The 72,089-nt window shown below is 45.6% G+C and overlaps 2 protein-coding genes across 2 annotated transcripts; both read right to left on the bottom strand.

Moving 5' to 3' along the window:
- Positions 1-40,222: 40,222 nt before the first annotated feature.
- On the bottom strand, positions 40,223-45,211 carry LOC123116650 (wax ester synthase/diacylglycerol acyltransferase 11-like). Its single transcript, XM_044537586.1, has 7 exons — positions 44,942-45,211; positions 44,231-44,839; positions 43,364-43,430; positions 43,182-43,255; positions 42,536-42,751; positions 42,259-42,396; positions 40,223-40,412 (listed from the first exon to the last, which is right to left on the bottom strand). Exons 1-7 carry the CDS (start codon positions 45,209-45,211, stop codon positions 40,245-40,247), a joined length of 1,542 nt encoding a protein of 513 aa, XP_044393521.1. The 3' UTR covers positions 40,223-40,244.
- Positions 45,212-68,220: 23,009 nt separating this feature from the next.
- LOC123116651 (uncharacterized) lies at positions 68,221-70,292 on the bottom strand. Its single transcript, XM_044537587.1, has 3 exons — positions 69,928-70,292; positions 69,295-69,519; positions 68,221-69,161 (listed from the first exon to the last, which is right to left on the bottom strand). The coding sequence occupies exons 1-3, from the start codon at positions 70,106-70,108 to the stop codon at positions 69,112-69,114; spliced, it is 456 nt and encodes a 151-aa protein (XP_044393522.1). The 5' UTR covers positions 70,109-70,292; the 3' UTR covers positions 68,221-69,111.
- Between the last annotated feature and the right edge of the window lie 1,797 nt (positions 70,293-72,089).

Here is a 72,089-nt window from a genome sequence, read left to right as displayed (position 1 = left end):
TGATGTGCTCATTGTTGCAAATAGAAATTTTGTGCCCGTAGATTTTATCGTTCTTGATATAGATTGCAATCTTGCTTGCCCTATTATACTTGGTAGACCTTTCCTTAGAACGATTGGCGCGATTATTGATGTGAAGGAAGGGAATATTAGATTCCAATTTCCATTAAGGAAGGGCATGGAGCACTTTCCAAGAAAGAAAATTAAATTACCTTATGAATCTATCATGCGAGCTACTTATTAATCGAGTGCCAAAGATGTCACTACTTAGATCTATCTTCGCTTTTATGCCTAGCTAGGGGCGTTAAAACGATAGCGCTAGTTGGGAGGCAACCCAATTTTCTTTTTGTTCTTTGTTTTTGTTCCTTGTTTTTGTTCCTGTTTAGTAACAAATTTTACATCCACCTTCTATTTAGATGTGTTTTCATGTTTTAATTAGTGTTTGTGCCAAGTAGAACCTATAGGATAACCTATGATGACAGTTAATTTGATTCTGCTGAAAAACAGAAACTTTACGCTCACGAGAAATAATTCAATAAATCAAAGAAACGTGATTTTGCATTGATTATTTTTTATGTAGATCAATAGACAAATTTTCCAGGACTTAATATTTTTGTAGGATTTTTAGAGTTCCAGAAGTTTGCGTTAGTTACGGATTTCTACAGACTGTTCTGTTTTTGATAGATTCGGCCTTTCGTGTGTTATTTGCTTATTTTGATGCATCTATGGCTAGTATTAAGTGGTATGAACCATAGAGAACTTGAAATACAGTAGGTTTAACACCAATATAAATAAATAATGATTTCATTACAATACCTTATGTGGTGGTTTTGCTTTCTTTCACTAACGGAGCTTATGAGATTTCCTGTTGAGTTTTGTGTTGTGAAGTTTTCAAGTTTTGGGTAAAGATTTGATGGACTATGGAATAAGGAGTGGCAAAAGCCTAAGCTTGGGGATGCCCATGGCACCCCAATATATTCAAGAGTAGCCAAAAGCCTAAGCTTGGGGATGCCCCCGGAAGGCATCCCCTCTTTCGTCTTCGTTCATTGGTAACTTTACTTGGAGCTATATTTTTTATTCGCCACATGATATGTGTTTTGCTTAGAGAGTCGTGTATGATATTAGTATTTGCTTTTTAGTTTACCATAATCATACTTTCTGTACACACCTTTTGGGAGAATCCCACTTGATTAGAATTTATTAGAATACTCTACGTGCTTCACTTATATCTTTTGAGCTAGATAGTTTTTGCTCTAGTGCTTCACTTATATCTTTTAGAGCACGGTGGTGGATTAATTTTGTAGAAATTGTTGGTCTCTCATGCTTCACTTATATTATTTTGAGAGTATCTTATAACAGCATGATATTTGCTATGGTTATGAATTTGGTCCTAGAATGATGAGCATCCAATTTGGGTATAACAAAACTATCATAGAAAGTGCATTAAACAATAGGATCAATTTGATGCTTGATAATTGTTTTGAGATATAAAGGTAGTAATGTTAAGAGTCATGCTAGTGGGTAATTATGAAATTGAGAAATACTTGTGTTGAAATTGGCAAGTCCCATAGCATGCACGTATGATAAAAGTCGTGTGACAAATTTGTTGCATGAGATGCTCTTTTGATTGTCTTCCTTATGAGTGGCAGTCGGGGACGAGCGATGGTCTTTTCCTACCAATCTATCCCTCTAGGGGCATGCGTAGTAGTACTTTGCTTCGAGGTCTAAATAGACTTTTGCAATAAGTATATGAATCCTTTATGACTAATGTGAGTCCATGGATTATACGCACACTCACCCTTCCACTTAGCTAGATTCTATTATATCGCGCAACTTTCGCCGGTATCATGCACCCATTATTTAGCTTCCTCAAAACAGCCACCATACCTACCTATTATGGCATTTCCATAGCCATTCCGAGATATATTGCCATGCAACTTTCCACCATTCCGTTATTATGACACGCATCATCATTGTCATATTGCTCTTTGCATGATCATGTAGTTGACATCGTATTTGTGGCAAGGCCACCTTCACAATTTTCATACATGTCGCTCTTGATTCATTGCATATCCCGGTACACCGCCGGAGGCATTCATATAGAGTCATATCTTGTTCTAGCTTTGAGTTGTAATTCTTGAGTTGTAAATCAATAAAAGTGTGATGATCTTCATTATTAGAGCATTGTCCCAGTGAGGAAAGGATGATGAAGACTATGATTCCCCCACAAGTCGGGATGAGACTTCGGACTTTAAAAGAAAAAAAAGGAGAAAGGCCAAAAAGAAAAAAAAAGAAAGGCCAAAGAAAAAAAAGAAAAAAAAGAGAAAGGCCAAAGAAAAAAAAGAAAAAATGAGAGAAAAAGAGAGAAGGGACAATGTTACTATCTCTTGTCCACACTTGTGCTTCAAAATAGCACCATGATTTTCATGATAGAGAGTCTCCTATGTTGTCACTTTCATATACTAGTGGGAATTTTTCATTATAGAACTTGGCTTGTATATTCCAATAATGGGCTTCCTCAAAATGCCCTAGGTCTTCGTGAGCAAGCAAGTTGGATGCACACCCACTTAGTTTCTTTTGTTGAGCTTTCATACATTTATAGCTCTAGTGCATCCATTGCATGGCAATCCCTACTCACTCACATTGATATCTATTAATGGGCATCTCCATAGCCCGTTGATACGCCTAGTTGATGTGAGACTATCTTCTCCCTTTTTGTCCTAACAACCACCACCATATACCACCACAGTGCTATGTCCATGGCTTGCGCTCATGTATTGCGTAAGAGTTGAAAAAAGCTGAAGCGCGTTAAAAAGTATGAACCAATGGCTCGGCTCGTCATCGGGGTTGTACATGATGGGAGTATTTTGTGTAATGAAAATGAAGCATGGCCTAACTATATGATTTTGTAGGGATAAGCTTTCTTTGGCTATGATATTTGGATAGGACATGATTATTTGTTAGTATGCTTCGAAGTATTATTATTTTTATGTTTTATAAGCTTTTATCTTGAATCATTTGGATCTGAACAATCATGCCACAATAAAGAAAGTTACATTGAGGATTATGCTAGGTAGCATTCCACATCAAAAATTCTGTTTTTATCCTTTACCTACTTGAGGACAAGCAGGAATTAAGCTTGGGATGCTTGATACGTCTCCAACGTATCTATAATTTTTGATTGTTCCATGCTATTACATTACCTGTTTTGGATGTTTATGGGCTTTATTTTACACATTTATATCATTTTTGGTACTAATCTACTAACCGGAGGCCTAGCCCGTATTGCTATTTTTTTTGCCTAATTCAGTATTTCGAAGAAAAGGAATATCTAACGGAGTCCAAACGTAATGAAACCTTCGGGAGGGATCTTTTGGAACAAATGCAATCCAGAGAACTTGGAGTGCAAGCCAAGAGGCAGCCGAGGCGGCCACGAGGGTGGAGGGTGCGCCCACCCCTGTAAGGCACGCCCACTGTCTCGTCGGCCCTTCGGGCTTCCACCGGCGTACTTCTTCCTCCTATATATACCCACGTACCCCAAAAACATGCAGGGAGCCATCGAAACACAATTTCCACCGCCATAACCTTCTGTATCCGCGAGATCCCATCTTGGAGCCTTCGACGGTGCTCCGTCAGAGGGGGAATCGACCACGAAGGGCTTCTACATCAATACCATAGCCCCTCCGATGAGTTGTGAGTAGTTTACCACAAACCTTCGGGTCAATGGTTATTAGCTAGATGGCTTCTTCTCTCTTTTTGGATCTCAATACCATGTTCTCCCCCTCTCTTGTGGAGATCTATTTGATGTAACTCTTTTTGCGGTGTGTTTGTCGAGATCCGATGAATTGTGGGTTTATGATCAAGCTTATCTATGAGAAATATTTGAATCTCCTCTAAATTATTTTATGTATGATTGAGTTATCTTTGCAAGTCTCTTTGAATTATTAGTTTGGTTTGGCCTACTAGATTGATATTTCTTGCAATGGGAGAAGTGCTTAGCTTTGGGTTCAATCTTGCGGTGTCCTTTCCTAGTGACAGCAGGGGCAGCAAGGCACGTATTGTATTGTTTCCATCAAGGATAAAAATATGGGGTTTATATCATATTGCATGAGTTTATCCCTCTACATCATGTCATCTTTCTTAATGCATTACTCTGTTCTTATGAACTTAATACTCTAGATGCATGCTGGATAGCGGTCGATGTGTGGAGTAATAGTAGTAGATGCGGGCAGGAGTCAGTCTACTTGTTGCGGACATGATGCCTATATACATGATCATGCCTAGATAATCTCATAATTATTCGCTTTTCTATCAATTGCTCGACAGTAATTTGTTCACCCACCGTAATACTTATGCTATCTTGAGAGAAGCCACTTGTGAAACCTATGGCCCCCGGGTCTATCTTTTATCATATAAGCTTTCAATCTACTTTTATTTGCATGTTTACTTTTCCAATCTATATCATAAAAATACCAAAAATATTTATCTTATCATACTATGTCTATTAGATCTCACTTTTGCAAGTGGCCGTGAAGGGATTGACAACCCCTTTATTGCACTGGTTGCGAGTTCTTTGTTTGTTTGTGTAGGTGCGTGGAACTTTCGAGGAGCCTCCTACTGGATTGATACCTTGGTTCTCAAAAACTGAGGGAAATACTTACGCTACTATTGATGCATCACCCTTTCCTCTTCAAGGAAAACGAACGCAAGCTCAAGACGTAGCAGCAGCATATCTGATGCCGCACAATTCAATCAAGCCGAAGAAGGGAGTTCTACGGAGAAGCTGTTCTGGTCGCAATACCTTGCGCCAGAATATCTTGTGCCCTTTATCGATCAGCTGAAACAGCTGGTCGAGCTGCATAGGGCTGCCGAACTAGCCATGAAAGACATGATTATTCGGCTATGGCCTGCCGAAGCAATTCCCAGCAGCTACTTTGGGCTCGTGAAGTGGCTGGTTAGCGCTTGTCCTTGGATTGACGCGATCAAGCGGTCTGTTTGTATTGAAGGTGCCCGAATGGCTTTTTCCTGCGTTAAAGTGCACTGGCCAAAGATGGACTATGTTAAACTGATGACCGAAGGACCACCCGAACGGAAGGAGGACCGCAAACCTGAATTGTACTACGAAGGTGTCCTGGAGGGATCCCGCCTTCTGGCGGAACATTATGCCAAGGACATTATTTTCTCATGAATATATTCATGTTGTCTAAGTGTTGTAATATGAAACAAGGTTACTATGTAGTGCTTGTTTTTTAATAATTTTACCTCCTGTGCATCCGTTATTTATATTTTTTCTGAGAGTTGCGCAGTCGTCGGCTTCTGCCCCCACGTAGGAAGTACGGGGGTGTTCGGGATAAATCCAAACACTATTTACCCCAATTTTGTGTCCTTTAAGGAGGTGTTCGGCGCAACGAACCAGGCAATCGGACTATAAGGTTTATCATGCTCACTTAGCCATAGGAGTTTGACAAAAGAAAGGTAGTCGCAGCCCCTAGTGTTCGGAAGACCGGACTAGGGGCTCTATCAGCACCTGATCGGAGAAAACCGATCCATCGCACGCTGCATTAGTTATCGCATCATGCAGAAGAAATCTTTATGGATTTTGAGACCTCTCGAACAGCGACCAGCTCTCGCCGCATCATGACAATTAGTTTTCGGCTTTCTCTACTGAGATGCTCGTCCGGAAGAACCGGGACACAATCATAGTAGTTCTCCCTGTGCCGCCTTAGCCGATATAGTGGAACGTAAGGTAGCAAAACACGGGAGCTGGGCAAACCCAACATTTGACCAAAGACATGATTCGGAGCTGATGCATATAATGCTATAAGTTCGGGGTTCCGAATGGCCGTGAAGGTGTTCGGACTTGTTTGCCGTATTATGGGTACAGTGAAGCCCCTGGCATATTAAGGCGTACCAAAGTGTACGGCTGCTATTTGACAGAGAATAACAATAAAAAGAAATGGCAAGTGAGCGTCATATGGAGCCGCAATTTTGTAATTGAATAATACATCAAAGCGTATGAATACAAGTAGTGCGATAAAAAAGGAATATGACTTCGAAACCTATTGGGGCCAGGGCAGGAGCTGCATGCGGATCCGAATAATAGTAGGATGATCGTCGAGGGAAATATCTAGGGATTCCCCTGCATGTTCAAGCTGTCTCCCGCCATGGTGTAACCATCCCTTCATGGGTTCGGTCGCTAGGTCACCGGTGATGGCCTAGGCAAAAAGTGAACCTGAAAGAAAGTACAAAAAATGTTTGTGTGTCCCCTGGCGATTGATTCGTATTATGGGACACCACCTTGCTACGCCTCCGTCCATTGCCAAAGTGGTTAGTTGAGCTCTTGACGTGCTGGGCTATCGTGCCGCGGGGTAGTTCGGACTCTTTTGACAATGTCCGGGAACTTGGTCATCAAATTAATGTTCGATTGAAAAGGCTGCTCTGTTCGTCTACTGCTAGGGCAGCGGTGTGCTCTTCGGGGCGGAGGGAGCATTCAGTGTTTCCATTGATTGTTATGATGCCATGTGGACCAGGCATCTTAAGCTTAAGATAAGCATAGTGTGGCACCGCATTGAATCGGGCAAATGTGGTTCGTCCAAGCAGTGCATGATAACCACTGTGGAAGGGGACGATGTCGAAGATTAACTCTTCGCTTCTGAAATTATCTGGGAATCCAATGACCACTTCTAGTGTGATTGAGCTTGTACAACATGCCTTTACACCTGGTATGACACCTTTAAAGGTGGTTTTAGTAGCTTTGATCCTTGAAGGATCTATTCCCATCTTGTGCACTGTATCCTGACAAAGCAGGTTCAGGCTGCTGCCTCCATCCATGAGGACTCGAGTGAGGTGAAATCCGTCGATTATTGGGTCAAGGACCAGTGAGGCTGAGCCGCCGTGACGGGTATTGGTTAGATGATCCTTGCTATCAAAGGTGATAGAGCTGGACGACCATGGGTCACTACTAGGAAAAGGGCTATAGATAGGATTGATACTAATGGCGCACCAGGTAAGTAGTGCGCCACTACTATATACTAATGGCGCACCGGTGGGTGATGCGCCATTAGTGTGGAAGACACTAATGGCGCACCAGACACACGGTGCGCCACTAGTATTATTATTTTTTTCATTTTTCCATACATACTAATGGCACACCACGCAGACAGTGCGCCATTACTGTATTTTTTTATTTCTTTTTTTTGCAAAACTACTAATGGCGCACTATGACCCGGTGCGCCATTACTATATATATTTATTTATTTTTACTTTTTTGCGAAACTACTAATGGCGCCCTCCTCGGCCCGCGCTCCACCTCTGCCGAGCACCCCCCGCACCCTCCCTCGCTCCACCGCCGCCGACGACCAAACCACACCCTCCCCGCTCCGCCGCCGCCGCCGACCCCCCGCACCCTCCCCGGCCCGCTCCACCCCCGCCGAGCAACCCCATTTGATGATGTTTTTTCATATTCATAAAAAAATATTACTGTTTTTATAAAAAATTATTACTATTTTTATAAAAAAAATAAAAAATATCAACAAATAATAATAATAATAAAAACATACTAATGGCGCACCGCTCGGGGGTGCGCCATTATTAATCTTCCCCCTAGCTCTAACTAGACCGGCCCCTTCTCCCTCTCGCCAGATCCACTTCCCCACCCACGCGCTGCCCCGACGACCAACGACGCCGCCGCCCCTACGTGCGCCGCCGCCCCCGCGCCCCCGCGCCATCGTCGGCGCCTCCGCGACCTCGCCGTCGCCGATAGCCTCCCCGCGTCGGCGCTTGCCCTGCGTTGCCTCCCCGCGTTGGCCCCTGCCCTACGCCGCCACCGACCCCGACCCCAACCCCGACCCCTCCTACGACCGGCCGTGCCCGCCCAGGTACCTCTCCTCCTTCCTCCTTCCTCCCTCTCCATCCTTCCTTCCCATTCCCTCCCTCCCTTCCTTTCTGCTGCGCCCTCCACCTCCCTCCGCCCTCCTCCCCGCCGTCAGCCCCGCCCCCAAGTCCGAAGCTCCCCGCCTCCCCACCGCCCGCCTCGCCGCCACCCGCTGCGCTCCCCCCTCCAAAGCCCGCGCCTTCCACACCGCCCCCCACCACCAGCCCTAATCGCTGCTGCCGGTCGTTTGCGTGTTCATTTTACTCTACTTGTTTGACTAAAAACCCAATGGTTATGACTGAATTTCCAAACTAGCTTGTAGTAGTGGAATGCTAGTGGAGTCGCTCTTACTATGCGTCTCAAAACTGAATATGGTTTTCCATGAGGTTATCGAGGAGCTGCAGGCCTATGTTCATTCTGGTGGGGAGAATGCAGTAGATGATCTTTTTTCGGCCTGCATTGCGCTCCGCTGCTATGAACTTTTGAAAGGACCGCGCGACGGAAGCCACTGCAAGCTATTGTGTGTTTCTCTGAATGTTGTGTTTCTTCAGTTCTTTATCCATTCTTTGTTCCTGCTGAATGTCATGCTAATTTAGTTTGTTTTTGTTTTGCACATCGGTAGGCAAAGTCTAGTGTTTGTTTCAGACATTTACTGAAACTAAACCAAGGAAATTTGGATTTCATAGTTACAGTTGCAGGAAAAGGTCATATTATGATTGAAATATATTTAAAATGTATATTTAGTTCTATTTTCAGATATAACCTTGTAAGTAGAAACATGTATAACTCAAGTAAACCATACATCTAGATAATATTGCACAGGCAGCAATGTTAAGTCTAACTATGAACCTAGCAATAAAAATGATGAAGCTCCTGTCAATTTTTGACATATCTTAAGTTCTTAACAAGACATGTTTGTCGTCTTTTAGCTAGTGTGATGAGATTTTGGTACCTGTCAACTTAGGCAAATAATAATTTATTTGTTTTTGTGACAGTTGGTTGAGCACATCTTCTAGCCTCTTGTGAATACATCTGGGACAATGCTTCACATCAGTCAGGTATATACTGCTTCAGTTTTCAGTGAAATCCTCTGCCATAGCCCCTGCCCCAGATGAAGTGAGCTATATATGTGTATGATGATCCTCCTTTCCTAAAAGTGAGATTGCCATATGTAGTTCAGAACTGACCTAGCTAAGGTTGTTTTCCTACTGAATGATGATATTTTCCTACTGATTATAATTTGTACCTATGTACTAGCACTGTGTCATATTCTTCCATTACAAGTAGTACAAGGCTAGTACTACTAGTGCTACTCTCTTACTGCCAGTGACAGTCTATCGAGGTCATTAACTCCAACTCAAGTGGGCATAATTCTTTGCAGTAGTATAGCACTTGCAGTAGTATGGCACTTGCAGTAGTATGGCACTTGCAGTAGTGTGGGACAATAGTAGTTTAGTGCAAGTTTCAGTTAATTAGCTGGATTAAAAAAGATGCTTGGTGATCTGCAGGAGTAGGACAAGCAAATCTGCTTGAATATTTGTTTATTCAAAGTAAATGAACATTTTACTGCTAGTGTATTGATAGTGTAATCTAGCTATTGTACTGATATTTCTGTTTCTTTGAACATTTTACTATCAATAAAAATGATGTACTGCTGCTTTCAGTTAATTCAAATTAGCTAAAACCTTTTACTGTCAAATAGTGCTAATGTTTACTCTATGTCATGTGCTTTGCTCCATGTCAAATAAACCTTGCTAGGTGAATCTTGTTTGCATTAGGAGTAGTTGCTGGAAATTTACTGAATTTTGTTATGTGCTTTGCTAAACTATTGATGATTTTTTGTTGGGTGACCTATTAGATCTGGAAGCTAAAAATAGGACATATGGGGTACTTGCGACTAATGCCTGTTATCATGCATGTTTTATGATCTGTTGTAAGGGTACTAATTGGTCTCTTCTGCTGCTTATCAGAGATGGCGGGAAGCAGCCACCGCCGCTCTGCGACACCGCAGTACGAGTTGGATGCTTCCGAGTTCTTCACTATCATACTTGAGACTTCAGTATCATCCATGACGCAGGTATATAAAACGAGAGATCTCCCCTTCACCCATCTCATTACGATATCTGTTGTTTGCTAGATCACTCATTGTCCCAAACTGCAGAGGTTGCCTGATAGTTTTATGAACATGCTGATGGTTGAAGATCCGCCAAATAATATGAAGCTGCGACAGGCCGGCAGCGGGTTTCGCAGGCAGTGGGATGTGGAGTTGGTGATCAAGAAGGGCCATATGTACTTGTCTCGTGGGTGGGAGAAGTTCTACCGTGCCTACGACCTGCGGCTGGGGTACTTCCTTCTCTTCAGGTACGACGACGATGCCACCATGCTCATCGTGAAGGTGTTCAACACGACTATGTGTCGCATGCGCTACGCTGACGATGATGATGCCGGTACGTTCTGCCTCTTCTTATTCCTCTACATTTGGCTTTGTCTCACATTGATTGTTAACGGTCATTGTTGCATTTTGGACAGGTAATGGAAGCAGCAGCAGTGACACTGGCCACAGCCAAAGCAGCAGCGACTATGGCTATAGCGAAAGCAGCAGCGATTCTGGCTGTAGCGAAAGCAGCGGCGATTCTGGCAGCAGCATAGACAACAAGAAGGATGATCCGGACTGGAGTGCGGGAGAAGAGGAGCAGAGTGGGGATGAGGAGCTGCAGGATGACGATGGGCATCAGGCTGAGGATGACCTAGCGCTGGTGGTGGCTGACCAAGGGCAAGAGATGGTGGTGGCTGACCATGGGCAAGAGATGGAGGTGGCTGAGGATGACCTAGCGATGGTCGTGCCTGAAGGTGGCCTCGCGATGGTGGTGGTGCCTGACAATGACCACGCACCGGTGGTGGCGCCGGCGATCCCACAACTGGGCGACATGACCACGCCAATTGTGGTAGAAGACTACATCCCATTGCCTCCATTGCCTCCACCGCCTCACCGCTCTTGGCGCATCAGGCTGAGGAAGGAGAAGGAGAAGGAGAAGAACAATGCATGAGAATTGAACTTTGTCAGGTATGTCAGATCTCCAAAATGATATATATATACTTATTTACCTATGTTATCTCTAATATGCTTAGTTTCCTATAGGTTAGCTTCATTTTTACCTAAGTTGGCTCTAATATGCTAACTTAGAGCTTATATGCTTAGTTTCCTATAGGTTAGCTCCAAAATAACTTATGTTAGCACAAAATGATCAAGTTTACATAATAAGCTTATAGTCTTTTTCTTATTCTTCTTCTTTTCCAAAATGACATAGGTTAGCTTCATTTTACCTAAGTTGGCTCTAATATACTAACTTAGAGCTTATATGCTTAGTTTCCTATAGGTTAGCTCCAAAATAACTTATGTTAGCACAAAATGATCAAGTTTACATAATAAGATTATAGTCTTCTTCTTATTCTTCTTCTTTTCCAAAATTCTTCTTATTCTTCTTCTAGTGTTCTTCTTCTTCTAGTATTCTTCTTCTTCTAGTATTCTTCTAGTCTTCTTCTTTTTCTTCTTCTAACTTCTTGTTTATCATTTTGCAGATTTGATTTAATTCACGGAAGCTTGCATGGATGGAGTGCTTCTTTTCCATTTGTGTTTTTATTTTGTATCAATGTGAAACTTTTGTGGATTGATGGATAACGGTGTTGGATGAACAATGTGAAACTTTTGTGATATGTAACGATGGAACTATGTGTTGGCTACGTATGTATATATGATGGAACTTGTGTGTTGGCTATGTATGTATATATGATGGAACTTGTGTGTTGGCTATGATTGTTATATGGATGCTTGTTGTATATATATATGTGTTGGATATCTCAGGTGAAATAGTGACCTGAGATTAAGAAGAAAAAAAATTAAAAAAATTGTTACTAATGGCACACTACCATGTGGTGCGCCATTAGTATAGAAGACACTAGTGGCGCATTGTGGGCAAAACTAATGGTGCACTGCATGGTGCGCCATTAGTATACCAGATACTAATGGCGCACTAGTGGTGCGCCATTAGAAAAAAATACTAGTGGCGTGATACTAATGGCGCACCGGTAGTGCGCCATTAGTAGGCAAACCGGTGCGCTATTAGTAGGCCTTTTCCTAGTAGTGGGTTGTACTTTGGGGCGACTGGCTCCATCGCGTAAACGTCCCTGAGTATGCACCTCCGCTCCCGCTTGGGAATGTGGGTGGCGTATATCATATTCACCGTTTTTATTTGCGGAGGGAACCTCTTTTGCCCTCCTATCTTTGGTGGTCGGGGCTCCTCATCCTCATCATCGCTTTGTGACCCCTTCTCCTTGCTGTCGGCATTTGACTTGTCGGCCTGTTTGAAGACACAACATTCTCTGTTGGTATGATTAGCTGGTGTACCTAGGGTGCCATGAATTTGGCATGGATGGTCGAGTATGCGGTCCAGACTAGACGTGCCCGGATTCTTTCTTTTGAATGGTTTCTTTCTTTGACCGGTGTTAGAGCCGCTCAATCCGGCATTGACAGATGTGTCTTTGGCACTATCGCCGTTGTTTCAACGTTTGTGCTTGCTGTGCCAGGGCTTGCCGTTGTTGTCTCTGGATTTAGAATTTCGAGGTTTACTTGAGGTGATGTTGCTACGAGCTAGCCAGCTATCCTCTCCCGCACAGAAGCGGGTCATGAGCGTCGTAAGGGCTGCCATGGATCTCGGCTTCTCTTTTCCAAGGTGTCAGGCTAGCCATTCATCCTAGATGTTATGCTTAAAGGCCGCTAGGGCTTCAGCATCCAGACAGTTGACGATTTGGTTCTTTTTAGTTAAGAACTGAGTCCAAAATTTCCTGGCTGACTCTCCAGGCTGTTGTATTATGTGACTTAAGTCATCAGCGTCCGGTGGTTGTACATAGGTGCCTTGAAAGTTGTCAAGAAATGCGTCTTCCAGGTTCTCCCAACTGCCAATGGAGTTTTCGGGCAGACTATTCAACCAATGCCGAGCTGGTCCCTTGAGTTTTAGTGGGAGATACTTGATGGCATGGAGATCATCACCGCGTGCCAGATGAATGTGGAGAAGGAAGTATTCAATCCACACCGCAGGATCTGTTGTCCCATCATACAATTCAATGTTTACAGGTTTAAACCCTTCTGGGAACTCGTGTTCCATTACTTCATCAGTGAAGCATAGGGGGTGTGTGGCGCTTCTATGTCGGGCTACGTCGCAACACAGTTCGGATGGAGCTGGTCTACGGTATTCAGCCCGGACAGTTTGGTTTTTATTGTTCCTGGTGTGGCGGCCGTCGTCGCGCATTAGGGCGCACCCCCGCGATTCGTAGATCGATCTGGGCTGACCCGCTCTCCATTCCGAGTCGTACCGCAGGTCATTTGTATGTCCTCGAGCTTTTGTGTTTATTTTTGGTTGGCGACACGGTGCGGGCTTGTGTTCGGGCTGATGTGCCGGTTTGTCGTGGTCGATCAGCTGTATCACGCGCCGGTAGTTTGGGCTTCAGTGCTTCATCGTCCAACTGAGGTAACAACCTGCGCTTTGGGTAGCTTTTGGTTAGGCCCTCAAGTCTGTATTCCTCGGCTGCCAGGACCTCGGTCCATTTATCGGTGAGCAAATCTTGATTAGCTTGAAGCTGCTGCTGTTTTTTCTTCAGGCTCTTTGAAGTGGCTATAAGCCGTCGCTTGAAGCGCTCCTGCTCGACGGGATCCTCTTGCATGGTAAATTAGTCATCACCGAGGCTCACCTCATCCTCGGAGAGGGACATGTAATTATCGTTATCCGAGTCTTCATTTACGGCCTGTTCGTCAGGGCTGGCTTGCCCGTCCTCCCGTCCGGCCTTCTCGAAGCTTGGTTGGGCGGGGTTCTCTTGGTTATCTTCGGCATTGTCCGGAGTGTTGTCTCCTGTGCCATTATTGCTATTTTTACCATGACGTGGTTTAGAGCGGCGCCACTGAGGTCGGCGCTTCGGCTGCTTCTCAAGAGGTTTGTCCTCACCTGTATCCTTTTTGTCCTCGCCATTATCTTCTTTGGGGTATCCATCATGTAAATGTCGTATGACAAGGTGGTTGTCTAGCGCCCTGTGGGTGGTGGTTCCTCTTCTTCTCCCACATCATTGTCCATACCGTCGATGTCTTCGGAGTCGAAGTAAAGGATGTCGGTCAAGTCGTCGACAGTGGCTATCAAGTGGGTGGTGGGTGGGCAATGAAATTCTTCATCGTCCGCTTCCCACTCAAGCCGGACATAGTTCGGCCAAGAATCTCCTGACAAGGAGAGAGACTTTAATGTTTTTAGCACATTGCCCAAGGGCGAGTGTTGAAAGATATCCATGGAGGTGAACTCCAAGGTCGGCACCCAATTAGATTCAACGGGCGCGGACACACGCAATTCGGAACCTGTATCCGGAGATGAGTCCGAGGGTCCGGTGGCACATGCCTCAATAGAGGTTAGATCTATGTTCGACTCTAGCGTTGTAGAGTATGCAGCTTCCGTGGTGGGGTCCAGCCCCCCGTCCCAGGATGGCGTGATCTGTTCTGGATCTGGCGCCAAGACAATCACAGGCGCTGTCTCCTGAGCATAGTCTGACGATAGATTTAAGTCATGTTCATCATGGCTACAGGGAGCGGCTGTCATGGGTTCAAATTAATCGAAGATCAAGTCTCCATGGATATTGGCGATGTAGTTCAAACTTCCAAACTTGACCTGATGGCCAGGGGCTAGGGATGGCAGTTTTGCCCATGGGTATGGGTACCCACGGGTACCCTACCCGAATACAATGGGCATGGGCAAGACATGAAGAGGTTTTGTACCCATGGGTTATGGGTATCCATACCCGCAAAATATATGTGTAGGGCATGAGTATGAAATTGCACCCATGGGTAACCCAATGGATACCCACAAAAAATTAATAAATGAAAATAAGTCCTATGACATGTGGTGTCAACATCCAACTCCCATGGCCCATCCCTAAATCTTGTATTCCCTAAACCGGCCATAGCTCATATGCTCACACGTGCTTTCTCGCCACTCCCCCTACATCATATATGTCTCCTCGAAAAGATGAAATCTTGAATTCTCGTCATCGAAAACTCCTGTCCATCTCTCGATCCAGTGATCCCAATTAACACAGCCGTCTCCCACTATGTCGAGATTCCACCAACCGTTGCTCATACTCGCTTGATTCCTCCAAGAGGCCACCCACCGGAGGAGGCTGCGTCGGTGCTATACTACTCGCTTATCATCACTTGAATTTTAGACTCGTTTCTCTATTTTTTATAAATTTAAATACCATAGATTGTACCCATTGGGTATAGGATACCCGATGGGTATGGGCATGAGTATCGATTTATACCCATAGATATTGTAGTGGGTGGGTATAGAAGGTTTCTATGGGTATGGGTTTGGGCAGAAGGAGGTTGTACCCGCCCATACCCTACCCATTGCCATCCCTACCAGGGGTGTAGCTGTTGATCTACTCCAGATGGCAAAAGAGAGTTGGCCCGTAGTGCGAAGCCACCGAATACGAAGATCTGTCTGAGGAGAAAAGTCTCACCCTGGACCGCATTGTTGTAGATGATTGAAGGAGCCATCAAGCCTTACGATGACGACACAGTGGAACTCTCAATGAAAGCACCAATGTCGGTGTCAAAACCGGCGGATCTCGGGTAGGGGGTCCCGAACTGTGCGTCTAAGTCTAATGGTAACAGGAGGCGGGGGACATGATGTTTACCCAGGTTCGGGCCCTCTCTATGGAGGTAATACCCTACTTCCTGCTTGATTGATCTTGATGATATGAGTACTACAAGAGTAGATCTACCACGAGATCGTAGAGGCTAACCCTAGAAGCTAGTCTATGATTATGACTATTGTCGTCCTACGGACTAAACCCTCCGATTTATATAGACACTGGAGGGGGCTAGGGTTATGCAGAGTCGGTTATAGAGAAGGAAATCTACATATTCGAATCGCCAAGCTTGCCTTCCATGCAAAGGAGAGTCCCATCCGGACACGGGACAAAGTCTTCTATCTTACCTTCATAGTCCAGCAGTCCGGCTAAAGTATATAGTCCGGCAGTCTAAGGACCCCTTAATCTAGGATTCCCTCACCCCCCCCCCACCAGGTGCCCCTCGGTGGGTTGTCCCCACCTGGTGGCCCCTCTGACCCTGAAACCGATGCTATAAAATCACATTATTCCAGGAAAAATTCAGGGAGAAAGAATTATCACATTTCACGAGACGGAGCCGCCGCCGTCTCCTGTTCTTCACCAGGAGGCCAGATCTGGAGTCCGTTTGGGGCTCCGAAGAGGGGGATCTTCGATCTTCATCATCAGCAACACATCTCCATCGCCAATTCCATGATGCTCCCCACCAAGAGTGAGTAATTCCTTTGTAGGCTCGCTGGTCGGTGAGGAGTTGGATGAGATTCATCATGTAATCGAGTTAGTTTTGTTAGGGTCTGATCCCTAGTATCCATTATGTTCTGAGATTGATGTTGCTATGACTTTGCCATGCTTAATGCTTGTCACTTTGGGCCTGGGTGCCATGATTTCAGATCTGAACCGTTTATGTTATCACCATTATATCCATGTTCTTGATCCGATCTTGCAAATTATAGTCACCTACTACGTGTTATGATCCAGCAACACCGGAGTGACAACAGTCAAGACCACTCCCGGTGCTGACCGTATTTTTGAGGACTTCATATATTCATCGTGTGTTAATGCTTTGTTCTGGTTCTCTATTAAAAGGAGGCCTTAATATCCCTTAGTTTCCAATAGGACCCCGCTGCCACGGGAGGGTAGGACAAAATATGTCATGCAAGTTCTTTCCATAAGCACGTATGACTATTTACGGAATACATGCCTACATTATATTTACAAACTGGAGCTAGTGCCGTATCGCCCTATGTTATAACTGTCTCATGATGAATATCATCCAACGAGTCACCGATCCAATGCCTACGAATTTACCTTATATTTTTCTTGCTAAGTTACTACTGTTGCTACTGCTATCGTTACTGCTACAAAATCACTGCTATCACTATTACCGTTACCGTTGCTACTGTTGCTATCATCAAAACTATCATATTACTATGCTACTAATCACTTTGCTGCAGATAATTAATCTCCAGGTGTGGTTGAATTGACAACTCAGCTGCTAATACCTTCAAATATTCTTTGGCTCCCCTTGTGTCGAATCTATAAATTTGGGTTGAATACTCTACCCTCGAAAACTTTTGTGATCCCCTATACTTGTGAGTTATCAAGTATGGTTACAACGTTCGAACACACCATTACGTTGTGGTGTTCCAGGTGGCGTGAGTTGTGAAAAACAATTCCACATTGTTTTAAATGAAGGCCAAACTCATAACTCAAATATTCGCCTCCGCGATCAGATCATAGAAACTTTATTTTCTTGTTATGATGATTCTTCACTTCACTCCGAAATTCTTTGAACTTTTCAAATGTTTCAGACTTGTGTTTTATTAAGTAGATATACCCATACCTACTCAAATCATCTGTGAAGGTCAGAAAATAATGATACCTGACGCATGCTTCAACACTCATCAGACTGCATACATCGGTATGTATTATTTCCATTAAGTCATTAGCTCGCTTCATTGTACCAGAGAACGGAGTTTTAGTCATCTTGCCTATGAGGCACGGTTCGCAAGTATCAAATGATTCATAATCAAGTGATTCCAAAAGTCCATCTGCATGGAGTTTCTTCATGCGCTTTACACCAATATGACCTAAACGGAAGTGCCACAAATATGTTGAACTATCATTATCAACTTTGCATCTTTTGGCATCAATATTATGAATTTGTGTATCACTATGATCGAGATGCAATAAACCATTTACATTGGGTGTATGACCATATAAGGTTTTATTCATGTAAACAGAACAAAATTATTATCTGACTTAAATGAATAACTGTATCACAATAAAAATGATCCAATCATATACATGCTCAACGCAAATACCAAATAACATTTATTTAGGTCCAATGCTAATCCTGATGGTAGAGGGAGTGTGCGATGGTGATCTTATCAACCTTGGAATCACTTCCAACACACATCGTCACCTCGCCCTTAACTAGTCTATATTCATTTTGCAACTCCTGTTTCGAGTTACTAATCTTAGCAATTGAACCGATAGCAAATACCCAGGGGCTACTATGAACACTAGTAAAGTACACATCTATAACATGTATATCAGATATACTTTTTTCACTTTGCCATCCTTCTTATATGCCAAGTATTTGGGGCAGTTTCGCTTCAAGTGACCATTTCCTTTGCAGTAGAAGCACTCAGTTTCAGGCTTGGGTCTAGCTTTGGGCTACTTCATGGGAGCGGCAACTTGTTTGTTGTTCTTCTTGAAGTTCCCATTATGTCCCTTTCACTTTTTCTTGAAACTAGTGGTTTTGTTAACCATCACCACTTGATGCTCTTTATTGATTTCTACCTTCGTCGATTTCAGCATCGCGAAGAGCTTGGGAATTGTTTTGCTCATCCCTTGCACATTATAGTTCATCATGAAGTTCTAGTAGCTTGGTGATAGTGACTAGAGAACTATTCTCAATCACTATCTTATCTGGAAGATTAACTCCCACTTGATTAAAGCGATTGTAGTACGCAGACATTCTGAGCACATGCTCACTGGCTGACCTATTCTCCTCCATCTTGTAGGGAAAGTACTTGTCAGAGGTCTCATACCTCTCGACATGCGCATGAGTCTGAAATACCAATTTCGGCTCTTGGAACATCTCATATGCTCCATGGTGTTCAAAACTTTTTTGAAGTCCCGATTCTAAGTCGTAAAGCATGGCACACTAAACTATCAAGTAGTCATCATACCGAGCTTGTCCAACTTTCATAACGTCTGCATCTGCTCCTGCAATAGGTCTGTCACCTAGTGGTGCATCAAGGACATAATTCTTCTGTGCAGCAATGAGGATAATCTTAAGATCACGGACCCAGTCCGCATCATTGCTACTATCATCTTTCATCTTAGTTTTCTCGAGGAACACATAAAAAATAGGGGAGCTATATCGCAAGCTATTGATCTACAACATAGATATGCAAAACTATAAGACTAAGTTCATGATAAATTAAGTTCAATTAATCAAATTACTTAAGAACTCCCACTTAAATAGACATCCCTCAAGTCATCTAAGTGATACGTGATCCAAATCAACTAACCCATGTCCGATCATCACGTGAGATGGGGTAGTCATCAATGGTGAACATCTCTATGTTGATCATATCTACTATATGATTCATGTTCGATCTTTCGATCTCCAGTGTTTTGAGGCCATGTATGTACATGCTAGGCTCGTCAAGTTTAACCCAAGTATTACGCAGGTGCAAAACTGTCTTACACCCGTTGTATGTGAACATAGAGTCTATCACACCTGATCATCACGTGGTGTCTCAACACGACGAACTATAGCAACAGTGCATACTCAGGGAGAACACTTTTATCTTGAAATTTAGTGAATGGATCATCTTATAATGCTACAGTCGTACTAAGCAAAATAAGATGCATAAAAGATAAACATCACATGCAATCAAAATATGTCACATGATATGGCCATCATCTTGTGCTTTTGATCTCCATTTTCAAAGCATCGTCATGATCTCCATCGTCACTGACTCGACACCTTGATCTCCATCATAGCGTCATGGTCGTCTTGCCAACTATTGCTAAATCATAGCGATAAAGTAAAGCAATTACATGGTGTATGCATTTCATACAATAAAGAGACAACCATACGGCTCCTGCCGGTTGCTAGATATCTTACAAAACATGATGATCTCATACAATAATGTATATCTCATCATCTCTTGACCATATCACATCACAACATACCCTTCAAAAACAAGTTAGACGTCCTTTACTTTGTTGTTGCAAGTTTTACGTGGCTGCTACGGGCTTCTAGCAAGAACTGTTCTTACCTACGCATAAAACCACGATGGTGTTTCGTCAAGTTTGCAGTTTTAACATTCTTCAAGGACCAGCCATAGTCAAATTCGATTCAACTAAAGCAGGAGAAACAGACACCCGCCAGCCACCTTTATGCAAAACTAGATGCATGCCAGTCAGTGGAACCGGTCTCATGTGCGTGGACATGTAACGTTGCTCTGGGCCACTTCATCCCACAATACCGCTGAATCAAAATAAGACGTTGGTGGTAAGGAGTATGACTATCACCACCCACAACTCTTTGTGTAAACTCGTGCATATCATCTACGCATAGACCTGGCTCGGATGCCACTGTTGGGAGTCGTTGCATGGAAAAACAAAAAAAATCTACACACACGCAATGATCTATCCATGGAGATGCATAGCAATGAGGGGGAGAGTGTGTCTATGTACCATCGTAGATCGTAAGCGGAAGCGTTTCACAACGTGGTTGATGTAGTTAAACTTTCTTCATGATCCATCGATCGAACACCGAACGTACGGCACCTCCGAGTTTTGCACACGTTCAGCTCGGTAAAGTCCCTCACCTTCTTGATCCAGCAAGACATCAAGGTAGTAGATGAGTTCCTTTAGCATTATGGCGTGGTGACGATGATGGTGAAGTGATCTCCGCAAGGCTTCGCCTAAGCACTACGAAAATATGACTGGGGAAGTAAATGGTGAGGGGGGCACCGCACACGGCTAGGCAATTGTCTCATGTGTGCTAGGCGCCCCTCCCCATATATTATAGGTGGAAGGGAGATGGGAGAGTCCAAGGGGCGCCCCAAGTAGGTCTGAATCCTACTTGGGCTCCTGCCCTTGCCCCCCCCCTGCCATGTTTGTCGGTGGGGGAAGGAAAGAGGGGGGGGGGGCGGAAGGAAGGGGGAATCACATTCCACTCTTTCCTTCTCCTCCTAGGCCGGCCCATATGGGGGGCGCACCAGCCCCTTGTGGCTTGTGTGTTTCCCCTCTTGGCCCATAAGGCCCATATCTTTTGTCGGGGGTGCCCGGAACCCCTTCCGGTGACCTAATAAGTACCCGGTACCCCCTGACACACTTCCGGTGTCCAAATACCCTCGTCCTATATATCAATCTTTACCTCTCAACCATTTAGAGACTCCTCGTCATGTCCGTGATCTCATCCAGGACTCCGAACAGCATTTGGGTACCAAATCACATAACTCATATAATACTATATCGTCATCGAACGTTAAGCGTGCGGACCCTACGGGTTCGAGAACTATGTAGACATGATGGAGACACCTCTCCGATAAATAACCAATAGAGGAACCTGGATGCCCATATTGGCTCCTACATATTCTACAAAGATCTTTATCGGTCGAACCGTTATGACAACATACGTAATTCCCTAGGTCCATCGGTACGTTACTTGCCCGAGGTTCGATCGTCGGTATCTTCATACCTAGTTCAATCTTGTTAACGGCAAGTCTCTTTACTTGTTCCATAATACATCACCTCGTGACTAACTCCTTAGTCATTTGCTCGAAAGCTTATGATGTGTATTACCGAGACAGCCCAGAGATACCTCTCCGATACTCGGTGTGACAAATCCTAATATCGACCTATGCTAACTCAACAAACACTTTCGGAGATACCTATAGAGCATCTTTATGATCACCTAGTTAGGTTGTGACGTTTGATAGCACACAAGGCATTCCTCCGGTATCCGGGAGTTGCATAATCTCATAGTCTAAGGAATGTGTATTTGACATGAAGAAAGCAATAGCAATAAACTGAACGATCAATATGCTAAGAAAACGGATAGGTCTTGTCCGTCACATCATTCTCCTAATGATGTGATCCCGTTATCAAATGACAACACATGTCCATGGTTAGGAAACCTTAACCATCTCAACAAGCTAGTCTAGTAGAGGCTCACTATGGACACGGTGTTTGTTTATGTATTCACACATGTATTTAAGTTTCCGATCAATACAATTCTAGCATGAATAATAAACCTTTATCATGAATAAGGAAATATAAAATAACACCTTTATTATTGCCTCTAGGGCATATTTCCTTCACCTCTTGGGTGCTTGGGCGCCCAAGACGGTTGGTGGTGCTTCAGAGCTCAATCATTGTGGCGTAAAGCTCCGGGCAGGCATCGGGGTTTCCAATTAGGTTGTCGAGATCGCCCCGAGCAATTTGACGGGTACCTGTGACCGCCCCCAAGGGTTGCCAAAGTGTACGGGTTCGGTGACCGCCCCTAATGGTTGCCATTTGTATGGGTTCGGTGACCGCCCTCAAGGTTCCCTTAGTGGAATCACGACATCTTGCATTGTGCGAGGGCGTGAGGAGATTATGGTGGCCCTAGTGGCTTCTTGAGGAGCATTGTGCCTCCACACCGCTCCAAACAGAGATTAGCATCCGCAAGGGTGTGAACTTTGGGATACATCATCGTCTCCACGTGCCTTGGTTATCTCTTACCCGAGCCCTTTACTTATGCACTGTACTTTTTGATAGCCATTGTGTTTCACATTATATATCTTGCTATCATTTAGTTGTTTATCTTGCTTAGCATAAGTTGTTGGTGAACTTAGGTGAGCCTAGTTATTGTAGGTTTTGTGCTAGAGAAATTAACCGCTAGTTTTATTTCGCATTTGTTTAAGCCTAAACCATAATTATTTTAAAGTGCCTATTCACCCCCCTCTAGGCGGCATCCTTGATCTTTCACACACTCTGCAACAGGAACTTGGGGAAATCGGTGCACCTGTTCTGGGAGTGCCCGTTTGCCAGGGAGATCTGGTGGTCACAAGTTGCATCTTGGAGAGGATGTTCCACGTTCAACACCAACGCACAAGTGTAGGGGAGGACGATGTCGGAGGTCGTCGCTCACATTCTCGATTGGGCACCCCTGGAGGCTAGGAGAGGGTTGAAGTCGATGCTTGCCATGATCCTCTGGTGCATCTGGTTACAGCGAAACGGCGGCACGTTCAGAGGGAAATCCCCAAACGCCGACAAGGTGATCACAAAAATCTGGGTGACATGGAACAATGGCGTCTTGCCGGAGTGACATGCTTAGCGCCCCCGTTCGGGGGTCCAGGGTGAGATATCAGCGAGTGGCCTTGATGTGAGCAGGGAGGGGCCTCCCGGCTCCCAAAGTTGTTTGTAAACTCTCTTTGGCAACTTGGCCAAAACCTTTTGTAATCTCCTTCTGGTACATCAATGAAATGCCAGTAATACGTTACAATACACACTTCAATTTTGTACTGATACTTCATACGTAATGTCTTATTCCCTCATGTCTGACTACATGGTGGACCTTACATGTTAAGGTCTTTGCTTCTTGTTCATTTTGTTAGTCTGATTTCTCCATTCTTAGTGTTGGACGAACTCTTCTTCCTTCTGCCCTTGTGCATCCTTCTATGTTCTATGATCTTAGCCTCTTTGTTCGCTTGCTATTCCTACATTTATTTCTTCGCTGCTTGGCCTGCTCTCCTTATAGCGTGCCATAGGCATATGCGATCTTTCCGAGCAGAGTTTGATGGATCAAAGTTTCAATTCTGTAGGGAACTTTTTCTTTTACTCTTACTTTGTTTTCTTTTCTCTGCTTGTTCACATGGCCTCTCAAATCATCACGGTTTTAAATCGCTTTTTTCGCGGCATTATGGTGAGATTCTACCTATAGCTATTCAGTTATTGCGAGCTATCATGGAAGCTACTTAGAATAGTGTTTTGAAGGGAAAATGGTATAACAACAAAACACATGCCAAGTGAGGACTAAAGAGAATCCGACATATAACTAATTAACATATCGGTAGGTGGTTTATCTTCGCATTTGGTTGCGTCAACATGAGTGTCGGTGAGAGTCACCTTCAAGCAGTCACTAACCGGTCGACACTCCAATATAAAACAACCTCTCAAGAAAGATTGGATTCTACACTATTGGGGTTCCTAACTTTTCATGTTAGTTAGTTATATACTACCTTTGTTTCTAAATATATGAAGTTTTGGCAGTTCAAACTAAATTGCCAAAACATCATATATTTAGAAACGTAGGTAATACATTGCTTTTTTGATAAATTTACAAGTACAAATGATTACATGATATTTATTTTCCCATGCACACTTACGAGATAATGGCTTTAGCAATAGCTGATAGCGAGCTATGCTAATAGCGCTAGGATAGTAGTACAAACTACAATAGCTTCACTTTAGCCTCCCAAAAAGCTATAGCTAGCAATTAAAATCCTTTTGAATCACCATACCTACCGTTTTGATCTTTCAGATTTGCGGAGTTCAAATCATATAATGTAAACTCTTCTTTACCATAATGTTCTACCTCACGTCTGTGTGACCGATTCACACGTTCATGACTACCATTCTTCGCCTACTACTCTACAGCCAACCGAAGAAGTTCCTTTTGTTTTTAAAGGAACTTCGTTCCAGAATCACAAATTCCGATTATGAATTTGATTCTTCAAATATTTCAACGAATATGTCATCACGAAATTAATTGGGATACTAACGAGGGAATGCCCATGGTGTAGGCCCATGATGACATACATACTTAGCTAAAGGTCCAGGCCCATGAAGAATATATACAGTCCATGGGATAGCCAAGCAGGGGGTCATTCTCAAGTCGATGTCAAGGTCTGCAGTCGATATTCCCCTGGTTGAACACGCGACTGTCGCGAGTAAAGCACGAGCCGGAGGCCCGAGAGTGGGTTTTGGCGGAGCCCAGTTGGCTGTGCCAACAACTGTCTGTGTCTTATTTGGTTCGATGTGGTTGGGATATGAACAACACCCTTGTACCCATAGGTTTAGGTGATATTGAATATTTCGAACTCCAATTGATAATGTTAGACCTGCTACTAGATTGACGGATTCAATCTAGAGGCCAAAGGACAGGGTTGTAGCTGATGGCATTTGGCAGTTGTCGACCCTCTTGAAAGCTGCAGGTGCACATAACTAGATGATATCTTAGTCGCGTGACCGAGGCCAACTCAGCACACGACCTCAAACGGACGTCCGTTTTGCGTGGATTCTGTTCGTTTGGGTAGGGCCATGAGGTCATGTCCGAGCCTGTCCTGGGATGCGGTGGCCCCGCGCCCAGCGCGTGGCCGCATCATTTGGCCCCATCATGTCCGTCACGGCCAAAAAAGCCCATATAGTCATATTTCAATGTTCAAAACAAGTTTGCACGTCCAAATAGTAAATGTCTGAAAATAAAAATAGTTTTACGACCCAATCGAAATTGTCTCTAATAAAATAGTTTAGCAACCATATCGAAATTGTCTTGAATGAACCAATACATCTATTGGTTGCTAATGTGACTCCACACGTGCTTAACCAAGTCATTTTGAAGATCCAAATGAGTGTGTCAATCATGCATTTGACGATGAAATTGGGCAAACTGTTCAAACGTGGCCGGTTCTTGGTGCAGGGGTTCAACATTTTCACCTTGATAATCAAATCCTTGGTCGAAGATGCTGTCATCACGCTCGTCCTCGACGATCATGTTGTGCATGATCACACAAGCAGTCATCACCTTCCAAAGGTTCCCTTCATCCCATGTCAGCGCAGGGTTTCTAATGATACCCCATCGAGATTGAAGCACACCAAAAGCACGTTCCACATCCTTTCTAGCACTCTCTTGCATTTGAACAAATCTCTTTCTCTTCTCACCTTGGGGGTTCGAGATTGTCTTCACAAAAGTTGACCATTGATGATATATACCATCAGCTAGGTAGTATCCTTTGTTGTACTGGTGGCCGTTGATCTCAAAGTTGACAGGTGGGAAGTGGCCTTCTGCAAGCCTTGCAAAGACTGGAGAACGCTGCAGGACGTTGATATCATTGTGAGAATCTGCCATGCCGAAGAATGAATGCCATATCCAAAGATCCTACGAAGCGACAGCTTCTAATATGACAGTGCACACTTTAACATGCCCCTTGTACTGGCCCTGCCAAGCAAATGGTCAGTTCTTCCACTCCCAGTGCATACAATCTATGCTGCCAAGCATGCATGGAAAACCTCTAGCTGCGTTGGTCGCCAACAATCTCTCTGTATCAGCGGTAGTTGGCTGCCTCAAGTACTCAGGGCCAAACACTGCCACCACGGCCTTGCAGAAGTTGTACAATGACGGCAGACATATGGACTCACTCATACCCACATACTCATCCACCAGATCGCCTGGAATTCCATATGCAAGCATGCGGATGGCCGCGGTGCATTTCTGGTAAAGGGAGAATCCAAGCTTGCCAAGGGCATCTATCTTGCACTCGAAGTATGGGTCATGAGCAACTACTCCCTCTCTGGTACGATTGAACACATGCCTTGCGATACGAAAACGGCGAAGGAATTTATCCGGCTTGAAGAGCGGGGTATTTGCAAAGTAATCGGCAGAGAGCAGGGCGTGGCCTCTCTCCCTGTTGCGGTTCAGGTTGGGAGCACGGCCAGGGAGTGACCCCCTGTACCGAGGAAGCTGCCGTTCAATGTGGTCGTGAATGACCAGTGCAGCCACCACAAGATCTTCATCATCCGACGACGAATCTTCTGATGAATAAATGAAGTGGTGGAAGAAAAAATCATCTCCAATGTCCATACCTTTGTGGGCAAAGTGTCGAACACCTTGCGGTCGTGGTGGCAAAGAGGTTGCGATGATCACCTCGATGCAGCAGGGGTGGCTGGCGGCCGGCTACTGGCCGCTCTGGAGAACTCGTCGGAAGCTGTCGTGGCTGTCATGCTACGTCTCTGCCCGTCATATCCCCTCTGCCACCGGCTACGAAGACGACGGACAAATCTCCTCCGATCGACTGCCAAAACTACGGCGAAAGCGCGGGCGTGGTGGCGGCCATATCGATATGTGCTTTGGTATGGATGGCCGGGGGTGCGCAGTGAGGAGGCGGTCGGAGAATAGTGACGGCACCGGCGGCGGGGTGGGGCGGGGAGAGGGGGTGGATGTGTTGGAAGCAAAGGGACTGCTAGTGTCCCCGACAGGCGGGCCATAGGGGGACAAGGGCGTGCGTCGAGCCCGTCCACGCGATATTTGTTTCACCCCAAACTCGGCGCAAGTTTGTGCCGGGGATGGGTCAAAACGGACTGAATCCGGACATTTGTCCATTTGGGGTCGCGCGTTGGGTCGCGCTAATCGTCCATTCTACCCCAAACGGACGCACCCGGACAGGATGGGGTCACGCGCTGGAGTTGGCCTGACTGGCATCCACGAGCCGAATGTTGGGCTCGAACTAGAGTTGGAAGTAGACAATCACGTCATCCCATCCTCATCAAAATATGGATTAACGAGCTGGCGCCCGAGCAAGAGCCGGCAAGACCCCTCACCGCACTATTAGAGTTGTGTTGAATATTATTTTACAAAGTAGGTTACAGTTGGAGTTGGTTTTAGACTGTGTGTAGACATGATAAGAGTTGTGATAGGAGTTGTGTCCTAATAGGACACTTGTATCCTAGGCCTCTCATATATAGCGGGGATGGACAAATGATGTAACATATACCAACATAATAGCACAGGTACGCAGGGGGAGCCGGCGGCATGTGGCGGCTCCCGGGTGGCCGGTGTGCGATATTGTGAGGGTGTCACGGGGGGAGCGCCCGTAGTCAAGCCCCGAGGATGTAGTCATATATGTGAACCTTGTTAACAAATCTTGGTATCGTGCTTGTGTGATTACTTGATCCTCGGATGATTGACTATGCGCCTTAAGAGTTATTCTAATAAGTGGTATCATGAACAAGGTTGCAAGGTTTGGAGGTTGCAGATCGTTGATTTGGAGAAGGTTGTGGTTATGGAAAAGGTCGACGACAGCGGCGTGATTTGGCGGCAGTGAAGGTTGCCGGCAGTTCGATGTCGCGGATGGATCGGAGTGGATATGTGTTGGGCTCGATCGGAAAGTCTCGGCCAGTATAGCAACGACGGTGAGAATCGAAAGCAATATTAAGCATTGGGCATTGTTCGTGGGAGGTCTTCGTGTTGGCAGGTCGGATCGGTACCAGATCAATCCATCGTTTTGGCGAGTCCGAAAGCGTGTGCACAAAAGGCAGCGGCGGCAGCAGAGATCGATTCAATCGATCGGGCAGTGCTGGAGCGCTAGGTCAGGCGCTGCAGTGCACCGACGCGCGTGGGCCTCGAGCAAGGGCCGGTCCAAGTGGCAGAGGCAGAGATGAGGCCCTGTGGGTTGTTTGCCTCGATTGACGAGCCCACTGGTGGACACGGGCTTGGTGCATCGCTTCGTCCAGGCAAAGCAGGAGCAGGCTGTGCGTGAGAGCCGCGGATGCATGCGATCGGAGGCTGAGACAGTCTGAGCCACGAGACCAGGACGCGTGCGTGTGAGATTCGTTTGAGAAAAAAAAAGAAGTTACGCAAAAGACTAGTGCTATCCATCGGAGGGAAAGATAAAGCTAATTGAACAAAAACCTACAGGAGCACGTGGTGGTGGAGTTTTGGATATTTTTCATTGATCTTCACACTGAAGTGCACATGGGAAGGCTGTGGTGGACTTTGGCTTTTATTTCTCTTGTACATGCTTGTGTATGAGGATGGTAGCGTGAGGGTCTGTGGTGCATGGCGGAGATGGCAACGTGCGTATAAGGCCCAGAGGAGTCTCAAGCGCGTCATGACAGGATCATGCAAACACAGGGCGTCAACAATGCATGGATGTGCGGGCGAACACGACGCAAGGTGGAGCATGGTTATAGTCGGGTAATTTCGGCTGGGTCGGACTAGACTGTCTGACGAATCGACGGGGATGTCGGTCAAAGAAGAAGACGGTGGTGATTTCAGCGGCGATGACATAGGAGCGTGATGCTGATGATGGCAGACTTCTGGGGCGTGGAAACGCGTGGTGCATGCCTGAGCGTTTGTGCGGCTTTGACAAGACTATGGAGCAGAGTTGATTCAAGGTAGTGTACACATGATAGAGCTTGAAGTCGACGGAGTGCGGGGTAGCATGGCCAACTACATGGAGTCATGTTGAAGGTGGAGCTGGAGTCTAATGGATGACTACACTCTGTGCTGATGGAGGGGCTACGGTGTAAATGCATGCAGAGTCGAAGCCTATTTCAGCGGGAAAAACGAGGAAAACATGGATCGGACTGGGCCCATCGGTCGGTGATGATCAGTGGTTCTCTGCAGTAGGAGTTTGAGTGGTGTGGGTTCGCGACCAAGGAGACTCGACCAGGACAGCAGAGGCTCGACACGATGATAGCGGCGAGGCGTGCAGCAAGCACGGGACACAGCGACGAACCAAGGCACTGGTGGTCAGACATGTGGCCAGACAAATTGTGCAGGGGGTGCTGAAGCAGTGTTCTCGAGTACCAGATTCAAGTTGGTGACTGGGTCTATCGGTGCCGGAAGATGGACAAGAGTTGGCCATGGAGAATCCGAGAAACTGGCGGAGAGTCTGAAATTGTCAAAAGCTGAGAGAGTACATGGCCATATATTCTATGGTATGCAGTGCACAAAGAAAAATGCGGATGACAAATACAGAAAGAGGCGGAGTGCTATAGCTGTGGGGCATGCCAGAGACTATCCGAAAGAAGGGCGCGACAACTGCGAATTTGACTCAGGGTGATGCAGGGTGACAGTGAAATTCTTTCAAGTTTCAGACAAGTAGTCAAGAAAGAGCGGTGACATTGAGTTCATATAACTCTTATATGTGGCGTCCAATATGTGAGTTGTTCACTTTCATGCAGACAGTGGTCGGTGTGTGATGGCGTTGAACGGATATTCCGAAAGTTGGGAGCACAAGGAGTAACGAGAAACTTAATTTTGCTCGAGTGTTGACTGTGAAGAAAATGAGAAGGGACTACAGTTGCAGGTGAAGTCACGTGGAGTCTGAGAGTAGCAGCGGTGCTCATGGAGTATCTCAAGTCCAGTGTACATGGAGGTTCGACGCATGGATGAATTCAAGGTGGTGAAGAATATTCGCCAAGGTGGAGTTTGTTAAAGTTCTGTCGAATATTATTGTACAAGGTAGGTTACAATTGGACTTGGTTTTTGACTGTGTGTAGACAGGGTAGGAGTTGTGTCCTAATAAGACACTTGTATCATATGCCTCTCATATATAGCGGCGGTAGACACACGATGTAACCTATGCCCACATAATAGCACAGGTACACAGGGGGAGTCGGCGGCGTGTGCCAACGCTCGGGTGGCCGGTATGCGGTATTGTGATGGTGTCATGGAGAGGATCGCCCGTAGTCAAGCCCCGGGGATGTAGCCATATCGGTAAACCTTGTTAACAAATCTCGGTGTCGTGCTCGTGTGATTGCTTGGTCCTCGGATGATCAACTATGTGCCTCAGAGTTATTCTAACACACACCGCCGCGGCCCCTCCTCGGTTGTGTGATGACCTTTTGCCGTGTCACCGAGAGGACTCTCGTCGGCGGCATGATGACGTTTCGCTGTATCGTTGAGAGGACTCTTCCTGGTGGCGTGATGATCTTTCGCAACAATGTCGGGATGCTATTTCCCATCATCGGGATGATTCGCCATGTAGTTGGGATGCTAATCCTCGACGATGCGATGATTTTCCCCGCAATCGGAATGGTGCTCCCCAACCACGTGGTGATCTACCACGTCGACGGGGTACACCGCCTTAGAGACATAATGACTCGCCATGGCATCGGGATGCCTCTCCTCAGCAGCAAGGGGCGTGTTTGGTTGTAGTAGTGAATACTAACTGCATTGCATAGCCTTCTCAACTCAGCATTGCTATGCAAATGCAGGCTTAAATGCACCATCTGCAGGTTGTTTGGTTGCCTGCATGGGCTGAACCACACTGTCTGGTGTTTGTTTTCCTGCATGTTAGTGGACAAACCCAAGGCGTGGTGTTTGGTTGTATGCAACACATGGTGTATGGTAACCTTTTTGGCTAGTTGGTGAGGTTACCAGCACACTTCGGCACAAGCATGTAGCACACATCATAAGCAGAGCAGAGTATAAACAGAGGATCAACTACTTAAGAGCATATTTCACATAAGCAGTACCACACTTCCTAACAGTTCAAAGCATAACCATAAACAGTTCAAAGCGGACTCGATAGTAATTAGAAAGGAGGTGCCCCGGCCCTACTCCTTGGCCGTGAAGGCTTCGTCGTGCTTCCCGCACTTGTTGACGACCTCAATGCCATCCTCGTCGAAGATGATGACCTTGAGGGTGTCGGGAGTGAGGAGCTTGAACGTCACCATGTAGCCGATCTTGATCTAATGAACGGCTGCGTAGGTGGCCTAACCCTGATCCAGGGTCACCCTGCCATTCGTCAGCTTCACCGTCACCTTCCAGGAGCAGCCGGTGTTGTTCCTGAGCTTGAACTCCGTCTGCACCGCGACGAAGTGCTTGGTGAAGTCCAGGGGCATGGGGATGCGCTCAAGCTTCGGTGCAAGGATGACCTTGCAGAAGTGAGTTGGGCCATCCTCCTCCTGGTAGTGGCCGTAGTTGTGGCGCTTGTTGCTGGGAGGGGGCTCCTCCATGCGCTCGTCGTCGCCAGTCTCAGGCATCTTCGGGTCTTCGTTGGCGGTGGGCGGCAGCACAACCTCGTCGGCATTGGATGAAGGGGCTGCTTGCCCTTGTTGTCAACGGCCGGGAGCACCTCGGTGCCCATCTCATTGCTCTCCTTGATCTGCACACAATTCATGGAGTTAGGCACAGCACAGAGTTCGTGGCTAATTGAATAGCATGTAGTTAAAACAACATGACTGACAATCTTCCTCCTCGCCTATATTTACTCAGCCTACCCACCACTATTAACACACCCCCTCTCTTCTCTTGCTATCAATATTCCTCCTCTCCATCACCATGAGCACCAGCTCCAACTCCAACGCCAACCCCTTCCCATGGGGTATTGGCTGGAGGGCCTTCTTCCTCAGGTGGTCGGCTGGTGACCGCACCAAGTTCGGGAACACCATGGAGGTGTGCTCGAACTTCGGCTACATGGCTGACATGCAAAAAAGAATCTGATGCAGTGCTCATGAGAGCCACTGCACAGGAGCTGAAGGCGGTGATTCCTGACCCAACGAAGGGCGCGATGGCAGTCGACATCATTCGCTGGGACATGAATCAGGCCATCTCCAACAATGCTAAACAGAGGAAGAAGTGGTCCAAGTACAAGAGCTACTGGGCTCCTAATGACCGTCGTGCCGCAGTGTACTGGGAGAGGGCAATCGTGCCACCGGCGGTAATCTGTGGGGAGCCTAAGGAGGAGGAGGAGGAGGAACCGGTGCAGATGCCGGCGAGGGCGCCGGAGCCAGGCCGTCGTTCCTGGCAGATCGACCTCGACTCCGCCGAGGACGACGACAATGACGCACCGCCCCGCATGGCGATGAAGAAGAAGATGAAGGCCAGCCACTCGATCCGCTGCTCTGCACGGCGGTGACGGCGGCCGCGGAAATGTACCCCCAATCCCCCTTCTACTCCAACCGCATCTACCTCTATTCCGATCTTGCATGAACTAGTATGAACTCCTATGTACTCGTATGAAACTATGAACTGCCATGCTTATCTACCTCTATTCCCCAGTCCCCTCTGCGTCGTGGATCGAATCTGCCGCCGGATCAAACGTGAAAAAGTAGTGCATGATAAACAGAGAAGTGCTTACCGCCATTGCCGCTGCCCGGGTGATGATCCGCTCGTCGGTGATGGAGTCCAGTGGTCTTTTGCTCTCCTTCGATCCGCCGCCGCCAGTGAGAGTTGGGAGAGTGGGGAGAGTGGGGGAGAGGGAGCGATGAGGCTAATAACTGCTGGCGCTTCCGGAAGCAACGCGACTTCTCAAGCGTGGTCGCGCGCGTGCAGCCGTCGCCGCCCACGTGCACCGCTCGGGCCTGGCCCTGGAGAAACTGTCGAGAGTGCCAGGGAGCCAGGTTCAAGAGTGCTTTAAGGTTCGTGCCATGCGGGCCGAACAGTAAAAGCAGGCAACCAAACAGGCCGGATTCTTACCGCGCGGGCCTGGTTGGGCCTCATTGAGGCAACCAAACACGCCCAAGATGACTCTCCCCGGCGGTGGAATGATTCTCCCAGACATTGGGATGACCTTCATTATAATGCGCGGGGTGTCTTGGCGCAAAGCCGAGTGGACCATGTGCGAGCAGCCCGTCGTGACATGGAGTGAGACATGCCGAGTGTCTCAGCCTCTTTGGGGCCGATATGCTTCAGTCGAGCAATTCGTACAACTCCTTTCCCTGTCAGAGTCTTGATGGGCTTGAGGAACGAGAAGTACGGCGACAATATATAGCAAGCCGGAGACTTGGCTGGCTGACTACCTCGTTGTTATGCAGATCCGCGATGAGGATGATTATGTGGCAATGCGTGTACTTAGAGGGATCAGCTCGTACCTAGCTCAACAACCTGCTAGAAAATAGCATTCACAGACGAAGAAAGCTGGAAGTCACGCTCTTCAAAACCTTGCGAGGCATGTAGAAGCGATCAAGAGGTCGACATGATCTAATGCTTTGTGTGCAATCGCCCAAAGAATCCACTCGAGATTATATCCAGAGATTTACTCAACGTAGCAAATATGTGGAGAACGTCATGGAGGACCAATGATCCATGCCTTTCGGTGGGGTGTGAGAAACGAGCGCCTCCACCTCAGGCTTGGCCACATAGAAGTTGCCTCCATGCGTCGATGATGAAAATAGCCAATTGGAAGGACAAGATCATGAAGGGGGGCCTCAGAACAAACCAATTGGTTATAAGAATCAAAACAATTAGAACCATGGCAAGAACAATTGTCGCTATTCAGACGGTGATGAGGGAGTCAGCAGAGCCAAACTGGTAGCAGCAGTCAGTCGAGGAAAGAAAATTGGCAGACAAAAAAAGGAATGGGTGTCATGTAAGAAGCAAGCGAGTGATAACATCCTAGACAAACCCTGTTGCATCCACAACAGCAATAAAGACAACAACCCGACCAAGCATACCAGTCGATAGTGCATGGCCTAAGACGAATCCAGTCGGAATAAAGAAAATAACCGACTAACAATGATGATGGTGGTGGTGATGATGTTGAGGATTAGGCAGCGGATACCCGGAGAAGGGTGTTCTTTTGATTTTCATAGATCTGCTTATCCTCTATCTTCTTTTTATGTTTATTTTCAATATGCCAAAACCTATATAAGACTAGATAAATATTAGGAGGACTCTTCCGCCTAGATAAAAATATATCATGGTCAGCAAAGTTGTTTCTTTATTTGTATTTGCCCTTTACTTAATAATTTCAATTTCATTAAAAAAACTAACTAAATAAATGTAAAATAAAAGTTAATAGATTTTTCTTCTTCAAATCCAATTTTTCTCTCTCTTTTTTATAAATAGGTCATTGATGAGGCATTGGTTAAAAAAGGGCAGGGTGCCCTTTTTTCTATTAAATAGTTCAAACCATTTTATTGATATGAGTGTTCTATATGAGAACGTTTTTACAATAGCTATTTCCCGGTTGAATTCGGTACTAATACTAATATAGTTGTAGAAAGAGTAGCTTTTTCCCTGAACTCCAAACAGTTTAGCAAGTATACAGAGGGCCATATTTTAATATAGTTGAAGACCCGAAGATGTCATCACCATAGAAAGATGTCATCACCGTAGTCAAAGACCCGAAGTATACAAAGGGCCATGACTTAGCCCTCTTTCTAGTCACTGATGGGGAAAAAGAAAGTCAAGGCTTGCTGGCCATGTCCTGGTTTTCACCGAAGGGGAACTTACCCCAGGAAGAAGAACAGTGAACATACCGGTTCGCTGGTGGGTTGCGCTACGGGGTGAAAATAGAAAGAGAGGGGGGAAGGTTAAGTAGATCACGCTCTCTGGTTTCTCTCTCTCTCTCTCTCCCAATTTTTCTTTTCCTTTTCCATTTACTAAATAACAGATACTACAAGAAATGTACATGACAGCGGCGGGGGAACCCTAGATCGAGCGCCGCCGGTCCTTCCACACCTTGCTCCCCATCTCACCGCCACCGGAGGAGCGGCCGGCGAAGCCCGCGCCGGCTCCCTGGAGGGTGGCGGCGGGGCGATTCGGCTGGATCCAGCCCCCCCCCCCCCCCCGCGCGCGATGCACTCCCCCCCTCCCCCCGCGCTTGCTGCGGTGGCGGCTCCTGGACGGCGGCTCCCCGGCAGAAGCAACGCTCCTCACCCATGGTGGTGTTGCCTCAGCTGGGTCCCCCCTCCCCCCTGCGCGTGGCGGGGCTGGCCCTATGTAGGCTCCCTGGTGACGCGCGATGCTACGGGTGCGCGGAATCGGCAGCCGGACCTGCGTTCTCCAGGTCCCCCGGCTCGTCGACGTCCTCCGTCGGCGCAGCTCCGACTTGGGCGCTCGGAAGGCTGCGCTCCTCTCCAGCTTTTTTGGCTCGCCTGACTTGTCGGTGCGGCTCCGGATCGGCAGCTCTGGACCTGTGCTTTCCACTGTCCCTGGCTTGCCAGCACCCCCACTTGCGCGGCTCCGGCCCCGGTGCCCTCGATGGTTGCGCCCCTTCCAGCCTCATCGGCTTGCTGGTGTCCTGCCGGACCCGTCCCATCGGCCCGGACCTGCGTTCCTTCCAGGTCCTAGCTTGCTGGTGATGCCGCCCACGACCCTCCGTTGCCAGCTCCCGTCGCCTCCCCAACCTCGCCAACCTCCTTGCCTCGTCCCCTCGCCAGATCCAAAGCATGTGTGTCCGGCGGCGCCCGGTGTCGCCCTTGGTGACGGGCGCAGCCCTCCTCCATGTGATGTCAGTTTCGACCTACATGTCCTTCCTTGTCTCCTGACCTCAACCAGGCGGATATGGGATTGCTCAGAATCGACCAGGGCGAAATTTCTGCTCGGCTTGCCGATGCTGGCAGCGGCGACACTCGCGGGTGTCGTAACCTTCTTGGAGGCGCTGTCATGGTCCCTTTCTGTGCCCCTTTGAGCATAGGGGGAAACCCCTGGTCCGTTCCCCGGATCGGACAACGACGACGCTATAACGTCGTTCCCCTTTTTGAAGGCGCTGTCTTGTTGCTCGGCGTCCCCGGTGTTGGATCTTGAGTCTTGCGAGCGATCGCGTCGGTTTGGGTTGCATCTCATGGCGTGGGCAACCTAGGCGCTATGTACGTCCTCCCAGATGCTTCTCCCATGGTTTTCGTCTTCGGCCTGGCCGGGTCCTGCAACCCACTTGCCGATCTCTAGGCGTTCTCAGGGGAGTGCGTTGATCATGTCAAGTCTGAAGTCGCAGCCATTCGGAGGTGGTGCCTTGTGTTAGTCGTGACGCGGTGTGGGTGTCCCTTGCCCCGTGTCTCCTTGCCTTATGTGGTCGGAGGCCGGGCTAGGTGGGTTTAGTCCTGTGTGTCCCTTGTTCGGCCTGAGCATCCCTCTTCCCTCTACTACGGGCACCATACTCGTGCCTTTGCATTCGTGTAGTGTGTTGTACCCTATCTTGTACTTTCTCTATTCTCTTCTATCAATGAAATGATACGCAAGCTTTGCGTATTCGCGAAAAAAAATGTACATAGGTTTAGAAGAAGAGTTTGTGCAAGATGCTATTTTTCCTGGACTTGATAAAACAAGTGTGATTTGAGAAAAAACATTGTGGGCATGTTTGAAAGATTTAAATTCAAACACTTTTGAATTTAATTCAAATGAGCTTGAACAAGGACTAGGTGTTAGAAGTGTCCAAAATCTTGAGATTTTTGGCAGAGCTTTGATAAATGCAAAAATAATTTGTGGCAAAGTTTGGAGACCAAACTTGAATTATGAAATTGATTGAGCATTTTTGGAAAGCTTGATAGGGAAAAGTAGAAAACCAATTAAAGAAAAGAAGGAAGCTCAAATGACTTTCTGAAAATTATCATAGTTTTTAATTTGGTTTGAAACATTTAAAGGCGTGAAAAAAAAGGAAAAGGTAAAAAACACCACACAACATATTACAATATGGTCCAAAATATATTAGAAAGATTCCAAATGGTCTTTGGTTTTGGGTTGGGACTGTCACACACAAGCTCAAGTGGCCCATCCGATGTAGTTTCACCGGTCGGACTCGAGTTTGAGTCCCTCTCACGCAATTATAAGCCACCTTTTTTGGCCAATTAGCCAGACAATGGCAGATAGGCTCTGGGGCCACCTATGACTGCACATCGACTAACAGATGGGCCAGCAAGTGGTGTCCTTTTTTTGAAAGCAAGCAAAGCTTTATAGATTAACGGTGTGTAGGCAGATCGCCCAACACATGATCAGCCACTAAGGGCGGTACATCATTCTCCCAATGCATACACATCTCAGCTAAACACATACGGCCGATTTGGCCCAATTCATGTGCTACCTTGTGCTCGCTCCGGTTGCATGCTCGTACACTATGTTTAGCGAACCAGAGTTTTAACTGTAGCTTGATGTCTTCAAGAATGACAGCATACGGCAAGGAATCGATCTTCCGAACATCAAGCGCTTCCACCAGCAGTTGACTATCAGTCTCGAAGGTAGCCCGAACTACGCCGATGTCAGCAGCAAGAGCGATCGCTCCAGCCATAGCCTGTACTTCCGCACCAAAGGCATCCGTTGTCTGCTCCTGTCGTCCTGCACGAGCCGCAATGACCTGTCCATCCGAGTCACGAACCACAGCGCCCCATCCGCAGAAACTACTGCCAGGTTGAAATGCTCCGTCAATGTTAATCTTTAGCTCCCCGGATTAGGTGGCCGCCACTTGCCGTCGTGTATTGTTTTCTTCTTGGTGACAAATCTGTCAGCATACTCCATGGCACTGCACCTCACTCTCCTGATAGTTTCAGCAAGGGCCGGCGCCAGCTCCCCCTCTCTGATCTTATTCCTAACATTCCACCACTGCCACCATAAAATAGTGATCAGCACCCGTTTAGTTTCAAAGAAGTCCCACAGTGCATCCAGCATGTCATGCACACTAGTGAAAGTTTCCAACCGGCACTTTTCCTCTTCCAGCCCCAGCTCCCTCCAGGCGTGTTTGACATGCTTGCATTTAATGAACAAGTGCGCCCCATCCTCCTCTGCTCTACCATAGAAGAAACATTTTGATTGTTCAAGCTTGAGGCCCCTCCTCATCAAGTTTACACAAACAGCCAGCGACTCATGGCGCATCCTCCATACAAACATCTGTAATTTTCGTGGGCATGGCAACTTCCAAATCCTTTTCCAAGATTGGTCCGCAGTTGCATCCAAGTTGCCCCCGCCTGCTGAGCTCGCTCCTGGTGACCCACTCTGCTGTTGTTTTTGGAGCTCCACATGCAGCTTATAGGCGCTCTTAACCGAATGGTTGCCTCTCTTGTCGAAGTGCCAAGGAATAAAGTCATCAACACCTTGCCGTAGGGGAATTTGTAGGATCTGTCGGGCATCAACCTCACAGAAAGTGTCCCGTACCAAATCGTCATCCCATCATCCGGTGATCGGGCTTATGAGCTCCTCGACCCTAGTCAGCAGGCTCGGCCCCCTTGGTGTAATGACTCGCCTCGACCATGCCCTTGGTAGCCATGGGTCGTCCCAAATAGACACTGAAGCTCCATCCCCAATGCGCCAAATGTAACCTTGCTTAATCAGACTGATCCCATGCAATATGCTACGCCAAGCATATGAGATGCCATCATGCTCAACAGCTTCTAACACAGAGGTGTTCGAGTAGTACCGGGCTTTTAGGATCCGAGCACACAAACTGTTTGGATTTTGGATCAATCTCCAACCCTGCCTCGATAGCATAGCTATATTGAAACTGTACATATCTCTAAACCCTAAACCTCCCATCGCTTTTGGCTGTATGAGTTTGTCCCAACTTAACCAGTGCATAGGATTTTGTTTGTCCTGTTGACTCCACCAAAACTTACCCAGTAGTGTGTTCAGCTCCGAGCAGAATGTTTTTGTGAGGTCAAAACAAGACATAGCGTAAGTGGGAATCGCCTGTGCTTGTTGCCTTGTGAGATGGGGACGAGACGATAGAAAGGGAGGAAGAGGAAGGATTAAGAGAAGGTGGGATAAGATTTCTGCAGTGGGGAAGTGGTGAGGCCCACGCAGGACACGCGTCATAAGAAGGAGGCGGCTTACGAGCACGTATTATCAGCCGGTGGAAACGAAGTGATTTCCTTTTTTGAAAAACACGAACATTTTCCAAAATTGTAAACGTTTTTAATGAAATCATGAATATTTTTTTAAAATTTTGAATATGAATATAAAAATAAAAAAACAAGCAAAAAAAACATAGCAAAAACCAATAAAACCAGCAAGGAAAACAAACAGAAAAATAGGTACAGGGAACCTACTAGAGGTTTCAAAAACTGGTTCGCTAGCACTATGTTACCTCTCAAAGTGGGCTGGCCCATCTTTTGTCGCTCGGGTCACTGCTTGTCCGAAGCAGCGATAGTTTGTCGCTTAATGCGGCAAATAGGATTTGCGGGTGCACGGAATGGACTAGTTAACATGCACAGAATGGGCAACAACAACAACAACAACAACAAAGCCTTTAGTCCCAAACAAGTTGGGGTAGGCATGCACAGAATGGGCTAGGCAGAAAAATCCTTTCAGTGGGCTACTTAGGCCTTCGGCTACCGATCGGTGCGACGAAGGATATACTCCCTCCGTTCCTAAATATAAGTCTTTGTAGAGATTTCATTATAAACCACATACGGATGTATATAGATGCATTTTAGAGTGTAGATTCACTCATTTTGCTCCGTATGTGGTCCATAGTGAATTCTCTCCAAAGACTTACATTTAGGAACGGAGGGAGTAGCTTCTAGCTTGTTTTGCGGAGCACCAACTTGATTAGGGTGGATTGAATGAATCGCGAGAGGGAGACATCCTACAGGGTGTTGTATCAATTGGGTACGTCGGTGAGTTTGATCAGATGACCAATATTCTCAAATCATTGTGGAGAGCCCTTGATAGAGTTTTAATTTTATTATAAATAAATGTATTTGTTATCATTTACATGGCGATAGCTTGGAGGGCAAGACAATGCCGTGATGGCCATCGCCAATGGCAAGAGATAACAAAATGAGCATCCTAAATATTGGCTTGAAGAATGCTTTAAAAGTACTAAAATGTGATTGTACTAAAAATATAGGATACCATTACAATGTGGAAGAAATAGAAGTGGATGTCACATTATTGGTAAACAAAGTGTGTCCATGGGCACAGAGTAACCCAGTAGTAGGCTTAAAAAACAATATTTAAATTTCCGTGTTAATGGACATAACAAAGACAATTCTAGAGTGATGAGTACAAAACTGAAATCTCATAGGAGGACCATGATTAATTAGCATGGTCCTCGCATAAATGTATAATTCATATTATTCCTTGTGATACATCATTCTCCAACAATAATAGTGTGCCTAATACATTTTTACTTGCAACCTTGGTTTGCTACAATTTATTGTTTTAGCTACTTTGCCGATACTCATGATAGACATATCGAATATGTAGGAGTATAATGTTGGCATTATACAATTTTCATAAGTGCACTAAGTAATTCACCATTGATTACTCTTTCTTGATGGATTCTGAAAGCCTTGAAGCCGCATCTTTAATGAGCCCGAAGGACACGGCAAAGTCACCCAAAAGTTGATTATAATCTGGAAATATTTCCTCATCAACTGATAAAACTATCTTAATAGTGTTATTGTAACTCTGGTAGTGCACAATCAAAGCCTGCAAAAGAAACCTTTGTGATTAATTACAAATCAGGGTGGCAACATGATTGAATTTGATATGTTTACTTCCATTTCTCTTGTCCATGGTGAAGTTTTACTTGTATTGTTTGAAGATATTAACCTTAGCTTGCTTGGGTGTGTGTATTCATGTATGCCTACACAAGACAAAGTTATCTCCTTAGTCGCATAGCTATTTAATGGCAAAACTATCCACATAGTTATATCTAGAATTGCATCTAACCATATGTAGTGTCTTGGGTTCAAGTTCACATACAAAAGAAGAGGAGGAGGAGGAAACGCAGCAATATAGATACTCATATCTCATTGTTCTATAAATTCCATTAGAGAGAGGTTTCAGAGTACACCTCACCTAGTTTTGAGTACTCTTTAACTCGAATTTCGACCGACTAGTTATATACATTTGGTTTCTCCTTGGTGCATCTTATAATTTTGAATATAACTATATGACCATGCGGTAAAGCATGCATAATGTTGTAGTTTTGTATTATCCTGGAAAGGGTTAATGAAGACAAAAGTAACTTTCTTCCAGCGGTGAAGTTCCTAATTGGTAGTGGTACCTCTACTAGATTCTGGGAGGACACATGGCTAGGAGAGACGCCTCTGGCTTTACAATACCCTTCCCTATATAATATTGTGCAATCTAAGGAGGATTATGTCGCCACAGTATTAAATTCAGTACCACTTAACATCCAATTTAGGATATCTCTTGTAGGGGAACGTTGGAATGCTTGGTTACACCTGGTCCGTAGGTTGATGGAAGTTCAACTTTCAGACCAGACATATAAAAATTGTTGGAAGTTAACCACAAATGAATTATTCTCTGTGAAATCCGTGTATTTGGACTTAATTGACTCCGGTCCATTGTCGAGGTCTTTGCACATCTGGAAGATTAAAGTTCCACTCCGCATCAAGATCTTTATGTGGTTCGTCCACAAAGGAGTCATCTTGATCAAAGATAATCTGAAGAAAAGAATTGGGTTGGTAACCCCAGGTGTTGTTTTTGTGATCAAAACGAAATGATTAAACACCTCTTTCTCGAGTGTTTACTTGCAAAATTGTTATGGCGATCTATTCATATAGCTTTTAACATCCAACCTCCAATGAACATAAATACGTCATTTGGGACGTGGCTTAATGGAGTAGACATACACATAGCTAAACATATTCGGATAGGGATATGTGCTTTATTGTGGGCTATATGGAACACTAGAAATGATATAATTTTTAATGACACAACATTCACCAATTTTTTGCAGGTTATCTACAGAGCTACAGCCTGGATCCGTATGTGGTTGTTACTCACTCATGCGGACTACATGGGGCCGATGGTTATTGGGTGCAACCGCTGGGAGACGGTAGCACAGGCTATCTTCAGCCGATTTGGATGTCGAGTTAATAATAGGCTAGGTGTGTAGGCATCGTAGCCTAATTTCTATCGCCGGATGTGGCGCTTTATTGCCGGTTGTGGCACTTTACATATTTTATTTTCTCCTTTTTTGCTTGGATTTTGAGCCTCCTTGGATGTTAAGACTCTGTTGTGACTTCTAATAATATGGTTGCATGCAGCAACTGATGCAGAGGCCGGAGGTATTCCTCCTTTTCAAAAAAAAAATTGTATTATCCTTTTTTCACAATAAACCAAAGTAGATCAAATGAGTAGTTTTGATAATTTAGACTAATTAGAGTGGCTTCTGTTCCAAAGCAAAGCATTACGACCAATATCCTTGCATTGCGGATTGTTTTGTAGATGAGTTGAGTTTCATAAAAATAAAATGTTGGTTTAAGATTGAAGGTTTTTTTACGTAAGATCGTGGGTGACTTACTTGTGGAACTCCATAAACACTAGGCGCAATGAAGACAACTGGATGCCCAAACAACTCTATTTTTTCAGTTGGTCCAACCAAGTTTGAGAACGAAATAGTTGTATTGGCGAACATATGACGGAAGATAAAAGCGCCTACCTGCTTGGATTGTCAAGTCAAACAGTTACAAACTTGGATAATAACTAAAAAACAATTTTAGTTTATTAAACAAGGAGTTTCTTAATTCCTGTAATTCAATTTTACGAAAAACATATAAGTAAATGGGTAGAAAATATACCTTCAGACCAAACATTTTGACAAAAACTTCACTTATCTTACACGTGAAGATAGCTTCAAGTGAGCTCTTTTTCCTGTCCACGGTCATCTTAGCCTCGCGAACATATGCAAGTGGATCATCGTGCATCGCTAAATGAAATGGAAGGAGGATGTAGCCTAGTTGATTTCCCCATGCCACATCGTTGCTCCTACCAGATTCTATCATATTAGCATATGTCTGTACATAGTTGTAAGAAAACATTAGGCTAAAATAATGATATGCTTTGTAATTAGATGATCTCTTGCATTCAGAAATAATTTACATTTCAACACACATGCAGTCAAACTACTAGTATAATACACTGGAATTAATTAGATTCTTTAGGTGTACATATATGATATCAATAGTTTTACAGGAGTTGTTTCATAATACAATGATTCATACTATTCTCCTATTCTTTTACTAACATTCATATGAAAAGTACTGGGCCAAAACTTGAGCGTTGAAAATCGTTCTGACAACTGAAATGTCATATATTTGCGCAAGTAAGGTGTAGCCATTCAGAGTGCGGAAACATAAATGAATATCAATCATAACATTTTTTTTTGGAAATTTACACATTTTGATGAAAGACAAATTTTTCTTCCGAGGGAAATGAAAAACTTACTTGTAGGCTAGCGGTTGGCCTTGTATTGACAAGGAGGACAGACCGCAACCATGTCCTGTAGGTGTTAGAGCCACCTAACACAAGTTGAAGATCATTTACATGAATTAATGTGTATAGTAAGTACAGTACGTTGGCTTGTGGGAGAAACTGTATACCCTCGTTGTCCGGCTTACATTACTTACCAGACTTGCGAAAGTAATAGCGTGACAGAGCAGCGGAAGTTGCCCCAACCAGCACATCATTGACAGTCTCCAGAAGAGAAAAACACAGACAAAATTAATTGTTCGCAAAAAAGGACAAAACTAATTAATAGTATAAAATAAATAGAGCGGCTGCGCGTTAATGTTCGGGCACAACTCACTTCAAGCTGTGTGACATATCACCTAATATTACAGCACGCAAATAGCTAGACGCACACGAAAGCATAATTATAACCGCTAAGGCCACACATGTCAAGAGATAAAACTGATGATATGAGATTAAAGATGGTTTTGAGATTAAAAAACATTCTGTAGCTTAAAGTGTATGTCTACAGTATGTTTTAACTGGTAACCTCATATCGAGGTTTGGATATGAAAATTGAACACTTTTAGGCTAGTTATAGTGGTGAGTAACTTAGACTAGTGTTATGACACAAGTCTATGTTAGTACTATCTTTATAGTGCAAAGTGTCATAGAAGTAGTATCATATATGTTGCATTTATTAACTACCTTCATACATGCCAAGAGTATATTGCTGCAAACTAATTATACAACTATTTTTATCTGGCTCGGAGGAAATGCCGTACGTACACAGTCATAGTGTGGATGGGGATTTTAGAAGAGTTATGTGATCATCGATCCACCATCGTACAGGCAGCTACTCCTTCCGTTTTTAAATATAAGATTTTTTAAAGAATTCAATATGGACTATATATACAAAGCAAAATAAATGAACCTATATTTTAAGATACGTCTATATATATCTGTATGTAGTAATTCATATTGAAATCTCTAAAAGGTCCTTTACAAACGGAGGGAGTAGATAGCTAGGACATATATATACTTACGCAACTCATGGCATTCTTGACGAACTTGACATCGTCCAAGCTAAGGCTCCGGTGCACAAAGCGCCTACAGGGGTTCAACGTGACGTCGCCGTCCGCACGTCTGAAGGGTGTGCACGGGTCCCTCAGGAACAAAGTCGTCGCAGCGAATAAGCTGACGTCCACCATGGTCTTCCACGCGAGCACGAGGTACGGCCAGATCCACGTGATGAACGCCGCTAAGGCGCCAGGGGATGTCGGCTCTCGGCGCCACGGCACGTAGATGGCGCCCGTGCGCGCAGGCGGCTCTGGCATGGCCGGCAAGCGTGTCGGGTCGGCGGCGCTCCGCGCGGACGCCAGGAGCATTGTGATGAGCGACATCCCGTCGCTGAGGGAGTGGTGCACGCGGAACACCACCGTGGAGGTCGGGAAGTCGAGGAAGTGGAACTCCCATAGGGGGCGGGAGCAGTCCATGGGGAGTGTGTACACTGAGGCCACGTAGTCCTCCACGGCCCGGTCCGGGTCGGCCTCCATGGCGGCGGGATCAAGCGTCGGGACGATCATGTGGTCTTCCACGTTCACCGCCGTGCGCGCCCACCGCGGGCTGTTGCCGTCCTTTGAACCATCTGTTACCTGCCATTTGACACACGCATGCACTGACGCGTTTAATTAACCTAGCTAGTGACAAAATCGCTAAATATGCTTTTACTGGTAAAAGTATGCATGTGTGCATACTTGGATGCTGCGGAAGCGCGCGTAACGCGCAAGTTCGGCGGCGACGCCGGCGCTGAAGACGGGGAGGTTTACGGGCGAGCCAAGGCCGATGGTAACGACGATGTATATAGCTTCCATGAGTCTTGCAGTAGGGGTCACAGGCTCCTCCGTAGCCGCCGAGGAATCGTCCGTCGTCGTCCATTCAGCCGGTGCCGATCTCGGCGTACGAATCGGGAGCAATCGGCTCGTAGGCACGGAGGCCATCGAGGGGCTAACACTGCTAGCGTCCATAGCTACTTTAGTTTCAAGAGACGATCGCTGCATGTACTACGGAGTGATCTGCTTGATCTGTAGGTGTAGGTATATACAGGATGAAAATCATCTGTGGTTGATGCATCCTGCCTCTGGCGTCGCCCCTCTCGGGCGACAAAGGAGCGGCCCCAAACCCTAGCCGCCACCACCTCTCCTCCCTCCTCCCCCTCCCTGCCGCCACCAGGGGAGGCCACCGGCTACCGCACGTCTTCCGGTGAAGGTGACGGCGACCGGCGAGGATCTGCTCCCTCGCACCGATGTGAGGGGCTCTGGAACCCAGAGCGGCGACCTTTGGTGGAGAAGACGGCCTCGATCTCTCCGGTGGATGGTGCACGTGGGTGTTGGCCGTCCCTCACGGCTGCGTGGGTGGCGTGGGAGCGGCGAGGTCTTGCTGCAACGGCGGGTGGCTCTTCTTCCTCCCGGCCCCTTTCCCTCGCTGTGGTCTCCTCTCGTTGATCTGGTGGCTGGCCTATCAGATCTGGTCGTGCGAGGATGGGGTGGTGGAAACCCCTGGTCGATCTCGCGCCGACATCGACGCCGACGGTGCTCCGGTGTCGTTCTCCCTCGTGAGGGCGGGTCGAGCTTCCACGTTCGTCCCCCTCCTCCCCCATCCTTCTCCGAGCGAAAGTCTTGGCCTTTTGGCTGGATGGCGGAGGCGTTCTGGCGTCTTGGTCCTCCCTGGAGGCGTCGTTCAAGGGGTGGTTGGGGGTTGTGGTCCTGGTGCGTGGTGGTTGGTGGTGGCGGCGGTGCTTGGTTTCCCCTGGTTGCAGGTGTTGGAGGTGGTGTGTGGGTCCTTCCGTATCTTTCAGCGACTCCTCGCCTTGCCTACTGGTTGGTTGCCGGCCGGTGGTGGTCGTCCGTGTGTATTGCACAGTCTGGACGAAGGGGAGATAGTGGTCTCTGTTGGGGAACGTAGCAGAAATTCAAAATTTTCCTACGTGTCACCAAGATCTATCTATGGAGAGACCAGCAACGAGGGGAAGGAGAGTGCATCTACATACCCTTGTAGATCGCTAAGCGGAAGCGTTCAAGAGAACGGGGTTGAAGGAGTCGTACTCGTCGTGATTCAAATCACCGATGATCCTAGTGCCGAACGGACGGCACCTCCGCGTTCAACACACGTACAGCCCGGTGACGTCTCCCACGCCTTGATCCAGCAAGGAGAGAGGGCGAGGTTGAGGAAGACCCCATCCAGCAGCAGCACAACGGCGTGTTGGTGATGGAGGAGTGTGGCAATCCTGCAGGGCTTCGCCAAGCACCACGGGAGAGGAGGAGGAGGAGAGGCAGGGCTGCACCAAGAGAGGGAGAAGTTCTCATGTATTATGGGCAGCCCCAGGCCTCTATTTATATAGGGGAGAAGGGGGCTGCGCCCCCTTTAGGGTTTCCCACCCCAAGGGGTGTGGCCAGCCCTAGATGGGACTTGGGGAGGCGGCCAAGAGGGGGAGAGAGGGGAGGCGCCCACTAGGTGGGCCTTAAGGCCCATCTGGACTAGGGTTTGCCCCCTCCCACTCTCCCTTGCGTCTTGGACCCCTTGTGGGGGGCGCACCAGCCCACCTAGGGGCTGGTCCCCTCCCACACTTGGCCCACGCAGCCTTCTGTGGCAGGTGGCCCCACTTGGTGGACCCCCGGGACCCTTCCGGTGGTCCCGGTACATTACCGATATCGCCCGAAACTTTTTCGGTGACCAAAACAGGACTTCCCATATATAAATCTTTACCTCCGGACCATTCCGGAACTCCTCGTGATGTCCGGGATCTCATCCGGGACTCCGAACAACATTCGGTAACCACATACAAGCTTCCTTTATAACCCTAGCGTCATCGAACCTTAAGTGTGTAGACCCTACGGGTTTGGGAGACATGCAGACATGACCGAGACGTTCTCCGGTCAATAACCAACAGCGGGATCTGGATACCCATGTTGGCTCCCACATGTTCCACGATGATCTCATCGGATGAACCACGATGTCAAGGACTCAATCGATCCCGTATACAATTCCCTTTGTCTAGCGGTATTTTACTTGCCCGAGATTCGATCGTCGGTATACCGATACCTTGTTCAATCTCGTTACCGGCAAGTCTCTTTACTCGTTCCGTAACACATCATCCCGTGATCAACCCCTTGGTCACATTGTGCACATTATGATGATGTCCTACCGAGTGGGCCCAGAGATACCTCTCCGTTTACACGGAGTGACAAATCCCAGTCTCGATCCGCATAAAACAATAGATACTTTCGGAGATACCTGTAGTGCACCTTTATAGTCACCCAGTTACGTTGTGACGTTTGATACACCCAAAGCACTTCTACGGTATCCAGGAGTTACACGCTCTCATGGTCAAAGGAAGAGATACTTGACATTGGCAAAGCTCTAGCAAACGAACTACACGATCTTTGTGCTATGCTTAGGATTGGGTCTTGTCCATCACATCATTCTCCTAATGATGTGATCCCGTTATCAACGACATCCAATGTCCATAGCCAGGAAACCATGACTATCTGTTGATCACAACGAGCTAGTCAACTAGAGGCTCACTAGGGACATATTGTGGTCTATGTATTCACACGTGTATTACGATTTCCGGATAATACAGTTATAGCATGAATAAAAGACTATTATCATGAACAAAGAAATATAATAATAACTTATTTATTATTGCCTCTAGGGCATATTTCCAACAGTCTCCCACTTGCACTAGAGTCAATAATCTAGTTCACATCACCATGTGATTAACACTGACAGGTCACATCACCATGTGACCAACATCCAAAGAGTTTTGGGTTTGATCATGTTGCTTGTGAGAGAGGTTTTAGTCAACGGGTCTGAACCTTTCAGATCCGTGTGTGTTTTACAAATCTCTATGTCATCTCCTAGATGTAGCTACCATGTTCCATTTGGAGCCATTCCAAATAACTGTTCCACTTGGAGCTATTCTAAATTGTTGCTCCATTATACGTATCCGGTATCTCTACTCAAAGCTATCCGGATAGGTGTTAAGCTTGCATCATCGTAACTCTTTACGTCGAACTCTTTATCACCTCCATAACCGAGAAAATTCCTTAGTCCACTAGTTACTAAGGATAACTTTGACCGTTGTACTATGATCCATTCTTGGATCACTCTTGTACCCCTTGACTGACTCATGGCAAGGCACACTTCAGGTGCGGTACACAGCATAGCATACTGTAGAGCCTATGTCTTAAGCATAGGGGACGACCTTCGTCCTTTCTCTCTATTCTGCCGTGGTCGAGCTTTTAAGTCTTAACTTCGTACCTTACAATTCAGGCAAGAACTCCTTCTTTGACTGGTCCATCTTGAACACCTTCAAGATCATGTCAAGGTATGTGCTCATTTGAAAGTACCATTAAGTGTTTTGATCTATCCTTATAGATCTTGATGCTCAATGCTCAAGTAGCTTAATCCAGGCTTTCTATTGAAAAACACTTTCAAAATAACCCTATATGCTTTCCAGAAATTCTACTTCATTTCTGATCAACAATATGTCAACAACATATACTCATCAGAAATTTTATAGTGCTCCCACTCACTTCTTTGGAAATACAAGTTTCTCATAAACTTTGTATAAACCCAAAATCTTTGATCATCTCATCAAAGCGCACATTCCAACTCCAAGATGCTTACTCCAGTCCTTAGAAGGATCGCTGGAGCCAGCATACCTTTTAGCATCCTTAGGATCGACAAAACCTTTCTGATTGTATCGCATATAACCTTTCCTTACGACTGGTAAGGAAACTCGTTTTGACATCCATCTGCCAGATTTCATAAACGCAGCTTGTGCTAATGTGATTCCGACGGACTTTAAGCATCGCTATGGATGAGAAAATCTCATCGTAGTCAACTCCTTGAACTTGTGAAAAACTCTTCGCCACAAGTCGAGCTTCATGGATGGTGACATTACCATCCGCGTCCGTCTTCTTCTTAAAAGATCCATTTATCAAATGGCTTGCCGATCATTAGCAAGTCCGCCAAAGTCCATGCTTTGTTCTGATACATGGATCCTATCTCGGATTTCATGGTTTCTTAACCATTTGTCGGAATTTGGGCCCACCATCGCTTCTCCATAGCTCGTAGGTTCATTGTTGTCTAGCAACATGACCTTCAAGACAGGATTACTGTACCACTCTGAAGTAGTACGTATCCTTGTCACCCTACGAGGTACGGCAGTGACTTGATCCGAAACATCATGATCACTATCATAAGCTTCTACTTCAATTGGTGTAGGTGCCACATGAACAACTTCCTGTGCCCTGATACACACTGGTTGAAGTGAGGGTTCAATAACCACATCAAGTCTCCACCATCCTCCCACTCAACTTTTTCGAGAGAAACCTTTCCTCGAGAAAGGACCCGATTCAAGAAACAATCCATATTGCTTTCGGATCTGAATTAGGAGGTATACCCAATTGTTTTGGGTGTCCTATGAAGATGCATTTTATCCGCTTTGGGTTCGAGCTTATCAATCCTGAAACTTTTTCACATAAGCGTCGCAGCCCCAAACCTTTAAGAAACGACAACTTAGGTTTCTCTAAACCATAATTCATACGGTGTCATCTCAACGGAATTACGTGGTGCCCTATTTAAAGTGAATGTGGTTGTCTCTAATGCCTAACCCATGAACGATAGTGGTAATTTGATAAGAGACATCATGGTACGCACCATATCCAATAGGGTGCAACTATGATGTTCGGACACACCATCACACTATGGTGTTCCAGGCGGTATTAATTGTAAAACAATTTCCACAATGTCTTAATTGCGTGCCAAAACTCTTAACTCAGATATTCATCTCTATGATCATATCATAGACATTTTATCCTCTTATCACAATGATCTTCTACTTCACTCTGAAATTACTTGAACCATTCAATAATTCAGACTTGTGTTTCATCAAGTAAATATTCTCAACATCTACTCGAATCATCTGTGAAGTAAGAACATAACGATGTTCACTGCATGCCTCAGCACTCATTGGACTGCACACATCAAAATGTGTTACTTCCAACAAGTTGCTATCTTTTTCCATCTTACTAAAAACGAGGCTTTCAGTCATCTTGCCCATGTGGTATGATTTGCATGTCTCAAGTGATTCAAAATCAAGTGAGTCCAAACGATCCATCTGCATGGAGTTTCTTCATGCGTATACACCAATAGACATGGTTCACATGTCTCAAACTTTTCAAAAATGAGTGAGTCCAAAGATCCATCAACATGGAGCTTCTTCATGCGTTTTATACCATTATGACTTACATGCCAGCGCCACAAGTAAGTGGTACTATCATTACAATCTTATATCTTTTGGCATGAAAATGTGTATCACTACGATCGAGATTCAATAAACTATTCCTTTAGGTGCAAGACCATTGAAGGTATTATTCAAATAAATAGAGTAACCATTATTCTCTTTAAATGAATAACCGTATTGCGATAGACATAATCCAATCATGTCTATGCTCAACGCAAACACACAATGACAGTTATTCAGGTTTAATAATAATCTTGATGGTAGAGGGAGCGTGCGTTGTTTGATCACATCAAACTTGGAAACACTTCCAACACATATCGTCACCTCACCTTTAGCTAGTCTCCGTTTATCCCGTAGCTCTTTTATTTCGAGTTACTAACACTTAGCAACCGAACCGGTATCTAATTCCCTGGTGCTACTAGGAGTACTAGTAAAGTACACATTAACATAATGTATATCCAATATACTTCTATTGACCTTGCCAGCCTTCTCATCTACCAAGTATCTAGGGTAATTCCGCTCTAGTGACTATTCCCCTTATCGCAGAAGCACTTAGTCTCGGGTTTGGGTTCAACCTTGGGTTTCTTCACTGGAGCAGCAGCTGATTTGCTGTTTCATGAAGTATCCCTTCTTGCCCTTGCCCTTTTTGAAACTAGTGGTTTCACCAACCATCAACAATTGATGCTCCTTCTTGATTTCTACTTTCGCGGTGTCAAACATCACGAATACCTCAAGGATCATCATATCTATCCCTAATATGTTATAGTTCATCACAAAGCTCTAGCAGCTTGGTGGCAATGACTTTTGGAGAAACATCACTATCTCATCTGGAAGATTAACTCCCACTCGATTCAAGTGATTGTTGCACTCAGACAATCTGAGCACAAGCTCAACGATTGAGCTTTTCTCCCTTAGTTTGTAGGCTAAGAAAATCGTCGGAGGTCTCATACCTCTTGACATGGGCACGAGCCTGAAATCTCAATTTCAGCCCTCGAAACATCTCATATGTTCCGCGACGTTTCGCAAACGTCTTTAGTGCGTCAACTCTAAACCATTTAACTGAACTATCACGTAGTTATCAAAACGTGTATGTCCGATGTTCGTAACATCCACAAACGACGTTTGGGGTTCAGCACATTGAGCGGTGCATTAAGGACATAAGCCTTCTATGAAGCAATGAGGACAATCCTCAGTTTACGGACCTAGTCCGCATAATTGCTACTATCAACTTTCAACTAATTTTTTTTCTCTAGGAACATATCTAAACAGTAGAACTATAGCGTGAGCTATGACATAATTTGCAAAATCCTTTTGACTATGTTCAGGATAATTAAGTTCATCTTATGAACTCCCACTCAGATAGACATCCCTCTAGTCATCTAAGCGATTACATGATCCGAGTCAACTAGGCCGTGTCCGATCATCACGTGAGACGGACTAGTCATCATCGGTGAACATCTTCATGTTGATCGTATCTACTATACGACTCATGCTCGACCTTTCGGTCTCCGTGTTCCGAGGCCATGTCTGTACATGCTAGGCTCGTCAAGTTAACCCTAAGTGTATTGCATGTGTAAATCTGTCTTACACCCGTTGTATGTGAACGTAAGGATCTATCACACCCGATCATCGCTTGGTGCTTCGAAGCGACGAACTGTAGCAACGGCGCACAGTTAGGGGAGAACACTTCTTGAAATTGTTGTAAGGGATCATCTTATTTACTACCGTCGCTCTAAGTAAACAAGATGCATAAACATGATAAACATCAAATGTAATCAAATAATAGTGACATGATATGGCCAATATCATATAGCTCCTTTGATCTCCATCTTGGGGCTCCATGATCATCTATTACAAGAACATGATCAATCTCATACATCACATATATCATTCATCACATCCTTTTGGCCATATCACATCACATAGCATACCCTGCAAAAACAAGTTAGACGTCCTCTAATTGTTGTTTGCATGTTTTACGTGGCTGCTATGGGTTTCTAGCAAGAATGTTTCTTACCTACGCAAAACCACAACGTGATATGCCAATTGCTATTTACCCTTCATAAGGACCCTTTTCATCGAATCCGTTCCGACTAAAGTAGGAGAGACAGACACCCGCTAGCCACCTTATGCAACTAGTGCATGTCAGTCGGTGGAACCAGTCTCACGTAAGAGTACGTGTAAGGTCGGTCCGGGCCGCTTCATCCCACGATGCCGCCGAATCAAGATAAGACTAGTAACGGCAAGCATATTGAACAAAATCAACGCCCACAACTACTTTGTGTTCTACTCGTGCATAGAATCTACGCAATAGACCTAGCTCATGATGCCACTGTTGGGGAACGTAGCAGAAATTCAAAATTTTCCTACGTGTCACCAAGATCTATCTATGGAGAGACCAGCAACGAGGGGAAGGAGAGTGCATCTACATACCCTTGTAGATCGCTAAGCGGAAGCGTTCAAGAGAACGGGGTTGAAGGAGTCGTACTCATCGTGATTCAAATCACCGATGATCCTAGTGCCGAACGGACGGCACCTCCGCGTTCAACACACGTACAGCCCGGTGACGTCTCCCACGCCTTGATCCAGCAAGGAGAGAGGGAGAGGTTGAGGAAGACTCCATCCAGCAGCAGCACAACGGCGTGGTGGTGATGGAGGAGCGTGGCAATCCTGCAGGGCTTCGCCAAGCACCACGGGAGAGGAGGAGGAGGAGAGGCAGGGCTGCACCAAGAGAGGGAGAAGTTCTCATGTATTATGGGCAGCCCCAGGCCTCTATTTATATAGGGGAGAAGGGGGCTGCGCCCCCTTTAGGGTTTCCCACCCCAAGGGGTGCGTCCAGCCCTAGATGGGACTTGGGGAGGCGGCCAAGAGGGGGAGAGAGGGGAGGCGCCCACTAGGTGGGCCTTAAGGCCCATCTGGACTAGGGTTTGCCCCCTCCCACTCTCCCTTGCGCCTTGGACCCCTTGTGGGGGGCGCACCAGCCCACCTAGGGGCTGGTCCCCTCCCACACTTGGCCCACGCAGCCTTCTGTGGCAGGTGGCCCCACTTGGTGGACCCCCGGGACCCTTCCGGTGGTCCCGGTACATTACCGATATCGCCCGAAACTTTTTCGGTGACCAAAACAGGACTTCCCATATATAAATCTTTACCTCCGGACCATTCCGGAACTCCTCGTGATGTCCGGGATCTCATCCGGGACTCCGAACAACATTCGGTAACCACATACAAGCTTCCTTTATAACCCTAGCGTCATCGAACCTTAAGTGTGTAGACCTACGGGTTTGGGAGACATGCAGACATGACCGAGACGTTCTCCGGTCAATAACCAACAGCGGGATCTGGATACCCATGTTGGCTCCCACATGTTCCACGATGATCTCATCGGATGAACCACGATGTCAAGGACTCAATCGATCCCGTATACAATTCCCTTTGTCTAGCGGTATTTTACTTGCCCGAGATTCGATCGTCGGTATACCGATACCTTGTTCAATCTCGTTACCGGCAAGTCTCTTTACTCGTTCCGTAACACATCATCCCGTGATCAACCCCTTGGTCACATTGTGCACATTATGATGATGTCCTACCGAGTGGGCCCAGAGATACCTCTCCGTTTACACGGAGTGACAAATCCCAGTCTCGATCCGCATAAAACAATAGATACTTTCGGAGATACCTGTAGTGCACCTTTATAGTCACCCAGTTACGTTGTGAAGTTTGATACACCCAAAGCACTCCTACGGTATCCAGGAGTTACACGCTCTCATGGTCAAAGGAAGAGATACTTGACATTGGCAAAGCTCTAGCAAACGAACTACACGATCTTTGTGCTATGCTTAGGATTGGGTTTTGTCCATCACATCATTCTCCTAATGATGTGATCCCGTTATCAACGACATCCAATGTCCATAGCCAGGAAACCATGACTATCTGTGGATCACAACGAGCTAGTCAACTAGAGGCTCACTAGGGACATATTGTGGTCTATGTATTCACACGTGTATTACGATTTCCGGATAATACAGTTATAGCATGAATAAAAGACTATTATCATGAACAAAGAAATATAATAATAACTTATTTATTATTGCCTCTAGGGCATATTTCCAACAGTCTCCCACTTGCACTAGAGTCAATAATCTAGTTCACATCACCATGTGATTAACACTGACAGGTCACATCACCATGTGACCAACATCCAAAGAGTTTTGGGTTTGATCATGTTGCTTGTGAGAGAGGTTTTAGTCAACGGGTCTGAACCTTTCAGATCCGTGTGTGTTTTACAAATCTCTATGTCATCTCCTAGATGTAGCTACCACGTTCCATTTGGAGCCATTCCAAATAACTGTTCCACTTGGAGCTATTATAAATTGTTGCTCCATTATACGTATCCGGTATCTCTACTCAGAGCTATCCGGATAGGTGTTAAGCTTACATCGTCGTAACTCTTTACGTCGAACTCTTTATCACCTCCATAACCGAGAAAATTCCTTAGTCCACTAGTTACTAAGGATAACTTTGACCGATGTACTGTGATCCATTCTTGGATCACTCTTGTACCCCTTGACTGACTCATGGCAAGGCACACTTCAAGTGCGGTACACAGCATAGCATACTGTAGAGCCTATGTCTTAAGCATAGGGGACGACCTTCGTCCTTTCTCTCTATTCTGCCGTGGTCGAGCTTTTAAGTCTTAACTTCGTACCTTACAATTCAGGCAAGAACTCCTTCTTTGACTGGTCCATCTTGAACACCTTCAAGATCATGTCAAGGTATGTGCTCATTTGAAAGTACCATTAAGTGTTTTGATCTATCCTTATAGATCTTGATGCTCAATGCTCAAGTAGCTTAATCCAGGCTTTCTATTGAAAAACACTTTCAAAATAACCCTATATGCTTTCCAGAAATTCTACGTCATTTCTGATCAACAATATGTCAACAACATATACTCATCAGAAATTTTATAGTGCTCCCACTCACTTCTTTGGAAATACAAGTTTCTCATAAACTTTGTATAAACCCAAAATCTTTGATCATCTCATCAAAGCGCACATTCCAACTCCAAGATGCTTACTCCAGTCCTTAGAAGGATCGCTGGAGCCAGCATACCTTTTAGCATCCTTAGGATCGACAAAACCTTTCTGATTGTATCGCATACAACCTTTCCTTACGACTGGTAAGGAAACTCGTTTTGACATCCATCTGCCAGATTTCATAAACGCAGCTTGTGCTAATGTGATTCTGACGGACTTTAAGCATCGCTACGGATGAGAAAATCTCATCGTAGTCAACTCCTTGAACTTGTGAAAAACTCTTCGCCACAAGTCGAGCTTCATGGATGGTGACATTACCATCCGCGTCCGTCTTCTTCTTAAAAGATCCATTTATCAAATGGCTTGCCGATCATTAGCAAGTCCGCCAAAGTCCATGCTTTGTTCTGATACATGGATCCTATCTCGGATTTCATGGTTTCTTAACCATTTGTCGGAATTTGGGCCCACCATCGCTTCTCCATAGCTCGTAGGTTCATTGTTGTCTAGCAACATGACCTTCAAGACAGGATTACTGTACCACTCTGAAGTAGTACGTATCCTTGTCACCCTACGAGGTACGGCAGTGACTTGATCCGAAACATCATGATCACTATCATAAGCTTCTACTTCAATTGGTGTAGGTGCCACATGAACAACTTCCTGTGCCCTGATACACACTGGTTGAAGTGAGGGTTCAATAACCACATCAAGTCTCCACCATCCTCCCACTCAACTTTTTCGAGAGAAACCTTTCCTCGAGAAAGGACCCGATTCAAGAAACAATCCATATTGCTTTCGGATCTGAATTAGGAGGTATACCCAATTGTTTTGGGTGTCCTATGAAGATGCATTTTATCCGCTTTGGGTTCGAGCTTATCAATCCTGAAACTTTTTCACATAAGCGTCGCAGCCCCAAACCTTTAAGAAACGACAACTTAGGTTTCTCTAAACCATAATTCATACGGTGTCATCTCAACGGAATTACGTGGTGCCCTATTTAAAGTGAATGTGGTTGTCTCTAATGCCTAACCCATGAACGATAGTGGTAATTTGATAAGAGACATCATGGTACGCACCATATCCAATAGGGTGCAACTATGATGTTCGGACACACCATCACACTATGGTGTTCCAGGCGGTATTAATTGTAAAACAATTTCCACAATGTCTTAATTGCGTGCCAAAACTCGTAACTCAGATATTCATCTCTATGATCATATCATAGACATTTTATCCTCTTGTCACAATGATCTTCTACTTCACTCTGAAATTACTTGAACCATTCAATAATTCACACTTGTGTTTCATCAAGTAAATATTCTCAACATCTACTCGAATCATCTGTGAAGTAAGAACATAACGATGTTCACTGCATGCCTCAGCACTCATTGGACTGCACACATCAAAATGTGTTACTTCCAACAAGTTGCTATCTTTTTCCATCTTACTGAAAACGAGGCTTTCAGTCATCTTGCCCATGTGGTATGATTTGCATGTCTCAAGTGATTCAAAATCAAGTGAGTCCAAACGATCCATCTGCATGGAGTTTCTTCATGCGTATACACCAATAGACATGGTTCACATGTCTCAAACTTTTCAAAAACGAGTGAGTCCAAAGATCCATCAACATGGAGCTTCTTCATGCGTTTTATACCATTATGACTTACATGGCAGTGCCACAAGTAAGTGGTACTATCATTACAATCTTATATCTTTTGGCATGAAAATGTGTATCACTACGATCGAGATTCAATAAACTATTCCTTTAGGTGCAAGACCATTGAAGGTATTATTCAAATAAATAGAGTAACCATTATTCTCTTTAAATGAATAACCGTATTGCGATAGACATAATCCAATCATATCTATGCTCAACGCAAACACACAATGACAGTTATTCAGGTTTAATAATAATCTTGATGGTAGAGGGAGTGTGCGTTGTTTGATCACATCAAACTTGGAAACACTTCCAACACATATCGTCAGCTCACCTTTAGCTAGTCTCCGTTTATCCCGTAGCTCTTTTATTTCGAGTTACTAACACTTAGCAACCGAACCGGTATCTAATTCCCTGGTGCTACTAGGAGTACTAGTAAAGTACACATTAACATAATGTATATCCAATATACTTCTATTGACCTTGCCAGCCTTCTCATCTACCAAGTATCTAGGGTAATTCCGCTCTAGTGACTATTCCCCTTATCGCAGAAGCACTTAGTCTCGGGTTTGGGTTCAACCTTGGGTTTCTTCACTGGAGCAGCAGCTGATTTGCTGTTTCATGAAGTATCCCTTCTTGCCCTTGCCCTTTTTGAAACTAGTGGTTTCACCAACCATCAACAATTGATGCTCCTTCTTGATTTCTACTTTCGCGGTGTCAAACATCACGAATACCTCAAGGATCATCATATCTATCCCTAATATGTTATAGTTCATCACAAAGCTCTAGCAGCTTGGTGGCAATGACTTTTGGAGAAACATCACTATCTCATCTGGAAGATTAACTCCCACTCGATTCAAGTGATTGTTGCACTCAGACAATCTAAGCACAAGCTCAACGATTGAGCTTTTCTCCCTTAGTTTGTAGGCTAAGAAAATCGTCGGAGGTCTCATACCTCTTGACATGGGCACGAGCCTGAAATCTCAATTTCAGCCCTCGAAACATCTCATATGTTCCGCGACGTTTCGCAAATGTCTTTAGTGCCTCAACTCTAAACCATTTAACTGAACTATCACGTAGTTATCAAAACGTGTATGTCCGATGTTCGTAACATCCACAAACGACGTTTGGGGTTCAGCACATTGAGCGGTGCATTAAGGACATAAGCCTTCTATGAAGCAATAAGGACAATCCTCAGTTTACGGACCTAGTCCGCATAATTGCTACTATCAACTTTCAACTAATTTTTTTTTCTCTAGGAACATATCTAAACAGTAGAACTATAGCGTGAGCTACGACATAATTTGCAAAATCCTTTTGACTATGTTCAGGATAATTAAGTTCATCTTATGAACTCCCACTCAGATAGACATCCCTCTAGTCATCTAAGCGATTACATGATCCGAGTCAACTAGGCCGTGTCCGATCATCACGTGAGACGGACTAGTCATCATCGGTGAACATCTTCATGTTGATCGTATCTACTATACGACTCATGCTCGACCTTTCGGTCTCCGTGTTCCGAGGCCATGTCTGTACATGCTAGGCTCGTCAAGTTAACCCTAAGTGTATTGCATGTGTAAATCTGTCTTACACCCGTTGTATGTGAACGTAAGGATCTATCACACCCGATCATCACGTGGTGCTTCGAAGCGACGAACTGTAGCAACGGTGCACAGTTAGGGGAGAACACTTCTTGAAATTGTTGTAAGGGATCATCTTATTTACTACCGTCGTTCTAAGTAAACAAGATGCATAAACATGATAAACATCACATGTAATCAAATAATAGTGACATGATATGGCCAATATCATATAGCTCCTTTGATCTCCATCTTGGGGCTCCATGATCATCTATTACAAGAACATGATCAATCTCATACATCACATATATCATTCATCACATACTTTTGGCCATATCACATCACATAGCATACCCTGCAAAAACAAGTTAGACGTCCTCTAATTGTTGTTTGCATGTTTTACGTGGCTGCTATGGGTTTCTAGCAAGAACGTTTCTTACCTACGCAAAACCACAACGTGATATGCCAATTGCTATTTACCCTTCATAAGGACCCTTTTCATCGAATCCGTTCCGACTAAAGTAGGAGAGACAGACACCCGCTAGCCACCTTATGCAACTAGTGCATGTCAGTCGGTGGAACCAGTCTCACGTAAGAGTACGTGTAAGGTCGGTCCGGGCCGCTTCATCCCACGATGCCGCCGAATCAAGATAAGACTAGTAACGGCAAGCATATTGAACAAAATCAACGCCCACAACTACTTTGTGTTCTACTCGTGCATAGAATCTACGCAATAGACCTAGCTCATGATGCCACTGTTGGGGAACGTAGCAGAAATTCAAAATTTTCCTACGTGTCACCAAGATCTATCTATGGAGAGACCAGCAATGAGGGGAAGGAGAGTGCATCTACATACCCTTGTAGATCGCTAAGCGGAAGCGTTCAAGAGAATGGGGTTGAAGGAGTCGTACTCGTCGTGATTCAAATCACCGATGATCCTAGTGCCGAACGGACGGCACCTCCGCGTTCAACACACGTACAGCCCGGTGACGTCTCCCACGCCTTGATCCAGCAAAGAGAGAGGGAGAGGTTGAGGAAGACTCCATCCAGCAGCAGCACAACGGCATGGTGGTGATGGAGGAGCGTGGCAATCCTGCAGGACTTCGCCAAGCACCACGGGAGAGGAGGAGGAGGAGAGGAAGGGCTGCACCAAGAGAGGGAGAAGTTCTCATGTATTATGGGCAGCCCCAGGCCTCTATTTATATAGGGGAGAAGGGGGCTGCGCCCCCTTTAGGGTTTCCCACCCCAAGGGGTGCGGCCAGCCCTAGATGGGACTTGGGGAGGCGGCCAAGAGGGGGAGAGAGGGGAGGCGCCCACTAGGTGGGCCTTAAGGCCCATCTGGACTAGGGTTTGTCCCCTCCCGCTCTCCCTTGCGCCTTGGACCCCTTGTCGGGGGCGCACCAGCACATCTAGGGGCTGGTCCCATCCCACACTTGGCCCACGCAGCCTTCTGGGGCAGGTGGCCTCACTTGGTGGACCCCCGGGACCCTCCCCGTGGTCCCGGTACATTATCGATATCGCCCGAAACTTTTCCGGTGACCAAAACAGGACTTCCCATATATAAATCTTTACCTCCGGACCATTCCGGAACTCCTCGTGACGTCCGGGATCTCATCCGGGACTCCGAACAAGATTCGGTAACCACATACAAGCTTCCTTTATAACCCTAGCGTCATCGAACCTTAAGTGTGTAGACCCTACGGGTTTGGGAGACATGCAGACATGACCGAGACGTTCTCCGGTCAATAACCAACAGCGGGATCTGGATACCCATGTTGGCTCCCACATGTTCCATGATGATCTCATCGGATGAACCACGATGTCAAGGACTCAATCGATCCCGTATACAATTCCCTTTGTCTAGCGGTATTTTACTTGCCCGAGATTCGATCGTCGGTATACCGATACCTTGTTCAATCTCGTTACCGGCAAGTCTCTTTACTCGTTACATAACACATCATCCCGTGATCAACCCCTTGGTCACATTGTGCACATTATGATGATGTCCTACCGAGTGGGCCCAGAGATACCTCTCCGTTTACACGGAGTGACAAATCCCAGTCTCGATCCGCATAAAACAATAGATACTTTCGAAGATACCTGTAGTGCACCTTTATAGTCACCCAGTTATGTTGTGACGTTTGATACACCCAAAGCACTCCTACGGTATCCAGGAGTTACACGCTCTCATGGTCAAAGGAAGAGATACTTGACATTGGCAAAGCTCTAGCAAATGAACTACATGATCTTTGTGCTATGCTTAGGATTGGGTCTTGTCCATCACATCATTCTCCTAATGATGTGATCCCGTTATCAACGACATCCAATGTCCATAGCCAGGAAACCATGACTATCTGTTGATCACAACGAGCTAGTCAACTAGAGGCTCACTAGGGACATATTGTGGTCTATGTATTCACACGTGTATTACGATTTCCGGATAATACAGTTATAGCATGAATAAAAGACTATTATCATGAACAAAGAAATATAATAATAACTTATTTATTATTGCCTCTAGGGCATATTTCCAACAGTCTCCCCTCCGGTAGTGGCCCGAGGCGGCGGGCGGCGGAGTCGACGTTTTCCTTCAAGCGGTCTAGATCTTCATGTCCACGGCAACTGTTGTCGTCGGGTGGCTTCGGTTATGTCGTTCTGGTTGCGGAAGATCTCCGACGGCTTGATCGCTGCTTCTACTGGTGCTCTGTTCGCTATTGCCGATCATCGTAGTGATATGTGTGTGTTTTATTTCAGTTTTTGGTCAAGTCTTTGCGTATGTAATCCAGCACCATTGTATCCTAACCAGTTGGTGGCTTCATTAATTTAAAGTCGGGCCTTCATGCCTTTTCTCTAATAAAAAGGTATATACAGGATGAGGACTATATGTGTATTTCTCTTTCCGTGAAGGCATCTCCAACACCGATCCTCAAACCGTCTGTATGCATTCAGAACGCGGAAGTCATCCAACGCGGACCTGCATCGGTTTGCTCGGCTGTCTGGAGGCATTTTCTCTCACAAACCAGAGACAAATGTGGATGTATTGCAGGCGTCCAGACCACTGCCACGCTCGCGTCTGATCGCTCTGGCCCACCCAAACGCCATCCCTCGCCCACACGCTTCCTGTCCGAAATGGTCAACGGTGCTCAAGAGTGTCAGTGCCGTATTCATGTCCGACCAGAGCGGATGCGACCTCTCACTGCATCGGCATTGAAGACGCGCCGGTTGAGAGAGCGCCACCCGCGCCGCTTCCTGGTGCACGCGAGTGCTTCACATTCAAACGGCACCATGGTCGTCCGTCCGTCCGTCTGCCGCCCACATTAAGGACATGCGATTGCTGAGAAACCTACTCCAGCGTCACTCATCCATACAGCCCACCATTGCCGCCTCGCCCGCTATATGAACTGGAGCCCCGGCCAAAGCCGCATTCATCCTCCTTCGGTCCCTTTCTCCTCTTCTGCACCACTCCCACCATTGCCTCCTTGTGGTCCAAAGCTCTCTGGGATGGATTTTCGCCGGAGCGAAAGAAGGAGATGGCCGCCATTGCTGCCGACTGGTAGGCAGCCGGAGGCCGCCGATGTCCCAATGGAGGACGCGACCGAGGATGAGCCGGCACCACCCTCCTCGCCGATGTCACCCTTGCTGGTGCATTGCACCATGACCATCGGTGATGCCCGTTTCCGTTACATGGACACATGGTGCGGGGGAGTGAGAGGAGCAGTTCCGAGAGGTGCAGGCCAACGCCGCCTACAATCTCCAGCTCCTTCAGGAGCACCAGTACGCGGAGAAGCAGGTCAACGCTGGCAGGGAGATCGCGCCGGACTCGGACATGGTGGAGCAGGCGGTGCTGTTCGAGTCCTAGTGCTCCGCCCATGACATCCACCTCATCCTCTGGCGATACCGCCAGCGTCAGGCGGAACTGGAGGCCATACAAGCAGTTCGACGAGGCGGCAGACGAGGTGTGGGGCAAGACCGACGAGGAGGAGGACATTGCTTGCTCGGCCGAGGCCGCGCCCCGCCGCCATGACCAGGAAGTCAACACGTCCGTGAGCGCCGTCGACAGCGAGGAAGAGTAGTGCACGGTAGGTCGCTCCGCTCAGCTCCCAAGAGGGCCACCGCTCCCCCCTTCCCTTTGAAGCCAAGCTTGGTGGTCTGAGCATCATCGGTCGATTAGTCACTTGGCGGCGACGTGGAGGCTGACATGTTCACTTTTCAGGGCTCATGAGGCGGAGGTTACGGAGGCAGAGCTGGAGAGTGCCGTGGCGGAACTAGAGAAGGCGAAGCTTCATTTCTCAAGGCTATGGCCGGACATGGGGAGCGGGCGTCGGCGATCATTTAGTTTAGGTTTAGAACAGAAGTATGTCTGGAATTATACCTCCAGAGTTGGACGAGCTCCGCTTATTGTTAAAGTATGTCTGAAATGTAATGACTTTTTTCATGTTCATATGAAATCCGTCGTGTTTGCATAAATCTCTTCATGTTTATATCAAAATCAGGCGGGTTTGCATGAATTTCCTCTGGTCGAATCAAAAAATTGTTGAACGTATGCAGGCAGCATTGGATGGCTGCCTCCCGCATCAATGTCTATGGACTAGTCCTCTTGTCCGCGGAAATTTGCGGGTGGGCGTCGGAGATGCCCTGACCTTCCTGGACTATACTACACACACGGTTTGATTGGTAATAGCCCTCGCAAGATAAACCAAACTAGTATGAATACGTATATGTGTTAATTAATGGACTCTGATAAGGGCCCCACGTGTCGCACCAAGCAATTCCGCCCACACCTCTTTATAGTCACCAATTGTGACATGTCAACTTTTTTGTTTTTTACGTGCATGCAAATAGGGACTCAAACAAATGATATCAACGGGAATCTTTTGGGTTTTTTAAACTTTAAAATATTTTATCTCTTAAATAAAAATCCAACTGAAAATCCTTTTTCACTATTAAATCCGTCGCGACAAGGACTTAGAAACCAGATCCCATACGGATATATTTTTAGTGGTCAAAAGTTACCATGTCTATTGCACATAAATTGTCCTGGTGTTTACACTGAAATTGCCATGATATATTTCAACTATTTTTTCTTCTACATTTAGAGTAAATTTTGACATATTATAATAAAGGGAATCAAGAAACCAAACTTGTCAAGAAGAATTACTAAAAATTGCCATGATCCATGAACTAATTTTGACATGGTTCATAATTAAAAATAAATCCATCATCAATTATTTTAAAAATGCATAGTCAATGACTCAAATTTGCCATGAACCAAAAACTAACATTGTCATGATAAATTGCTTAAATTTGCCATGATACATGCACTAAAATTTGTCTTTTCATACAAAAAATATTTTCCGTGATCAAAATACTAGAATTGCCATGGTCAAAATACTGAAATTGCCATGATATATAAACTAAAATTGCCATGATGAATTACTAAAAATTGCCGTGCTCCATGAATTAAATTTGTTGTGGTTAATTACTAAAATTTGCTATGGCAAATTAATAAAATTTGCGGTGAAAAATAATTGAAATACAATGGTAGCTTTAAATCTAGAAAAAAATAGATAAAACATATCATGGTAACTTTAGTGCAAACAGTATGGTAACTTCAGTGTACCATCATGGCAATTTTTGGCCCCCCCAAAAAATTATCGAAACATATCAATATGGGATCTAATTTTAAATATCTCATCGAGCAAATTTAATGATGTAAATAGTTTTTCAATCAGAGTTTTTGTTTAACGCATAAAACATTTTTAATTCCGTAAAAACAAAAGGATTCCGCTGATGTCATATGTTTAATGTGGCAAAATAAATAGTAATAAAGGTGTTTGGACCATGTTACTTCGTGCCACATATATGACACTTAGGTTAACAATTAATGAAAGGCACACTGGTCGTCGAGGAAATAAAGATGGCGGCAGTTTGAAAGCGTAGTCCAGTACTACAAGACCTTAAAAGCAGCATATAATAAAATTTTCAAAGGAATCTAGAGGAAAGGAAGTACTACATTTTAATATGTCGGCGTGGTAATCTTTCTTGGTCAAGTAACACTATCAAAACAGTTGAGACCGTTTGTAGTTGCGGGTCTGATCATATTCAATAGTAAACGTAGGGCTCCTTGGCTACCATTGATGAGCTTCTCCCTCTCTATTTCATTTTATAAAAAGGACAACATTTGAATGCCGTCATACGTGGTAATTTTGTATTCGCATTCAAATGTGATCCTTTAAGCCAAAAATTCTATAGAACCTGCACGTGGAGATTGCCTAAGAAAGCATTGCATAACTGGATTTGCTTTTCTTTATTTTAGGAAAAATTTCAATATATTCATCTTCGATCATGGCAGTACATCAAACATCAGAAATAATAAAAATTGCTTTCAGATCCGTAGACCACCTATCGACGAGTACAAGCACTGAAACGAGCCAAAGGCGCGCCACCGTCATCGCCCCTCCACCGGTGGAGTATGACAAAACTTGCTGTAGTAGTCAGTCGGAAAGTCGTCGTGCTAAGACCCCATAGGACCAGCACACCAAAATAGCAACCACCCTCGATGAAGAATAACGTAGATCAGAAGGATCCAATCCAAAGACACACGAACGTAGACAAACAACGACGAGACCCGAGCATATCCACCAAAAATAGATCCGCTGGAGACACACCTCTGCACGCCCATCAACAGTGCTAGACGCATCGCCGGAATGGGGGCTAGGTGAGGAGAGCTTTATTCCATCTTCAGGGAGCCCCCGCTGTCTCGCCTTCCTGAGCAGGACACAAACCCTATCAAACCTGAAAGGAATGACTAAAAACAGAGCCCTCCCGCCGGCCCTTCCTGAGATCCACCGCATCCCCATGGCCCTAGGATCACCGAAGAGAAGGCGGACCTGCGGCTTTACCTGCGAGAGGCAGAAACCCTAGCTTTTTTTTGGAGGAGGAGAAGGTCGGTTCACGTTTGATCCCTTCCATAACTTGGTTTTCATTCATATAATGGAACGGGGGAGAATGGCGGAGCCACCATCCAAAAAACTGTGTGTACAGAGTCCACTAAAATTTCTAGCTTTACTCAAATTTCCTCATTTATTTGATGTATATTGGTCTATACATGTGGATTATACATGATATACACCAATATACATCAGCCAAGCTTATATCATTTACATTTTGGATCTAGTTAAACTTATGAAAATACTAACGCCCACATGTGTGGCAATCTTGTAACTCGCCCATACGCGTGGATCACCATCCAGTCGAGTTTGCACGAATCTTGACACATTGAGGCAGAATTTGCGTGCCATGTAGGACGGGGCTGGTATGTGGACGTTGGAGAGTTCGCCCGCACGCCCCGCAGCACGCGGTTTGCCAGCTGCGTTGTGTGGGCGAACTAGTTTCTGCCCACACACAGCCACCATCTAGTCCACGTGCGTGTGGGCGAATTGATTTTCGCCCACACGGTCACTCGTACATTGTTGGATGGCAATGCAATTACGCGTACGTGGCAACTAGGTAAACCCACATGGCAACTATGATTCATTGCTAGACGGCAACTACAGTTGCATGTACGTGGCAACCAGATAAACACATATGGCAATTGTGATTAACCATACATGGCAACTATGGTTGGGCCACATGTGCCAACTGGATAATGCACATGGCAACTACTGTTTGACCATATGTGGCAAGGAGTTAATCACAGACGGCAACTATGGTTTGATTACACGCGACATCTACCATAAATTAGACATGGCAACTATAGTTAACCAAAACAGATAGAGTTGCCATGCTTTTACAACATTTGCCATCCCGAATAACTACATCTGCCATCCTGGATGGCAACTAAATCGTCACCCCGCGGGCACCTAACGTAGCTGGGCCAGAATATGTGGGCATTTTTGCTTCGTGCCACATGCGCGGGATGGAGATGAGTAGTATTTGCTGGGCGTGTGGCACGAAGTAGCTGCGCCCGCGGGATGGAGATGAGTAGTATTTGTTGGGCGTGTGGCACGAAGTAGCTGCTCCCACACGTGTGAGTAATTCTAATGTTTACCCACACACAGCACGTGTGAGCTGCCTCCTGCTCACCCCACATACGGTGTGTGGACGGATGTCTAGTATGCCACACGTGTGGGCGTTATCGGCGTCCTAAACTTAAAGGCCGCACAAATATATTTTTGCTCAAATTCTGGTAACAGTTGGTTGTTACGTTGCTTCATGATGTTGAATTTTGTTTTATAAACTTGTCATAGTAACATAAATAGTGTTTTCTTCGGAAAACACAAGGTCATGAAATTCACGAAATTTTGCAGATATGAAAACTTCAAGCTAGCTAGTAGGTAAACTTGGCGTGTCTCAAGCTGATCTCTACTATTACAGAACAGCTTGCTCATTTCCATTTTAACTAAGACTATTATCTGACACTTCCTCCGTTCTAAATTACTTTCAGAAATGGATATATCAAGAACTAAAAATATGTTTAGATACATCCATCTGCGGTAAGTAATTTGGAACGTAGGAAGTATAATTGTAAGCATGCTAAATTCTTCCGGGATATGTTTTTTCAGATTCCTCTGAACAAGAAAAGTAAAAATGCGACTTATTGCTGAAGAACTCATCATCTCACTAACTGCTTCATAGTTTGGCAAGCAGGCCAGTCTATTACAATATTAGTTATTGCTGAACCTGCATCAGAGGATCAACAAATATACCTAGGTGGAACAAAATATTTTACTATGAAAAGTTAGTTTACATAAATTTACAAGGTCCCGCCGGATACAGCACACAGCTTGAACTAAACGAGAACTGACAGCTTTGATACTGTACCTTAGTTGTACCCTGCATAGAAATAGCATCATTTTGCTCTGTTTCTAATCTACTTGATATCAGAAAAACCTTATTGCCTGGCCTTTGATAAATGTCAATAACATTTCAAGTACTTTGGACAACAAACTAGCTAAGATCATCGGTTTCATGTCATGACTCAGGGAACAAGATGATGATCTGGAAATTTTGGGCCAACACGGAAACCATGTCAGAGATGGTAAGCAATCAAAGATACATACAGCTGAAGTGAAATGTGAAACCATGGCAATGCTTTGGTTCTAGTGATTGCAAATAGTTTATATAGTTATGTATAGTTTTGGTTGTTACTTGTCATTAAACTCATTATCATGCTGTCTTTCAGGTGTCCTGAGTCAGCACTAGAAGGTATGCGAGGCACCTGGTGTGGTTACTGCGCCATATGGTTGATCTCTTCTACTAACCCAATATCAAACTGTCTTTCAGGTGTGCTGACTGCTGAGCCACATGCAACAAATATGTCGGTGAAAACGGACGCACACCAATCTTGCAATGTGCCGTATTACTTTTATCGAATCAGTGCCCTCGTAGGATATCATAGATGAATAAAAACTGCATAAATGTGTTTGTTGTGGAACATGGGAGTTGGGAGTGGAAAAGAATCACGAGATTTGAAATGCAAACAAACCTGCATTGTTTCAGTTACATCTGTGCTGCACAACTAATTCAGAACAAGTGTATGTTCATGTACACACTAACACGCAAACACGGATCAAATAAATTAGTAGATACTGCATTAGACACCATCTGAGCCGCTTAGACACCGGTATAAGCTCAACAACTGGGCTGCTTAGACACCATCTGAGCTGCTACAAAACACCACCGGTTCTTCAACAGTTTACGAGTTAGAAACACCACTAAAAAGGCTAAACAGGTTGGTCAAAAACTATCCCCGACACCCTCCAGACACACCTGTTAAGCAGAAAACAGCATGTCTGCCAGGGTAGAAAGAAAGGACCAAGCAACAGTAACTTGCACCTTGCAGAAACCAAGATCACATACGCCATGACTCGTGCCGGCATTCATCTGTGTAAAGAGAGCGGTATCTGTCGCGACCAAACCTTTCTTATCACCCGTCCCACGGCCCAGCACAGAAACCAACAGCTGTCCCCTTAATTCTACAGAAACAACGCGCCTTGAAAGCTCAATCACACCATCCGAGTTGACAGGCATTTTTCCATCTCGAGAAGCAAGCAACACCATCTCCCCATTTTCCATGCTGGCAGTGCGGCAAGTAACAACTCCTTGAACATGGTCGTCCCATGACCCATCAATAACTTGGACAGTGACAGTGGCCTCGACTGAAGGAAGCAGCGGCGCATATGCAAACTCAAGCGTGCAGCGCTTGCACGTGAAGCGTGTAAATACCACCTCATCAGAATGAAAAGCTTTGTAGTAGCTGAAAACTTTGAAAGCCAACAGTTCATCCTTTCCAGGCTCTGTTTTGCTCTTTACTTTTAGCTGAACTTCAAATGCAATCGGGTCAATTAACACGAGCGCACGAGATGGGCCATTTAACATCAACCATGGATCCTGCAAGCATCACAATCATCATCAGTTAATCAACCAAACCGACAGTCTGGCAGTATAGCACATAGCAGAATAAGGAAGGAAGAAAGAAAGCCAAACAAAACAGACAAGGCATGCTTAGATAGATGGTGCTCACTTCTTTGGGTGAGGGTTTGGCAATCATCCGCAGTGCGATTGAAGAGGAAGTTACGCTTGTGATCTACGGAGTCCCTGGCAGCAACCAATCCATGGACATGCAGAGGCCACTGGAGACCATCTTTGCCGATCTCGGAGACTCGGATGTAGAAGATCTGCAAGGTACAATCAGGGGCGGCGTACTGTGGGATGGGTTCGAATGCATGGCGCATGGGGCCAAGAGCAGCTGAATGAAGAAAAATTGTGATAAGAGTATTAGACAGCAATACTAGGTGCTTGTCAGCAGGAACGACACACGCAATCCTACTTGCAGGAAGCAAAATTGTGATGACCAGAGTCTACAGAGTAACATATTGGTGGTTTCACCATCCATGTTGCCGTGGATTCTAGTATTGACGGGTATGTGGATGGCCTGGGTTGGGTAATTCTCCTACATGATGCAAAGAGGTCTCTGACAGTATATATATTGTAGGAAAACAAAATTCATCATCATTTGATTTTGATTCCTAAATTACTACTAATGACGTGTGTAGGACAACAAAATCCCTTCACTTTACTCCCCTGCATCGACTTTCGACCACCTGTTCATCATTGGATCCGCAGCAAGAGGAAAACAGATTCGACTGACACTCACTTTCGTCGTCGAAGGAGCCGAAGTGGTCGGCGTAGAGACAGTCCCAGAGTTCGCGGTAATCGGGGATCTCGTCCTCCTCCCTCTGCTCTATGGGCTCCTCCTCCCTGAGAGCCCGCATGAACTCCTCGCGGTCTGGGCGATCGTCTCTCCTGTAGAACGAGGGCTTCTTCTGGCGGGCCATCCTCAGCGCCTTCTTCTTCCCTCTGCCGGTCGCCCTTGGGTTTTCGCCGGCCTACGCCCCGCCGGTGTTGACCAGCTCCGTTCCCGCCAGCCCGCCGGCCGCCATCTCCCCCTTCATCTCCTAGGGTTCCCCTCTCCGTCCTTTCTTCTCCTTCGGAATTGGGGGTGCGCGGCGGCTCTGGATCGATCACCTTCGGCTCGGGCCAGCTTGTGGCTCGGGTCGGGAGTAGCACAACCGAACGCGAACACAAACACTCGTGTTGGACTCGGGAAGAGTTCGGATGGGCTCGAGCGGGACGAGTCCGGCCGGATGCGCGCGCGTCTTTTTTTTTTTTAAGAAATATCTTTTCTTGACCTCACATATTGTAGATGATAGCCCGTGCGTTGTTGCGGAAATCAATAGCAGTATATTTCAGGGATTTGATTGTATAAAGCTTCATCGTTGAATTAATAATATATGAACTAAAGCTAAAAACAAACACAGTTTTATCTATATATATATATACATATATATTGTATTTAATTATTGCATAGTCCGAAGACATTTTGAATATAAGTGGCATAACGTGATGGAAAAAAAAGCATGCTTGTTGAGTAGACTTTTGATGAGGTTCTATGATGGTGAGGTGAAAGGTGTGCATGAGATGAACTAATAATAATAAAAAAATACTCATGCATGTAGTGGTTGGTCTTGATGAGGTGGCATGTGGGCATGTAGAGATAAATAGGATAGTGGGAATCAACTTCACATACACGTGCGAAAATAAGCATAAAGACTGGGAGATGTCCAGTAAACATTGTAGAAAAAACCCTACATAAAAATATATAACAAATAAGTCCTTAGGCTGTGTTTGATAGTGAAGTATTAAGAACCCACAGTATTGAAAAATTACAATATTTTTGCATGTAGATATAAAATACCACTGTTTTGATATATCACAATATTTTGAAGCATTAAAAATACTTTGAGTTGTTTGGCTGGTGCTGCATATATCTACGTAAACCGGTTAGCTAGCTAGCCGTTTTCTCTTTAGCTACCCAGCTGTTACATACTCAACGGCCATGCACAAAGGCCACCCACATGCACAAACTTTGAATGACCACGCACAAAGGCCACTGCCAAACTGCAATGACTATGCCAATGGTTGGGCTGTAGCTTACCAAAGAGGAGGCAGTCGAACTACCACAACACTGACTTGTGTCACCTCACGAACTCATTGGCACTCTTCTGTGCTGCTGTCAAGGGGCATCATGAGCTACCCGTGGAGCTAGGACCTCACAGCCCGCAACACGGTGTAGCCGGCGGCGCACCACGTGGAGCTGCGCATAAACTGGAACCGTGCGGTCAAGCTCGACGCCTTGCAATGGATTCGATTGGTGTCTCCTCCCAAGCATTACTTCAAACATAGAATGACACGTAATGCATCAAGCAAGAAAGGAGGCGGCTTGGAAGCGAACGAAGGAGCAGCGGTGAGACTATCTCCAGCGCGACGAGAGAGCGCGCCTATCTCCAGCGACGAGAGAGCAGTAGCGGCGGCTTGGAAGCAAACGAGGAAGAAGAACGAGACGGGCCTGTTTTCTCGCCTGTTCAGTTAAAAAAAAAAGAGGTTTGGGGTTCTTTTCTTTAAACAGAGGAAAAATTGCGTTTTGGGGAATACTGTAGTATTAAAGCTACGGTTTTTGTGGGAACCAAACAGCTCATTGTAATTAAAACCATGATATTTGAAAAAACTATAGTATTCTCCAAATACATAGAACAATATTCTCCAAATACATAGAAAATGCAGAACTATCAAACAAGGCCTTAGTCCGTGCAAACAAACAAATCTGGAGCCGCCGTTGACGGTCAGCGCCGCCGAGACACACATCGAGGAAAGAAGCGGAGCACCAGCAAACCAAATCCAGACCATCGCCATAGCCTTGTAGGTGTTGTGAGCCGAAGACCAGACCTGCAAAACAGGCACTTGACGATGTGGCGTGTC

The sequence above is a fragment of the Triticum aestivum genome, chromosome 5B (assembly GCF_018294505.1).
Source record: "Triticum aestivum cultivar Chinese Spring chromosome 5B, IWGSC CS RefSeq v2.1, whole genome shotgun sequence".
Lineage (NCBI taxonomy): Eukaryota > Viridiplantae > Streptophyta > Magnoliopsida > Poales > Poaceae > Triticum > Triticum aestivum.
This window is presented reverse-complemented; position numbering and strand designations above follow the sequence as displayed.

Coding starts and splice junctions, on each gene's coding strand:
- LOC123116651 (XM_044537587.1), bottom strand. CDS start 70,108: ATGGCCCGCCAGAAGAAGCCCTCGTTCTACAGGAGAGACGATCGCCCA. Junction 69,520..69,927: donor CGGCTCCTTCGACGACGAAA/GTGAGTGTCAGT, acceptor TTCTTCATTCAG/CTGCTCTTGGCCCCATGCGC. Junction 69,162..69,294: donor CCAAACCCTCACCCAAAGAA/GTGAGCACCATC, acceptor TGATGCTTGCAG/GATCCATGGTTGATGTTAAA.
- LOC123116650 (XM_044537586.1), bottom strand. CDS start 45,211: ATGGACGCTAGCAGTGTTAGCCCCTCGATGGCCTCCGTGCCTACGAGC. Junction 43,431..44,230: donor TCAAGAATGCCATGAGTTGC/GTAAGTATATAT, acceptor TCTCTTCTGGAG/ACTGTCAATGATGTGCTGGT. Junction 42,397..42,535: donor TCAAAATGTTTGGTCTGAAG/GTATATTTTCTA, acceptor CAATCCAAGCAG/GTAGGCGCTTTTATCTTCCG.